We start from the raw sequence: 72,089 nt of genomic DNA, 5'->3' as shown, positions 1-72,089 counted from the left end.
TGGTCAAAAACTACTTTTGAGGCATAGTGCAAAGCTCAGAAGGGAAGAAGTATCATATTGGAGTTCATATTTTGCTGGGCTGGTTTGAAAGTGCCATGTCACATTGGCAGGCCCCTAAGGTGTCAGAACAGCACAACTCCCCATAAGAGACCCCATTTTACAAACTACACCTCTCAATGAATTCAGCTAGGGGTGCAGTGGGCATGTTGATAACACATGTGCCTCACAGAATTTTTACCACCAAAGTTTTGCTTTAGCCGCAGATTTTACATTTTCACACTAGAAAATGGATAAAATGGCACTAAAAAAAATTTTCTGAATGTAGAAATACCCCATATGTGGCTGTACAGTACTGCTTAGCCACACGGTGAGACTCGGGAGGGACCGAGCACCATCTGCCTCCTGGAGGGCCATCTGCTTAGCCACACGGTGAGAATCTGGAGGGACGGAGCGCCATTTGCCTCCTGGAGGGCCATCTGCCTCCTGGAGCGCCGATTTTAATAGAATAGTATGCAGAATCCATATACACAGCTCCTACGTAATTCAGATGAACCCAGAGGGATCCATTTACTGTAATGAGGCAGCAAAGTTAGGCTTCTTTCCCACGTTGGTGTGTCCGGTATGTGTGGTGATAGTTTCCACACGTACCGGAGACACTGACAGATGAATGGGTCTGTGCACATGTCACTGTAGTTCCATAGACAGTGTGTCCATGGGCAAAACACATCGAGATTCGTTTTTTTGCATACATCCGTGTGTCGTCAGCGTGACATGTACTGGCTCCTGAGAATCAGTGTACAGTTAGCGCTGTTCCCAAGCAACGGGTGCTGAACGCTGCCCTCATCATTGTCCCCTTCTGGCACTGCGATCAGCACGAGCGAGGGACAATGCTGGGAGTAGTATTCTGCTCACTTTGTCCTGGTGTAAAAATAAGACTAAAATAAAAAAATCCTTGTACTCACCTGTCGGAAGATGTCTCCCGCTGTGACATTCACCTGATCGCTCATGCAGAGGAGACAAGATGACGTTTTCAGCAGTGACATTTTTATTTACACTCGTCATTTTGATTCAATTTATTCCACCATTTGTTCTGTGGTATGATAATAAAGCACCGTTTTTTGCTTTGTTTTTTACAGTGTTCGCTAAAGGGGTTAACTAGTGGGAAAATTTTATAGGTCAGGTCATTCCAGATGCGGCGATACCAAATGTGTACTTTTATTGTTTTTTTTTCTCATAATATTTATTAATGGTATGTATATGTATGTGTATCTATATATCTATCATTAAGTTGCTGAAGCCCCTGGATGTCGTTATGACATCAGATCACCATGGCAATGATCTCCAATCCAAGAGCAGAGGGGCTAAAGTGCTGGGTTAAATTTAGGGGGGCAGCATTTAGGGGGGATAAAGTGCTGGGAGCAGTGCCCGCACCGCTCCTGGCACTATCGGTCCCGCACAGCCTGTGTGCAGGTGTGATCGCCTGTGCGTAATACGTACCTGGTCCATAAGGCACAGGGACATTATCACACTGGGAAATGGGTAAAATGGCACCAAAATTTGTCACAATTTTTGCGGAATGTAGAAATATCCCATATGCGGCTGTACAGTACTGCTTAGCCATACGGCGAGACTTGGAGCACTATTTGCCTCCTGGAGTGCAGATTTTCCTAGAATAATATGCAGACTCCATATACAGAAACCCTAAGTGCTAGAAAAGCAGAATCCCCCCACAAGTGACCCCATTTTGGAAATTATACCCCTTTGGGAATTTATCAACAGGTGTGGTGAGAATTTTAACTGCATGAGTGTTTTCCAGAAACAAGCAGCAGTGGATGTTGACGAGTGAAAATTGGAAACTGGGGTGGGGTGACCAGTACGTTATGCCCAGCTCATGCTTCGGGAAACATGCACCCATAAATTAGGTGAGTTTTCATTGCTACAGAAATGCCAAACATGTGGACTCTAATTGCGGTTTAGACACACTGTGGGGTTCAAAAGAGAGGTGGGCATTTGTATTTGGGAGCACAGAATTTGCTGAATTTCTTTTGGGGGGCAAGGGTCATTTCTCTTTTCCAGAGCCTTTGTGCTACTAGTAACGTGGAAGCCTCTATATTTCCTTTAACAGATGACAGACCTAAGTGGGGACTTGCTTTTTTGTGGATTGAGTCAAAGCTTTTATTGTGATCCAAAATGTTACGTAAAATGCTCACATTTATCCTGAGCTCTACACTGAGCACTGATATCGGGGTTTCCATTTGAATCTCAGAGTGACATAATTCAGATGAAACCCCTGAGGGATCCATTCACTATAATGAGGCAGCAGATTTACTCTGGACTCAGTCTGGTCTCTGTTCAGCAATGTCCTTTTCACAGGTGCACAAAACTGTGAAGACAGACACCGCCGGATCACAGGTCAGACAGCGTCCACAGTGCCTCCATCTGCCTCATTATAGGGAATCTTCCGCCGGGGGTTCTGTCTGAATCACTTATTTGAGAAATAACCGGAAACCCTGGTTTAAGCGCTCAGTGCAGAGTGCAGGATAAATATGAGCCGAGCCATACTGCAATCTTTTGGGAGGCAGAATGAACAAATCAACAGTAGGTGAGATTACAGATTTATTTTGTTTTAAGTTTGGCTGCTGTCCCACACTAATATGCAAATTGCCTCTTCAGAGAAAAAGAGGACTTTAACTCTATAGCGCCACCTATTGAAAGCAGCAATCCTACAAGTCACAATCAACTCTTTAACGAGTCGTGCAATATGACTTAGGATAAAATCAAATTGAGATTCTGATTTGGCTTTTATCCTAAGTCATATTGCATGATTCGTTACAGGGTTGTGACTGATTGTGTAAAGTATTGTGGCTTCCAATAGTTGGCGCTATAGAGTTCAAGTCCTCTTTTTCTCTGAAGAGGCAATTTGCATATTAAATTTCCCAGAGGAGCATTTCACAGCGAATAAGCCTCCTTACCTTGACATGTCAGAGCCGGTATGTCACTCTCCACAAGGAGAAATGCTACCCCTTAGACCTCCATCCCACACAAAGACGTTTTTTTTTTTTTGCAAAAACAATTTGAGAGCTATAATTTTTCCATATTTCTGCCAAATCACTTGCGCGCTTGTTTTTTGCAGAACGAGTTGACATTTTTATTGGTACCATTTCCGGGCACGTGTCATGGGTTTACCACAACAGTGGAGCCATAAGACCGCAGCCTCTGATTCCTCCCTTTCCTGCACTCACTAGAAGCCTTTTACCTAAATGGTGCAGGTTTCTTTCAGCAGTGCATGGGTTAATCTGCTCAGTTGTGAGCTCCTGGAAGCTTACCTGCTTTAAGGCTCTCAGCTATCCAGTATTAGCCGCTCCCCATTCATATATTCTGAGATTTGGCTTGGAGTCATTGCCAGAGCTAGCTTAGGCTACATGGTTCTAGGTGTGGTGGAGTGTTTGAGAAGGCGTTTGGAGGATTTAAGCTAAGACTGTTGCATGATTTAGTTTGTGTGGAATCCTCTTCTATTTTGTTTTTTTTCCCCCCATCCTCCACTCCCCAGTGTTTCCCTTTTTGTTTGTGTGCATATATATTTGTATGTTTGGTATTTTCCATTAGCCCTGTTTGTATTACCTTGTTAGTCTTGCTGGTGTACTGCCATACACTACTACTGCCCTCTTCCCTGGGTGGGGGAAGGGAACAGAATGAGGGCAGATTGAGGAGCTCAGACAAGGTACATGGTTCCGGCATCTTCACCTTCCGAATTATTCTGGTTAACAGGGTCAGCTAAGGCGCCCCTACCGTTAGTGACAGGGAAGGAGCCCCTGGCTACCCGACAGTCGTGACATTAGCTATGGTCGAAACAATTTTCTGATTCATCATGGATCCTATCTCAGCTGATAGGACAACTGCACCAACTCAGAAATAGAATACAGTCGGCACTCCGCAACTCATCCATACTCCTTCGGTGGTGCACATGGAAAGGTAGTATAGAAGGAAAGAGATCCTGGCACTTACGTGTAGATCGTTTATTCCACATCAGTAAATCTGCAAAACGTTTCAGCTCCTCCCGAGCACAATTGACAAAAGCTCGGGAGGAGCTGAAAGGAACTGCAGCAACTCAGCCTGGAGGTTGCAGACTTATGCACTGTAGTTTTGCAGAACCCCAACACATCAGGTTTGGGGACTGTTACTCCTAGACAATTCCCAGTGGAGCCCAAGATTGCTTTGCCTGACAGGTTCTCTGGGGGGCGTGACATGTTTTCAGGGAAGCCTGTAAGCTGTACTTCCGGTTACATCCTACCGCCTCAGGAACTGAGGAGCAATGGGTGGATAGTAATCTCGCTCCTTCTGGGTGACATCCAAGTATGGGCATTTTCTCTCCAGCCAGACTCCCAGTCGCTCCGGATTGTGGGGGAATTTTTTCTAGCGCTCGGTCAAATATATATTCGACCACCCCGACTGCATTTCCCTGGCTGAGTCGATGTTACATCAGCTTCAGCAGGGAGACCGGCCAGCAGAGGAGTATTGCTCAGACTTTCGGAGGTCGTCCACTGACACTAAGTGGAATGACCCCACACTCTGTAGCCTGTTTTGTCATCAGCTATCTGCAAGGGTGAAGGATGCCCTTGTATTGTATGAGACTCGCTTCTCTTGAAGCGGCCACATCTCTGGTGATCCGGGTGGATTGCAGTCTTCACCAGAGACATAAAAAGACACCCCAATATGCGGAAGGTCCAGGGCCAAGGGAAACTTGGTATGAGTCAGCTGAAGAGCCCATGCAGTTGGGTGGGGAAACTCATTCTGGGGATCAAACTGGAGTTCGGCGTAAAGGGGAGTATGTTTTTACCATGGGAGGAAGAGTTGCCAGAAAAATAAGGAGCCCGGGTTGCAGGAAAATTAGCAACCCGGGTGTACATATCACCTCCGTGGGTAGGTCACATTTTTTCCTGCTGGCTAAAATCCATCTGGGAAAAAACAAGGTAACCATTTCTGGTCACTTGGCAGGTAGATTTCTGGTGATCTATCTTGATGACATATTAATTTATTCACCTGACCTTGAGTCACATTGCGAACTACTACTAGTACAAGTTCATCAAAAACTTTACAGTAGAGGCCAAACCTCTGACGGATATGACTGGGAAAGTGGCAGACTTTTCCAAATGGTCTATTCCGGTCAGGGAGGCATTTAATACCTTGAAGGAGTGTTTTGCATTGGCGCAGATTCTGACACAGCTTGACGTCACTGAGCCATTCATTCTAGAAGTTGACGAGTCTGATGTGGGGGCTGTTTTGTCGCAGGGTGCATCTCCTGGTAATTGGCATCAATGTGCAAACTTTTCTAAAAAACTGTCACCCGCTGAGAGAAATTATGACATTTATAAATAAAAAAAACATTAGTAACAGGGAACTCTTGGCAATCAAGTAAACTTTTGAAGAGTGGCGTCATTTTCTGGAGGGGGCAATTCATCTGGTTATGGTAATCACGGAGCATAAGAATCTGGAATAAGATATTAAGAATATCTAGTGTCTGAAAAATGTCTAACGCCTAGACAGGCAAGATGGGCGTTATTGTTCACCAGGTTTATATAGGCCAGGTAACAATAACATTAAGGCGGATGACTTATCTCGGGTTTCCTGGAGGTGGAGAGAATTGTGAACCGGTACCTATACTTCAAAAAGGGGTGGTTAATGCATCTATATGCTCAGATCTTGAGATCGTTGAGGCTCAGGGGCCCCTGCTGCTTGTCCATTAGGTAAACGGTTTGTACCTAGGGCAGCACGGTGGCGCAGTGGTTAGCACTGCAGCCTTGCAGCAGCAGGGTCCTGGGTTCAAATCCCACCAAGGACAACATCGGCAAGGAGTTTGTATGTTCTCCCTGTGTTTGCATGGGTTTTCTCCAGTTTCCTCTCACTCTCCAAAGACATACTGATAGTGAATCTAGATTGTGGGGACAGCAATGACAATGTATGTAAAGCACTGCAGAATATATTAGTGCTATATAAAAAAAAATAAAGATTATTATTATTACCAGTGAATCTCAGTCTTAGGAGTTCTTAAGTGAACACCATGATTCAGTCTTTGCCCGACATCCTGGTAAAGCCACGACAGAGCTACTTACTTTGCGTTTTTGGTGGTCAGGGGTTCATGTTCGGGAGTATGTAGACGCCTACAATGTGTGTGCGCATTCTAAGACCTCTCCCGTCTGGGTCTCTCCAACCATTGGTGATTCCCACTAGACAGTGGACTCATTTGTCGATTGTATCACTGTTCCCATGTCGGCAGGAAATACTGTAAATTTGGTGGTCAGATTCAGTAAGATGTCACATTTCATTGCACTACCTGTATTACTCAACACCAAGACTTTGGCACAGATTTTCATCAGAGATCGTAAAATTACATGGGATCCCTACTGATATTGTTTGATGGGCGGGGGTGCAATTTATTTCTAAATTTTGGAGGGCACTTTACACTTGGTTGGGGATTTATGTCATTCTCTTCAGCATTTCACCCACAGTCTAATGGGCAAACTGAACGTGTTAACGAGAATCTTGAAACTTATCTTAGGTGTTCTGTGTTTGAGAATCAGTAGGATTGGGTTACTTACCGTTGGCTGAATTTGCGGTGAATAATCGTGGTCATGAATTTACTGGTAAGTCCCCGTTCTTCAGGGCATATGGATTTCATCCTCAGTTCAGCTCGTTTAATAGAAATCGTTCTTTAGGAATACCTGAAGAATGACTTTCATCTTCTATTACGTCTCTGTGGCAAGGGGTGCTTAATAGCTTGAGGAAGATGGGATCCAAGAGTGTGGCGGGTCCAGACCTGTATGTTGTTATCCTTAAAGAACATTAAGTTGAAGGTTCCCTCTTGGAAACTGGTTCCCAGGTTCATCAGTCCTTATAAGATTATGGCCCTCATCAATCCTGTATCATTAAGGCCCCGTCACACATAACGAGATCGCTAGCGAGATCGTTGATGCGTCACGGTTTTCGTGACGCAATAGCGATCTCGCTAGTGATCTCGTTATGTCTGACAGGTAACAACGATCAGGCCCCTGCTGTGAGATCGCTGATCGTTACAAAGCTTCCTAGACCATTCCTGGATCGTTGCGCTCCCGCTGGGCAGTGTACATCGCTGTATTTGACACCTTATCAACGACCTCGTTAGCAATTCAGAACTGAGACACGTAGGCGTGCATAAATTGGACTTTTCCGTACCCCTCGTCCCCGACTGGTGGTCGCTACTGCGTCCTTGTTTTTCGGATCCCACCAGCGTTCTCTGGCTGTGACTCCACTTTGAAGAAATCAGACAACTTTAGCGAGGTAGGTATTGTTTGGGGTCTCAAATGAGTTTCCATTTTTAATTCATTTATAGGACATCTACCAATTATCTGCTATCATTGCTTTTCAGGGAGGGAGGGCTTGGCTTCTATCTGTATATATATGCTTTTGCATGGGCAGATATTTTAGGGGTCTCGTGCACACACACCCACACAGCACGTTTTCTGACACGCTGTCCTGGCCAACCGCTTCAGTTTTTCACACGCCAATTAACATGAAGCTTAAATCAATAGACTCTGTTGTTTTGGCCTGTTGCACGCTTCACAACTTTCTTCGTCGACGAGATGCAACTACGTACTGTCCGCCTGGCTTCGTGGACTCTGTGGACCTAGCCGATGGGGAAGTGGAGCTCGGTGAATGGCGTGCAAACGATCCTGCAATTTCAGGCCTTCAACCACTGGGACATGGCAGAAACACCCATGATGCGAAGACCTGCCGCGACAACTACTGCCAGTATTTTAACGGTCCTGGTGCAGTTCCTTGGCAGCATCAGAACCTATAGTGGGCAACTACTCATGTTTCTACACTACTGACATTTCTCTACTGTGTCTAATAAACTGTGTTCTACTATGCAAGAGCTTTGTTTCTCATTCTTTCAGTAGTAGCAGTAGTCACCGCAGTAAGCAGTCCATATATATATATAATATATATATACATACATACATACATATGTATACACATGCGTATACAGACACATACATACATACACGCATATACAGAGCCTACAAGTAGTATTCAACCCCCTGCAGATTTAGCTGGTTTGATAAGTTGCAAATAAGTTAGAGCCTTCAAACTGCAAACGAGAGTAGGTTTTATGAACAGAAGCATAAATCTTACAAACCAAAAAGTTATGTTGCTCAGTTGAATTTTATTAAATTTTAAACATAAAAGTGTGGGTCAATTATTACACAACCCCTATGTTTAATATTTTGTGGAATAACCCTTGTTTGCAATTACTGCTAATAATCGTCTTTTATAAGACCTGATCAGGCCGGCACAGGTCTGTGGAGTTATCTTGGCCCACTCCTCCATGCAGATCTTCTCCAAGTTATCTAGGTTCTTTGGGTGTCTCATGTGGACTTTATTCTTGAGCTCCTTCCACAAGTTTTCAATTGGGTTAAGGTCAGGAGACTGACTAGGCCACTCCAACACCATGACTTTTTCCCTCTTGAACCAGGCCTTGGTTTTCTTGGCTGTGTGCTTTGGGTCGTTGTCTTGTTGGAAGATGAAATTACAACCCATCTTAAGATCCTTGATGGAGGAGCGGAGGTTCTTGGCCAAAATCTCCAGGTAGGCCGTGTTATCCATCTTCCCATAGATGCGGACCAGATGGCCAGGCCCCTTGGCAGAGAAACAGCCCCACAGCATGATGCTGCCACCACCATGCTTGACTGTAGGGATGGTATTCTTGGGGTCGTATGCAGTGCCATCCAGTCTCCAAACGTCACGTGTGTGGTTGGCACCAAAGATCTTTTTCCTGGTCTCATCAGACTATAGAACCTTGAACCAGTCTGTCTCAGAGTCCTCCAAGTGATCATGAGGAAACTGTAGACGAGCCTTGACATGACTCTTTGAAAGTAAAGGTACCTTACGGGCTCGTCTGGAACGGAGACCATTGCGGTGGAGTACGTTACTTATGGTATTGACTGAAACCAATGTCCCCACTGCCATGAGATCTTCCCGGAGCTCCTTCCTTGTTGTCCTTGGCTCTTCGGACAAGCCTGGCCTCGGCACGGGAGGACACTTTCAAAGGCTGTCCTGGCCGTGGAAGGCTAACAGTAGTTCCAAAAGCCTTCCACTTACGGATGATGCTCCCAACAGTGGAGACAGGTAGGCCCAACTCCTTGCAAAGGGTTTTGTACCCCTTGCCAGCCTTGTGACCCTCCACGATCTTGTCTCTGATGGCCTTGGAATGCTCCTTTGTCTTTCCCATGTTGACCATGTCTGAGTGCTGTTCACAAGTTTGGGGAGGTTCTTAAATAGTCAGAAAAAGCTGGCAAAAGAGATCTTTAATCCACACATGTGAAGCTCATTATTCTTGGTGCCTGAACTACTTCTTAATACTTTTGGGGGACCAAACAGAATTCTTGTGGTTTGAGGGGTTGAATAATAAATGACACTTTTAAGGTTTAAAAAAAAAAAAAAAAAAAAAAAAAAAAAAAAAAGTTGCTGCAGTGCATTTCCCACTTCCAGGCTGATCTACAGTACAAATGTCACAATGCCAAGTTAATTCCGCATGTGTCAACCAGCTAAATCTGCAGGGGGTTGAATACTACTTGTAGGCACTGTACATTCGTGTACTCGTATGTAAACAGATTCATCCATGTACTCATGCATATTTTTAAGTACATAAATATATACACACACACTCATATACACATACGTATACAGATAACTATACGTATATACACATACATACTCTCAAACATACAGATATGCATACACATAAATGGCCATTTACATCTCTCTATATATATATATATATATATATATATATATATATATATATATATATATATTCATATAAATTATGGACATCCATACATCTGTACAGGAACAATGCACACACCAATGTTCCCGTCGGACCGGAGACGCAGTAGCGATCTCGTCGGACCGGAGACGCAGTAGCGATGTTAAACCAAGGCAGCCCAATCAGAACGCAGTAGCGTCCACCAATCGGAGATGAGGGGGCGTGGAAAAGTGATTTTATGCACGCCTTTGTGACAGTACAGTCCCTATCAAGGTGTGGATCGTTGAAATAGCTGCTGTGTGAAAGCGTCCCAACGACCGCTGAGATCGTTAGTTAGATCGCTGGGGCGGCCGAAATCGTTGGGAAGTTCAGCATGTTTGACAGCTCCCCAGCGATCACGAAACAACTCTCCAGCGATCCCAAAACGGTGACGCACTAACGATCTCGCTAGCGATCTCGTTATGTGTGACGGGGCCTTTACACCTTGCTTTGCTGCCCACCTTTAGGATCCATAATGTGTTTCACCCGTCGCCACTCAAAAAATACGTTGCGTCCACTACCACCATCTCCGGTCATTGTGGATGGAATTCTAAATAGCCAAGATCGCTGATTGCCGCTTAGTTCAAGGGTTACTTCAGTACCTGGTACAGTGGAAGGGTTACAGTCCTGAGAGGATGTGGGTACCAGCATCCGACATCCATGCCCCCGGGTCTTTTTACACAGCACACCCGATTCTGGAGGTGAACTGTTTAAAGCCACACTCACACCTTCAGTATTTTTGGTGAGCCAAAACCAGGCGTGGAACAGAGAAAAAGTATAATAGGAACAACACGTGCACCACTTTTGTATTTTTTACCCACTCCTGGTTGTTGGTTTACAAACACTAATGTTTGTTTCTACAACAAACTTTCTCCGTAATTACCCTCATTTACTAGCATGACTGAAGTCATCAGGACCTGAACTAATCAGATCTCGATGTGGTAACGGGTCACAGCCAGTTGTCTGCACCAGAATCCCAGCAGTTATAATTACACGGGGGTCCAACTCAGTGCAAAACCACTGACAGTAGACAAAACAGCAGTGTTGCACAAAGTCCAGCAAGAGCCAGTTAATCTACAGTTAGTATTTAACTGTTTTGCAACTGCCAGGTACCCTTATGGCATGAACTTCAAAAATGATTAAATTTATCAGGATTTTTTTTCTCTTTTATTTGGTTTCTGCTCAAAAACAACTTTCAGCACTGTTTCTTATTGTCAATTCCCCTACTGCTAAGTAATTGATGCCCTCTCAGCCTTAAAAAGAAACTTGCACAACTGTTTCTTTGTACTGTAAGGGTATGTGCACACGATGCAGAAATGCTCAGGATTTTTTCCTGAGCGTTTCTGCATCTCTCTGGCAGGAAAAAACGCATGCGGATTGTACATGCGGTTTCCTGCCAGGGACATGCGGAAATGAAGCGATCTTCACTTTCATTTCCGCATGTGGGTTGACAAGCGCTTCCCAAGCGATTTTAGCATCACTTGGAAAGTGCTTGTCAACTTCACACTATATAAATCCATGCAAACAGCATGGATTTATATAGTGTGTGATATCAAAAAATAAATCTATACTTTACCCTCTGATGGCCCCCGGTGTCCTGCTTCGCTCGGTCCCGGCTGCCGGCAGTGAAGACTGTAGGACCTTCCGACGTCAGCGTCACGTGACCCGTCACATGACTCTGACGTCAGCGAAGGTCCTTCATTCAACCGCAAAGTGCGCGGGAAGCCGGCAGGAGCGCTGCGCGGGCCGTCAGAAGGTGAGAATATATATATTTTTTATTTTATTCTTTTTTTTTTAATGGTACCTGGGTCTGGATGAGAGTCCTCTCATCCACACCCGGGTACCATCCGCACATTAGACCGCATGAAAAGCGCATCAACATATACAGTGATGCGGATTCCATGCGGTCTAATGCAAGTCAATGGCGGCAAAAGAGCAGCGTTTCCGCAAAATTAATTGACATGCTGCGGATTTTGCTGCGGAAAAATCCGCATCATGGGCACAGCACATGCGGATTTCAATTGGGGAACATTGCTGCCCTTCTACCATGCGTTTTTCATGCTTTTCCGCGGCGTTTACGCAACTGCAAAAACGCCGCGGAAACGCATGAAAAACGCATCGTGTGAACTCAGCCTAACTAAGGTATTTTCTTGCTAACCATGGCAGATATTTGATGTTTTTCATTGATCTGTTAGTTTTAATGGAATTTAAATAGAAATTATTTTTATACTTACTGGTGTTTGAAAAACTACATATTAGTGCAGTGATCTAACATAAGCCATAATGCTGTAAACTATTTTCAGTTATACTGGAAATATTTTGGTTTGTAAAAGATGCAGTCAATTGTATTTTCAGTTTAACCCCTTTATGACCACCAGACCAATAAGTCTTTTTACTGACCTGCGATATAAGAGACTTGCATCGCCCGACAAGTGACAATGCTGTAGCAGTCAGCTGTACATCACAGCTGACAACTTACTGCATCAGTCAGATCAGTTTTGGCACTGACCATGGCCGTTTAACCCCTTAGATGCTGCTGTCAATAGTGATGTGCCCCCTGGGACCATGGGGTACTCGCCACCGGGTCAGTCGGTTCTTTGGGATTGTCACAGGGCGTGACCCGGTCCAGGGCCCTAGGCGGTCAAGAAAAAGGGCAAGGACAGTTTGTTTAGGGGAAAAGTTTTGTGACGGCACCCGTGGTTTGCGGCTATAGGGGGCCGCCGCTGCTTTTCAGATCGACTGGGGCTGATGGTGACGCAGCTGAGATAGTGCAGCTTTCCACGGGCAGAGCTAGGCCACAGGGCCGTATATTGGATGAAGGTTGGGGTGCAGGACTGAGGGTGCAGATAATGAGCAGATGACACAAGAATGGCAGTTTCCTCTACCTTTACTTGAGGGTTGAAGGTGTAGACCGGGGCACTGGTAATAGCTGGTGATGGGGTACAGGTGGCCTAGAAGCAATTGGGGGATCCACCTCGCCAGGTGGAGTAGTAGGCCTTTCTTCTGCGCTGTCCTCTTTGGCCCTGCTGCCTGAAGCTATGCTGCAGCCCTCTTTCCCAAGCAATCATTTAATCCTCATCCATACAGCAGGCAGCTTTAGCCTTTTTCAGGCGTCGCTCAGTTGTGGCGGCTTCGGGCTCTAGTATGCGGCTGAGCCACCGGGTGTGTGGTGGGGCCAGGAGACCTGCGGTCTCCTGCCCTCTGTATTTAGCTGCCAGAACTTCAGTACCCAAATAACCACGGACTCCGGTGTCCAGTTTCTGGTGTTTTTCTCTGGGGCGAGCTTGGTCACTGCTCCACTCCCCAGGTTCTCCCTAGTCTCTCTCATGTCTCCAACTGACTTTTCTAACTCCTGTCCCCAGGCTCCAATTTAAAGAGGAAGCTCCCCTGAAACTGGGATAGAGCTCCCCCTTCTGGTCTGGAGCCAGGAAATGTGTTGGATGCTGGCGTTACCTGATAAGGGAACCCCTCCTTGCTCCTAAGCATGGCATCAGCCCCTGTGAGGGACGCAATACCAATGTGGCAACTGGACTCCTGGGGTGCCACATTATCAAACTTTAGGTGGTAAAAATAAACTTTCATTTCTGTCATGCCTCTTTGCAATAATTCCTGTAAAGGACCTGGAGGGTTAATGAACTACCTCGTTTTTAAAATGGTATCACTTTTGGGTGGTTTCCAATACATAGAACCACCAAAGTCACATCAAATCTGAACAGGTCCCCAAAACAAACAAAAAAAAATGTTCTTTAAATTTCCTTGAGAAAAAAAAATGAAATATTACTGCTACATCTTGAAACCTTCTAAAATGCTAACAAAATAAAACATGTTATAAATGGTGCTGATGTAAGGCAGACATTAGGGAAATGTTATTTATTAATGTTTGTGAATGGTATGACTAAGTAAATTAAAAAGGTATAGTCAAAGTTTGAAAATTGCAATTTTAAAATTTGTAAAATTTGTTATTTTTATAAACACATCAACCCAAGTTTACCATTATAAAAAGTATAATGTCACAAAAAAAAAATCAAAAATCAATGGGCTATGTTGGAAGCATTCCTAAGTTTACAACATGAAGCAACACTGATAAGATTTAAAAAAAAAAAAAAAAAAGATCCAGCCACTAACAAAACTTAATTTTCATTTGGAATCAGATGTACAGTATACCCAGTGCCTGTGTATATGGAAATATGCAAGTTGTCTCTTCCGAGAGGAAGAGGACTAGAACTCTAGTGCCACCTACAGGAAGTAGCAATCCTAAAAGTCAATAGTGACCCTTTAACAAGCCTTATCACATCTTGGAATAGAAGCCAGAAGCAGAAACTCAATTTGCAGATACCGCTTTGGGGTACTGCCCCTTGTCAGTGCAAAGTGTGAGTTCTGGTTTGGCTGGGCGAGAGTCGTCAGACAAGTATCCAAGGGGCAACATTTCTCCTTTGCGGAGAGCAACATGTTAAGCATGTCACAGTGAGGAGACTTTTAAAGTCGCAATGCTCCTCTGGGAAACATGCAAATTGTCTCATCATAGAGGAAGAGGACTAGAACTCTAGACTTTCAGGAAGGAGAAGCTTAGCAGGTCTTTCTCCACAAGGAGAAATGTTACCCCCTTGGATACCGGTCTGACACCTCCCACCCAGCCAAACCAGAACTCAAACTTTGCACTGACGAGGGGCAGTACGCCAAAAAAACATTATCTGCAAATTGAGTTTCTGGCTTATATCCCAAGTCCAAGATAAATGTTACCTCTTGGATACCTGTATATGGAAAACACTATTATGAGAACAGCCTTTTTTCTTAGTTATAAACATAGTTATGCGCAAAAAAAAAAAAAATGGATGTAGGTGACGAGCAGCCATGCAGGATATAATTTTCTCATTGCTCACTCCTTTTATGGTCCTCACTTCACACCACTGAGTTTCTAGTCCAGTGCCTCCTGTATCTCAGTCCACACCAGATTGGAGCAGAAACTGACTGCACATTGGAGAACAGGCACTGCTGTGCAGACAGTGCTGGTAACTCACTGATGAGGCTTTGGAACAAAGTTTGGAGGAGCAGAGGCAGCAGCCAGTTCTTTAAGATGCATCGGTTAGGCTTTCCTTCCAAATGCGATTCCCAAAACAGTACTGTTTGAGTGCCAAAACTGCTCATGCACTTGCTGTGAATATACTTCAAATATCCCTCTTTCCAGCTGATCAGACTAAGCTGTCCAATCAGTATTCACCCAGAGCAGACATGTACCGTCTCAAACTACCAGTGTGACAGCAACAGATTAAAAACGGCTCACTGCACAAGTACCAGAACTGTTTGAGCACTTGCACAGTTCAGTAGAAGCAGCTATGCAGGTAAGAGGACCTGCTGGATACTTGGGCATAATGTCAGCTGTAATATGTGTACACTTCAGAAAGGAAGACTAGTTGGGCGGTGATCAGCTCCTCCAGAATAGACAAAGGAGGATGGCCCCATACCAAAGTGTGGCATCTAAGAAACAGTGGAGCGTGCAGAATGGAATGCATTACAAACTTAATATTCCCTAGCCTAGGTGCACACACAGAAAACAGACTGGACAACCTTTTATAAATATTTTAAAAAGTTTGGATTCTACCATCTCCATTACAGAGGTGTCCATTACAAAGCCCCAAAAATCAATTGTGTATTACCTTTTGGCACAGTTTCACCACACTATTTTCTTTTCCTGTTACTCAAGACTGAAAGGCAGAAGAATAGTGCAATTTAACCCCTTAGTGACCAACAGACATCTTTTTACTGACCTGCGATACAGACTAGCGTTACCCAACAGGGGACAATCCTGTAACTGTCACCTGTACACTATAGCTGCCAACTTGCTGCAGCCACATCAGTGTTTGCACTGACCATGGAAGTTTAACTCCTTAGATTCTGCTGACAATAGTGATTACAGTATCTAAATAGTTCACAGTGTGTGGGCTCCCTCATTAACCTCATTGGCACCCTGAGATCTTCATTGTGTGGTCCTGAGGTTTGGCTTGGCAGTTTGCGGCCAAATAACAGCCTTAAGCCCCCGTCTCACATAGCGACTCACCAGCGACCTCACCAGCGATGTCGGTGTGTGTGACACTTTGCAACGATCAGGCCCCTGCTGTGAGGTCGCTGATCGCTGCAAAGTGTCCTGGACCATTTTTTGGTCGTTGGCCTCCCGCTGACCAGCGGGACCAACGATCTGGCTGGTAACCATGGTAAACAGCGGGTTACTAGGGGCACGTGCGCACTTAGTAACCCGCTGTTTACCATGGATACCACTCTGCTACGGTGCTCGGAGGCTCCCGCGCACCGAAGCAGAGTGGTATCCATGGTAAACAGTGGGTTACTAGGGGCACACGCGCACTTAGTAACCTGATGTTTACCATAGTTACCAGCCTGCTCCTGCTTGCAGCAGGCTGGTAACTGGAGCAGGACATCGTGGAACGATTCTTTCCACGATATCGCTGCTCCCCTGATCGCTGGTGAGCCTGCCTGTTTGACAGCTCACCAGCGATGTATTAGCGATGCAGCAACGATCCCTGACAGGTCGTATCGTTGTCAGGATCGCTGCTGCATCGCTTAGTGTGACGGGGCCTTTAGGCTGCGTTCACACATTGCGTATTTCCCTGCTTTTTTTTCACGCAGGTAAAAAAAAAAAAAGCACCTCCATTCACACACTGCGTAAAAAAGCGCAGCAAAAAACGCAGTGTGAAATGAAGTGCGACATGTGTAATGTATGTGTCTGTGTGTCTATGTGTCGTGTGAGTGTCCCCCTAGCAGTGTATGTACAGACAGCTTCTGGCTCCAGTACATACACTGCTTTAAAAGAAAAACTATGGATACTCACCTATCCGATGGATGGGAGAGATGTCCGCTCCGGTCCAGCATCTGCCGTGAAGCGATCAGCTGACTGTCAGCTGACCGGCTTGTAAATCAGCTGACCGGAAGCCGGTTACAAGCCGGTTAGCTTACAGCTGATCGCTTCACCAGCAGATGCTGGAAGCGCAGGACCGGACGGCTCTCCCATCCATCGGATAGGCGAGTATCCATAGTTTCTCCTGCGCCTCCATAAAAAAAAGCGCTGGAATTATGCAGTGTGTGAACACCGCTGCGCAATTCCATCGCTTATAATGGGCACAATAGAAGAAAGCGCGGGACGCAGCTGCGTAAAGAATTGACATGTCAATTCTTTACGCAGCTGCGCTTTCGCGCTGTGTAAAATCACAGTGTCTGAACGGCAAAGTGAATTTCCCATTCACTTTGCTGGCAGACACAAGGCACGTTGAGTATTTTGAAAAAGCGTGCGCAAAAAAGCACACGAAAATACACAATGTGTGAATGCAGCCTAAGAGTCTTCTGGCTATTAGAGGCCTGTTCAGAAGTTATCAAAATTTAGGTAGTAAAAATTAACTTTCATTCTAGTTATGTTCCTGAAAAGAACCAAAAGGGTTAATAAACTACCTGAAAGCAATTTTAAATAAGTTGAGGGGTGCTGTTTTTAAAATGGTATCACTTTTGGGAGGTTTCCAACATATGGGACCCCAAAATCACTTCAACACTGAACAGGTCCCTATAAAAATAAGTTTTGTAAATTTCCCTGAAAAAAAAAATTACTGCTATATTTTTAAACCTTCTAAAATGCTAACAAAATAAAGCAGATATGAGAGAAATGTTATTTACTAATGTTTGTGTGGTATGACTATTGGGATTAAAGGGATAGTCGGTCAAAGTTTGAAAATTGCACTTTTTAAAACATGGTCACATTTCTGGTATTTTTATAAATGCAAAACATAACCATTATTATTAAGTTTCATGTGTCTCAAACAAAAAAAAAAAAAAAAACAGTCTCAATCAATGGGATATGTTGAAGCATTCCAGAGTTAAAACTACATTAAGTGACACTAGTCAGATTTCAAAAAATTGGTCCGGCCACTAAGGGGTCAAAACTACACCTGTTAAAAAATTAAAAAAAAAAAAAGCACACACACACACACACACACACACACACTGAAGAGGGTGAAAACAAAAGCAATTAATGTAATGTTGGGAAGAGCAACATCTCATTCATTCAGGCTACAAGGACACAGAAGCCAAAACCAGAGGAGAGGAATTTATTATCGGAATTTATCAGAAATTAGTACAGACGCTGTGGTTTGCCCATTGTGCTCTTAATATAAAGAGCCCTTACATTCTGCCAATTCTTTTTCAACAATGACACCAAGAAGTTAATTGCCAAGTGGATATTATAGACCAGCTCCTCTTCAGACATCTTCACATGGCCAACTGCAACAGCCAGACACAGGACCTAAGGATGAGACTTTGTTAAATTCTTTGAGTGGTACACTTAACTTGCGAGCCTATTGATCATGCAGTGTGGGGATTATGTGGACACCTTCATTAGCAGAACACGTTTTATGGCAAAAATGGTGTCTTAGGGGAAAGGGTAAAATAAAAAAAAATAAAAAACAGTTTGTCAGAAAAAGATTTACACAGTAATTTCCTGCTTTCATTTCAATGTGTGAAACATTAAAGAAGTTGGCCACTACTTTTTATAAATGCCCTAATAGACTGACCCTGTGCCCTTAAGTGTTTTTGTAATTTCCTCCTGCTGTCCTACTTGCCTGTGATCAGCACCATCACTGGCCGCTCACAGGCATCACATGACCCCCAGTTGCAGCCACGGGTGACTTACTTCTGCGTTCCATGGTGAGTGATGGGCTGTGGATGGGGTTACCCCATGTATCGCATCCACTGTGCACTCTGCCTCTCCTCATTTATTGGGAAAGCACACGGTGGATGGTGGGGGTGCCGCATGGGGTAACCCTGCTCACAGCCACCGCATCACTGACGTCACGCCTCACTTGACGTGACATCAGCACTGGGAAGGGGCTTGGTTACGTGATGCCTGTGAGCAGGCAGCGTTAGCGCCGCTCGCAGGCAAGAGCAGGAAGTAATTACAAAAACACTTCGGCACAGGGTCAATTGATAGGGGAAGTCATAAAGAGGCCAACTCCTTTAAGGTTGCTACTTTTAAAGGGAACCTGTCACCAGAAACCACCACTAAACTGCAGGTATGGGATTGATCTACAGGTGAATAGCATTAATAACTTGCCTAGTGTCTACACTTAGCCGAACGCTGCAGCGAGAAATTGAACTTTATTCCCCCTGCAGCATTCAGTGACCTGCTCTCAGAATAGAGAACAGCTGCTGTAACCACAACCCCGGCCCTGGCTGACACTCGCTCTGCATTGGGTGCAGAACTGGTGTCTGAATCCACAATATGCTGCAGGGGGAATTAAGTTAATTTTCTTCCCACAGCATTCAGCTAAGTGTGGGCAGGTTAGGAATGCCATTAACCTGCAGATTAAGCCCATATCTGCAGGTTAATAGCGTTTTTCCTGGTGATAGGTCCAATTTAAAACTGCAAAGAAGCAGCATGCGCATCCGAGTTCAGAAATCTCATTCATTTTGGTGCTCCAGTAAAGGGCTGCAGGTTTTACGGCAAAAACTCATGTGAACAAGCCCCAAAAGTATGTGTGCACAGCTTGCAGCAGAAATTTCTGTACCACGAGACACTGTAGTTAGTAGTATTAGGCTAGGTTTACACTTTTTTTCTGCATAGATTCTCTTGCCAGGAGGTTGTTCAGGATTTGTGATGCAGTTTTCTTGCTCACACGTAGATCAGTTAATGTTTACACCGCACTAATTTAAACTCTCCTTAGGCTGTGTACCCCACGATGCGTTTGAGCGTTTCCGCAGCTGCAGAAACGCTTAAACGCATGGTAGAAGGCCTGCCATGGTCCCCAATGATAATCTGCATGTGTTGTGCACATGCTGGGGAAATTTCCGCTGCGGATTATCATTGCGGAAAAAAACGCAGCACTACCAATTATTTTGCGGAAGTGCTGCGTTTTCGCCGCCATTGACTTGCATTGGAACGCATGAATTAAGCATCTGTACATGCGAAACCCAAGCGTTTTAATGTGCGGATGGTACCCGGGTGTGGAGGAGAGGAGACTCCTCCGGACACGGGTACCATAGAACCTGTAAAAAAAAGAATAAAATAAAAAATAAATGTTATATTTACTTTGATGGCCCCCAGAGTCCTGCTTCGCTCCGTCCTGGCTTACCAGCAGCAAAGACAAGCACATCTAGTCATAGTCATGTGATGGCAGGTCCTTCAGTGTAGTGTATCGCGAGCTGCTGGCAGCCAGGACAAAGCGAAGTACGACTCCGGAGGCAATCAGAAGGCAAGTATAGATTTATTTTTTGACATTCTTTGGGGGTCACACTATATATAAATCCATGCAAACGGCATGTATTTATAGTGTGACCAAGTTGACAAGCACTTTCCAAGTGACGCCAAGATCGCTTGTCAACCCGCATGTACAAGCCGCATGGGTTTTTTTTGCCAGGGAGATGCAGAAATTCTCAGGAAAAAATCCAGAGCATTTCTGCATCGTGGGCACATAGCCTTATACAACTACCATCTCGGTGACCAAGACAAGTTGGTAAAATAACAAAAATAATTTTTTTTCACATACTGTTGTACTTATTTATTTTCACAAAAACTCTGAAACACCTAATCGCCATGTTAGCACTAGGTGGTTTTACATTACTTATTACTTCCAATGACTGGAAAAAAAAAAAAAAAAAAAAAACACGTGTGAACTAAGAATTCTGGAATCTCAGACTTTGCTGGTACTGCAAAATGCAGCTAAAAATTCACATTAAAAACCATGAACATAGCCTTAGGGGGAAAAAAAAAAGAAAATTTCTGAAAGTGTATATGCTGCCAATTTTCCCCTTAGAGAATTGAGGCAGTTACAGTCTGCAGCATGTCAATTCTTCCAGCGTTTTTCACCCAAATTAATGGATAACAATGTAATGTATGGAAAAATGCAGAACCCATCTTTGACAAGAGATTAGTTTTGGAGCAAGAATTTTTGCTGCACATTCTCTTCGCCACTTTGAAGCATCCATTTTTTTTCAATTTTAAACTTTAATCCTCTTGAGTAGAGAACCTGCAATCTTTTGAGCTTGTTTAATACAATGCAACATTGCAGTATATCATGTGAATGATTATTTCCTGTAAGTGCCAAAGAGGGAATATTTTGCATTCTGGAGAGTGTCAAGCTCCTTTCGGAAGTTAAATATGCCAATAGCCTCTTCGGAGAGGAAAGGCCCAGAACACTAGCACCACATAATGGATTTAGCAATCTAAAATACACTTCATCAGCCAGGTTAGGAAGCCAAACCATATACTTTGTTTCAGAGTGTAAATCCTCTCATCAGTGCAAAGTAGATCCACATTAACTACAAGTCTTGGTTTGCTTCTCATACCAACTCAACTCTAAATGATCCTTGCTGCATCCAATAGGTGATGTAAAAGTTTTGTTTTTTCTCCTCTATAGAGGTATGTTCCCACTAGGTGTTTTTTCATTGTTTTTCTGCAGCAAAACCTGATCTCTTGGCAGGAAAGAAGCTGCGGCAAAAACATGGGTTTTAGTGCGTTTTTCAGGATCTCAAAGTTCAACTTTGCTTTTATCACAGAAGAATGAACACAGGTCACCAATGCAAGACATGAGAAATCATATTAACCGGAATTACAAATGTAACAGTGGGGGGTGGTGAATTGTTCAGGAATAGTTTACCCAAGACACTGGCAGTGTATTCAGTTTGAAGGACACCATTTACTTTCACACTATGGTCTGCCATTGATTTGCTTAGGCATTGTTCAATTTCACACCTTGGTGGGCCAATGTTTACATTTTAAGCATCACTAATTTAACCCTTCAATACCCAATGACGGATAACCTGTCATAGCAGGATGTCAGTTCGCACACCATGTCCAGATATCCATGTCATGACTTTGAACTGTCACTGCAATTCGTTGCTGATAGCGGAGCGGCTGGGGAAGGGGTGCAGGGACCCATGCCGGCAGTTCCCGCACCCAGATCGCTGTGATCTGTCAGTCAATCTGACCGATCACTGCAAGATTGTGCAGGAGGCGCTGAAATATCAGCGTCTCCTGCCCAATCATTGCAGGAGCGCAGCGCTGCCAGTGGCCAAGCTCCTGCACAAAACAGCCAGGAGCAGTGTCAGCGCTGCTCCAGCTGTCAACCCCCCCAAATGCTGCAATCGCAGCATTCAGGAGGCAGGCAGAGGGACGGGAGCTCCCTCTGCCTTCAGATCGGTGTCATTGTGGGGGCCTGACCGTTGCCATGGTGACCTGGGGTCGTCATGACGGAGTCCAGAGTAACTCTGCTGCCTCATCTCATTAGAGTGAGATGTGAAACCCTCAGGGGCTTCACCTGAATCACGTCATTCTGAGATTTAGATGGAAACCCCAAAGTAAGTGCTCAGCGTAGAGCGCCGGACAAATGTGATGCAAGATGTTAAGTAAAATGATCCCAATAAAAGCTTCACATAAAAAAGCCCCCACTCAAGTCTGTCATGTGCTAATGGAAGTACAGGCGGCTTCCAAGTTACTAGTAGTACAAAGAAAAGGCTCTAGAAAAGCGAAAAAGAAATTCAGCAAATAATTCACTCCCAAATCTCCCCCTCCTCCCTTCTGAGCCCCAGTGTGCATCTAAACCGCATTTAGTAGCCACATGTTTGGCAGGGGTATAATTTCCAAAATGGGATCATGTGAATGGGGATTCTGCTCTTTAGCTCTTAGGAGCTCTGTATATGGAGTCCACAAACTATTCTAGGAAAATCTGCACTCCAAGAGGCAAATAGTGCTCAGTCCATCCAGAGTCTCGCCGTGTGGCTAAGCAATACTGTACAACCATATGTGAGGTATTGATTGCCACACTAAGCAGAAAATATGGGACAATTTGGTGCCATTTTTATCCATTATCCCAGTTAGAAAATGTTAAATCTGGGGCTAAAAACAACATTTTTGCAGTAAAAAATGCAATTATTTTTTCCTCACTGCCCAATGGTATGAAATTCTGTGACACACCTGGTGTCAATATGATCACTGCACCCCTAGATGAGTTCATTGAGAGGTGTAGTTTGTAAAATTAGGTCACTTAAGGGGGGTGGGGGGGGATACTGCTGTTCTGGCACCTCAGGGGCTCTTCCAGTGGGTCATGGCACCCTCAAACCATAACAATAAAATCTGAACTGTAATATAGGTGCTCATTCCCTTCTGACCTTTGGACTGTGCCTCAAATAGTAGTTCCCAATTACATGTAGGGTATTAGCATACTCAGGAGAAATTGCACAACAAAATGAGAGGTCCATTTTCTCCGGTTACCCTTGTGAAAAAAAAAAAAAAAAATACGGCTAAAAAAAATTGTGATTTTTTTATTTACACGGTTATAAACTTCTGTGAAGCACCTGGGGGATCAAAGTGCTCAATACACATCTACTAGATAAGTTCATTGCGGGGTCTAGTCTCCAAAATGGGGACACTTGTGGGGTGTTTCCACCGTTTAGGCACATCAGGGGCTCCCCAAATGCAACATGGCGTCCGCTAATTATTCCATCAAATTTTGAATTCAAAAAGTAAAGATGCTCTTTCCCTTCCAAACCATGCCGTGTGCCCAAACAGTGGTTTTCCCCCACATATTGGGTATCAGCATGCTCAGGAGAAATTATACAATACATTTCGGGGTCCATTTTTATGTTACCCTTGTGAAAAAAAAAATTGGGTCTAAACTTCATTTGTGAAAAAAAAAAAAAGTTAAGTTAATTTTTTTTCTTCCTCATTGTGTCAGTCCTCTGCTCTTGGATCAGAAACCCCAAGCTGTCAGCACAGGGTCCCGGTCGTCGCCACGGTGACCTCATGTCATGACGACATCCGGGTCACTAGGCACCAGCAAGTTAGTTATAGATACACATACATATCATTAATAAATATGAGGACGGAGGGACTAGTACAGATTTGGTACCGCCGCCTCTGGAACAGCCTGACCTATAAAACTGTAACACCAGTTAGCCCCTTTAGTGAACACTAAAAAAAATAGAAACTTAACAAAAAACAGTGCTTTATCATACTGCACAAATAGTGGAATAAAACCCAATCAAAAAGACAAATATAATATAATTATACATATAAACAGTTTTTTGGAGAAAAGTGGGGGTGCGTCTTATAGTCCGAATACTATATACCTGTATGTACAGTATATACTGTATTGCTCTGTGTGGTAGGAGGTGTGGGGGAGCGGCAGCAGAGGATCAGCGTGGCACAGGAGGCAGCAGCCGCCTGCTGCAGCCTACGCTGTGCCCACTACTGAAGAAAATTAATATTCCCTGCTTCCCACGTCCATGGGAGTAGAGAGCAATGAATATTAATTTCCTTCAACCCCTTTGCAACCCATGACGTCTTAGTACACACAATTTGAATCCCCCCATTCAGTGAGGGCTGCTGCACTGAGCCCGCACTGAACAGAGCACATGTCAGCTGATTCTTACAGCTGACATGTGCCCGCAACAGCCCCGGGTGGAATCGCAATCCACCCGCGGCTGTTAACATGTTAAATGCCGCTGTCAATCTCCGACAGCGGCATTTAACGCGCGCTTCCGGATAGCGCGTCATAAGCCCCGCCCATCGGCGACCCAGTCACGTGATCGCGGGTCACCGATGGGTGGGCATGACAACCCAGGGTCTGCAGCAGACGCCTGTGGTTGTCATGAGCGGGTCGCTATGAGTGCCACCTAGTGGTCGGCACTCATAGCACAGGACCAATTCTGCTATATGCAGGGGGATCTGCTGGTCCCCTGTATGTAGCAGAGGCGTTCGGATAGTTGCTGCTTCTAGTCTCCTATGGAGACTATTGAAGCAAGCAAAAAGTGAAAAAAACACGTTTAAAAATATATAAAAAAAAAATTAAATAAGGGTATGTGCACACGATGCAGAAATGAAGCAGAAAATTTCTGCATCATTTCTGCATCTCCCTGGCAGAAAAAACGCATGCAGATTGTGCATGCGTTTTTCCTGCAGAATACATGCGGATTCACATGCGTTTCCGCATGCAGATTGACAAGCGCTTTCCAGGCGATGTTAGCATCACCTGGAAAGTGCTTGACAACTAGGTCACACTATATAAATCCATGCAAACAGCATGGATTTATACAGTGTGAACCGAGAGAGTGTATATACTTACCTCCGATGGCCCGCGCTGTCCTGCCCAATCTGTTCTCCCTCGCCGGCAACTTTGAATTGAAAGACCTGCCGACGTCAGCGTCACGTGACCCGTCACATGACTCTGACGTCACCGCAGGTCCTACAACTCACTGCAAGTGCTGGGAACCAAGCGGGAGCGCTGTGCGGGCCGACAGAAGGTAAGAATACATTTATTTTTTATTTTATTCTTCTTTTACAGCTTTTTTAATGGTACCTGGGTGTGGATGAGACTCTCCTCTCCTCCACACCCGGGTACCATCCGCACATTAGAACGCACCAATTACGCAAGTACAAATGCTGTCTTGCGGAATTGGCGCGTTCTAATGCAAGTCAATGGCGGCGAAATCGCCGCGTTTCCGCAAAATTAATTGACATGCTGCGGATTTTTGACCGCAGCGTTAACGCTGCGGAAAAATCCGCATCATGGGCACAGCACATGCGGATTTCCATTGGGGAACATTGCTGCCCTTCTACCATGCGTTTTTCATGCGTTTCCGCGGCGTTTACGCAACTGCAAAAACGCCGCGGAAACGCATGAAATACGCATCGTGTGAACACAGCCTAAAAGTTTAAATCATCCCCCTTTCGCCCCATTCAAAATAAATTTAAAAAAAAACCTACATAGACATATTTGGTATCGCCACGTTCAGAGTCGTCCGATCAATATAAAAAAAGAATTAATCTGAACGGTAAACGGCGTAACGAGAAAAAAAAATTCTAAACGCCAGAATTACGTTTTTTGGTCGCTGCAAAATTGCAATAAAATGCAATAACGGGCAATCAAAACATCGGATCTACCCCAAAATGTTATCAATAAAAAAGTCAACCTGGCGTGCAAAAAATAAGCCCTCACCCAGCCCCAGATCCCGAAAAATGGAGACTACAGGTCTTAGAAAATGGAGTTTTTTTGTTTTTTTTTTTTCTTTACCAAATTTTGGATTTTTTTTCACCACTTAAATAAAAAAAGAACCTATACATGTTGTGTCTACGAACTCATAATGACCTGGAGAATAAGAATGGCAAGTCAGTTTTAGCATTCAGTGAACGTGGTAAAAAAAGTAAATAAAAAACTGGTATTGCACTTTTACCGCACTTGGAATTTTTTTCCCGTTTTCCCGTACACGATATGGTTAAACTAGTAATGGCATTGAAAAGTACAACTCGTCCCGCAAAAAATAAGCCCTCACACGGCCATATTGACCAAAAAATAAAAACGCTATGGCTCTGGGAACAAGGGGAGCAAAAAACAAAAACGACAAAATCCAAGGTTGCGAAGGGGTTAATAGCCGGCAAAATGTACCCCCAGCGTGGCTCCTGCAGCTCTGTGGTCTGTGTGCCTGCTATTAAAGCTCATGAATATTCGCTACAACCTACTCCCATGGGCTGTAGTGAATATTCATGGCCTTTAAAAGCAGGCACACTGACCGCAGAGCTGCAGCAGGAGCCGCACTGCGGCTACAGTGTGCCGGCTATCAAAGAAAATGACTAAACTAACTACTGGCACTGCTCCATCAAGTCAGAACTGGCTCTCCCAGGGCTCAAGTGAGTTGTGATGTCAAGTAATCCCTGTGGCCAATCAGTGACCACTTCACTATCCCTGTCTTCAGACAAGTCAGGCATCTGGAGTGAGAAGTTGCAGCTCTCCCTTCCTTTGGATGTCAATTATAGCTGAAGTGGGGGTGGGAGGAGAGGCTAGCATGACCAGCGCAGACAGCAGAGTGTCATTTTACAAGAGGGAAACCGTGACTGAAAAGGTGTTGTCCAAGTAGTGTACAACCATTTTAATAATCAAAGTCTAGCAGTAAGCTCAACCTACCTTTTTCATCTGGAATTTGATGGTGGACTTTACTTCATCAACTTTTGCCACCATGTTTTCATTGTGTGTTAGCAAGGAAGGAAATTTCCCAGCTTTGTTCAAACCAGGTCCTAAGATACGAGGAATCTGCTTGATCAATGATTCAGATGCTAAAAATGCATCATATTTCTTAGCTGTGGAGAAATATAGTTATTAAAGAAGTTGGCCACAACTTATGCCCCCAATGTATTCCCCTGGGGCCCATAAGTGTCTTTGTAATTACCTTCTGTTGCAGGTTCTGCCTCTCAGTGGCGCTACCACTGGTAGCTCACAGGCATCACGTGACCTGCCACTGATGTCACGTCAAGTGAGGTGTGACATCAGTGACGCGGTCCCCACGGTGGATGCTGGGCTGTGGGTGGGATTATCCTGCGCGTCACACCCATCCTCCACCGGGTGTGACGCACAGGGTCACTCCGCCCACAACCCAGCAGCCACCAGTGGAACACAGAAGAGAAACCCCCGGCTGCATCCGGAATCATGATGTGACCTCAGCGATAGCCGTAGTGGACAACTGTAACTGTTTAACTCAATGCCTTAATCACCATCAACATTTTTATGGTAATAGAATTGCAGCAAAGTAATTTCATACGTAAATGACAGCTGCACCATGAGTGCAGCGGTTACAGATAACTATAAATCTTATTGTTGTCAAACAATTTAATATATAAATCACACACCCAGCTTTTTCACCATTTTCTTGTTCTTATTCAGCTTCTTAAGGGCTTCTATGTCCATGTGGGGCAATTCAACTGCTTTTGCCTCATCACAGTGCTGCTGGTCTCCCAAAACACAAACTGAAAACTTGGGTCTAGGTGTAGACTTTAGCCTGGAGGTACAGAAAAAGGTTAGAGAACTCCTTGTTTAAAGTGTACCATCATTTTGAAAACTTGATTTGTCAGAACCAAGGGACAGAAGATCCTATTGGCAGTGATCCTTGAACTAGGATCCCACCCCAGAGGGGGACACTGTCCCTTTAGTTTCCAGCTGTGACCATAGCTTCTCCGAAAGGCAATAGCACTCCAGACTATTACCAGGTCACACACACTACAGGGTGGGCCATTTATATGGATACACCTAAATTAAATGGGAATGGTTGGTTGTATCAACTTCCTGTTTGTGGCACATTAGTATATGGGAGGGGGAAAGCTTTTCCAGATGGGTGGTGACCATGGCGGCCATTTTGAAGTTGGCTATTTTGGATTTAACTTTTTTTTTCAATGGGAAGAGGGTCATGTGACACATCAAACTAATTGAGAATTTCATAAGAAAAACAATGGTGTGCTTGGTTTTAACATAACTTTATTCTTTCATTAGTTTTTTACAAGTTTATGACCACTTATAAAATGTTTTCAAAGTGCTGCCCATTGTGTTGGATTGTCAATGCAACCCTCTTCTCCCACTCTTGACACACGGATAGCAACACCGCAGAAGAAATGCTAGCACAGGCTTCCAGTATCTGTTGTTTCAGATGCTGCAGATCTCGTATCTTCACAGCATAGACAATTGCCTTCAGATGACCCCAAAGATAAAAGTCTAAGAGGGTCAGATCGGGAGACCTTGGTGGCCATTCAACTGGCCCACGACGACCAATCCACTATCCAGGAAACTGTTCATGTAGGCATGCTCAGACCTGACACCCATAATGTGGTGGTGCACCATCTTGTTGGAAAAACTCAGGGAACGTGCCCACATCTTCAGTGCATAAAGAGGGCAACACATCCTGTAACAATTTCAGATATCCAGTGGCATTGAGGTTTCCATTGATGAAGAATGGCTCCACTGTCTTTGTACCCCATACCATCAAGATAAGAGATGTGCAGCATCTGAAACAACGGATACTGGAAGCATGTGCTAGCATTTCTTCTGCGGTGTTGCGATCAGTGTGTCAAGAGTGGGAGAAGAGGGTTGCATTGACAATCCAACACAATGGGCAGCACTTTGAACACATTTTATAAGTGGTCATAAACTTGTAAAAAACTCATGAAAGAATAAAGTTACGTTAAAACCAAGCACATCATTGATTTTCTTATGAAAGTCTCAATAGGTCTGATGCGTCACATGACCCTCTTCCCATTGAAAAAAATAAAGTTGGATCCAAAATGACCGCCATGGTCACCAACCTTCTGGAAAAGTTTCCCCCCTCCCTTATACTAATGTGCCACAAACAGGAAGTTGATATCACCAACCATTCCCATTTAATTTAGGTGTATCCATATAAATGGCCCACCTTGTACAGTGCCATCAACATGTGATGCTGATGCCACTATACAAGGTCGATTTCTTTCTACAGCATCCAGAATACAGTGGCAATGAAGCTAACTGGGATCAGGTACTAAGTGTGACCCAGCTATTTAAAGTAGAGTTCTAAGGTTTAAAAAAATAAGGGAATAGTACTCCATACTCCAGCATGTTTATAAAGAAATTACATCTAGGAACAAACCTTGCATAATACCAAAGTATTATTCGGTGAGTTAGAAGACCAAACCACACCTCCCCTCATATTTTAAGACCCAGGGTGAGGGTCCGTCCAGCCAGCCTTTTGATCAAGGTAACTGAACTACCCATGTTTGCCAGAATGATTTCCCTCCAGAAGAAAAAAAAAAGTAGGAGGTATATGAAAGGCAAAATCTGGGTGAGAATAGGAGTGTCCAAACCTGACTGTGCCAGAGAAACGCTTGTCTTTCTGAGGATCGTAGTTTTTAAGGCTGATCTGAAGCTCCACTGTTTGCAGAAACCTAGAAGTGAAGGAAATGTTAGCATGAACATTGCAGCCAATGCAAACAATACTGTCAAAAATCATGTTAATCACCACAAAGCCAACCTCATCAGTGCAAAACTGACATCTTTGGTATTTAAAATAATGTAAAGTTTCAAGAGTAATAAATGTGTACATGCCTTATTACAGCCCCTTATGATAAGAGGACAGAAGTACACAACTCCTGAAGAATGACTGTTCAGACCAGTGGCATAGCAGCACCACTGACCAAACTGAGCATTTTAAACAGGCTGCTTTGCCTGCTTGGTAGAAGTGCAGGGGGAGAGGTTGATTTTACCCTTTGATCTAGCCATCCTTCAAGCAGCCTCAAGAATACAGCCTTGCCAGTGGCATGTGCTCCTTCCCTAGGTGATCAGCTACTGAAACAGCTGTGTGGCCAGTGCCAGGCAATGAGCTGTATTGAGCGTTATTAAAAGTCCTCTGTACTCAACAGGGAAATTTACTACAGGTAAAATGTTTTGCATTTTGCAACTGTAACCATTTAAGGGCCTGAGCCAAATTATTTAACAACCTGTGATGTATATTTTTAAGCACAGGACGCTTGCAGTGTGTATGGCGCAAGCTCTGTAGGTGAGCCAGCTCCGATCCAGTTAGATACTAGCACCATTACACAGCAGCTAGCACTGCACTCAGTTCCATGCAACAGTCAATCACTGACAGTGGCATGTAGATGGAGCATGTAGAATGCAACTGCCCTCATAGCAACATCAGAAAAGAAAAAAAGTTATTCTTAGAAAAGCTTAAAACTAAAGGGCAAAAAGTGGGCTATTTTTAATTTAGCTTTATTAATGTACAGTTTGTGTGGTAAAAGTTTCACGACAGCACCAGCTGTCACTACATACATCTTGACAAATGTGCAGCTGTGCACCCATGTCAGAAATAGAAGTGTACATGAGGACTTGGCTCCTGCAGCAATGTGAAAATGTTAACACAACATACTGTGCAATTAAAAACTTTAAGAGTAAAAAGAAAGATTAAGGATCCATAAGGTTACAAGTTTCAGGTTCCTGGAAGGTGAGCAGATTACTTTTTTCCATCTCAACATACTGCTAGTATATATGGTTTTTGTGCTCAAAATACTTCCTTATGACTATATAATATAATTACGTGGAAAACTAGCATGTATACATTTTCAGGATTTTTGTAAATGGATATATTTTTTCACTATACATCGGACCCTGTACATAAATACTTCATGTACTATTTATCCAAGTATTTTTCTGTCATGTTTTGTAAACCTTGTCTACCATGTTGGATTCCCAACGACTCCCACTAGATAGAGGTGCCAGCTTCATTCCTCTAATCAATGCAGAGCACATACTCTAAGGCTATTAGCTTTGTGTAAGTTGAAAAAAAGTTATGTGCCCACGATGCAGAAATGCTCCGGATTTTTCCTGAGCGTTTCTGCATCTCCCTGGCAGATAAAAAATGCATGCAGATTGTACATGAGGATGTGAAGCGTTCACATGCATTTCAGCATGCGGGTTGTCAAGCGCTTTCCAGGCAATTTTAGCATCACTTGGAAAGTGCTTGACAACTTGGTCACACTATATAAATCCATGCAACCGGCATGGATTTATATAGTGTGACTGTAAAAGAATGGTAAAAAATAAATATATACTTGCCTTCCGATGACTCCCGGAGTCTTTATCCGATGCATCCTGGCTTGCCGGCAGCTCGCGGTAGACTAGAGGACCTACTGACATCAGCGGTCGAGTGACTAAATGATGTCACGGCAGGTCCTTTTCAGACCATCGTGAGTTGTGGGCAAACAAGGACGCATCGCTATGGAGACCGGGGGTCATCAGTAGGTAAATATAAGTTTTTTTTTTTTTTACAGGTACTGTGGTACCTGGGTCCAGAGGAGTCTCCTCTTGTCTGAACCCGGGTACCATCCGCACATTGAAACGCTTGAATTCCGCATGTGCACATGTAGTCATGCGGATATTATGCGATTCAATGCAAGTCAATGGCAGCAAAAACGCAGCGATTACGCAAAATAATTGGTAGTGCTGCGTCTTTTCCCGCAATGATAATCCGCAGCGGAGATTTCCGCAGCATGTGCACAGCACATGCAGATTATCATTGGGGAACATGGCGGACCTTCTACCAAGTGGTTTAAGTATTTCTGCAGCGGAATTCCCGCTGTGGAAATGCTTAAACACGCATAGTGGGCACACAGCCTAGAAGTCACTTCACATCTTCATCCTGAACATTTTTGGGCATACAGATAAAACAATATCTTAACACTCAAGCTTGTGGTGGGATGCCAGGGTTGATTGTGCCATGCGATTGCCTGCTTTTGGGTGGCCAGCTGACTATTGGTTTGGGGTAGATGCTTTCCACTATATTTTTTCGATTCCTGCAAATGATCATATAATGTGATTATGGCATTTCCATTTCCCTTTAAGGTTTCTTTTTATTGGATAAACTTCATATTTTGAAAAATAAAAAGACTTTTACAGATGAGGACGTGTATGTTTTTAGTTTTTTTTTTTTTTATTTAAAAGGGGTTGTCCAACGAACAAAAGTATATTTTAATCCACAGATCTTGAAATAAAAAAACTCTACAATTTGATGTGTTTAAAATATTCATTTGTTGAGATAATCTTATAAATGTGCTCCGCTGTGTACTGTGTAATGGCTGTGTCTGACCGTACAGGAACATGGTCTGATCATACCACAGCTCCTGAGCAGGAGGGGAAAGCAAAAGAATATACAGACATGCCTGCCTGGAATCAGAGGCGATTATTTTTGTGAGTAAAACATTTCACTGCCTGTTTTTAAACAATATTTTACCTGTAATGTCTGTATATTCTTTAGTTCCCTACCTGCAGAGGAGCTGTGACATAATCAGACCATGTTCCTGTACATGGTCAGACACAGCCATTACACAGTACACAGCAGGAGCACATTTAGGTTGCCTGCCCAGAATGAGTTTAAGAGTTTCCGCAGCAGCAATTCCGCCGCAAAAAAGCTTAAACGCTTGGTAGAAGGTCTGCCATGTTCCCCAATGATAATCCGCATGTGCTGCGCACATGCTGCGGAACTTTCCGCTGCGGATTATCATTGCAGAAAAATACGCAACACTACCATTACTTTTGCGTAATCGCAGCATTTTTGCCACCATTGACTTGCATTGAATCACTTAATATCCGCATGACTACATGTGCACATGCGGATATTCTGTGATTCAATGTGCAGAAGGTACCCGGGTCTGGAGAAGAGAAGACTCATCCAGACTCGGGTACCATGGTACCTGTAAGAAAAAAATAAAAATAAAAAAAAAAAAAACATTATACTTGCCTTCTGATGGCCCACGGTCTCCTCAGCGGCGTAAAAAGGACCTTCGGACCTGCCATGACGTCATTTAGTCATGTGACAGGTCACGTGACCTGTCACATGACTAAATGATATCATGGAAAGTCCTTTTTACTCCACCGCGAGCCGCCTAAGACATCAGACGCACCGGAGAAAGACCAGGGGCCATCGGAAGGTGAGATTAATGTTTATTTTCCAATTTACTTTTTTTTTTAAACTATTAACTTGGTCACACTATATAAATCCATGCAACTGGCATGGATTTATATAGTGTGACCAAGTTGTCAAGCATTTTCCAAGTGATGCTAAAATCGCTTGGAAAGCGCTTGACAATCTGCATGTAAAATCGCATGTGCAAAACGCTTCACTTCCGCTTGTTCCTTGCAGAAAAAACGCATGTAAAATCCGCATGCATTTTTTTCTTCAACTAGTCCAACAAAAAAGCTTCCATATGGCAATACGGACAGGGGAGGAAAACAAAACAAAAAAACCCCTGAAATTAACCACATCAGGAATTAACTCGCAATCAAATGGCTTGTACCACCATATATTGCAGTATATAGCAAAAATCTATCTTTTGAAGCACAGGCTGAACTTCAATCAAGCTGCCTCATGGAGGGCACAGGAGTGTTTAGTAGGCATTTGACATGTTACAGGCTGCTGGGCACATGGAACTGCGGTTCAATGTAAGTGTGCATGCAAGATGTTGCTTACTTTCTTTTTTTCCGCTTTGCTCCGACCAGTACTTCCTTCACTGCTTCATACAGCGTATCACGAGAAACTTTACTACTAAAAGTAAGAAAAAGAAAAACTCAGTGAACATGTTAGAGGGAGTTTTCCTATTTTAGAACACTAAACATTACTTCAACGCCCCAAATTCAGTAATGGCTCTCCACAGCCGTCCTAGTATTTGAAGGGATGACGTCTCAACGCCTGACTTCAGCCAGTGTAGTCTACATTGCTGTCGAAAGGTCAGCGCTGCAGACAGTCCAAATTATGGGACGAAGTACAGGCAGAAGTAGGCAACCGTAAGGTGCTACCTCATATCACATGAGGTAGGGATGCAATTTGGATGGGGATAACAGCTGTGGCATTGCATGTAGCTGAAACTTCTCTCTCTACCAGTCAGATAACAGTAGTCCGTCCTTTATTCCAATACCACCAATGCTACTGTTAGCCATGAAAGCCTGTGGCTGCACCTTTTGTAGTGCTCCCCAAGTCACTAAGGTGTCTGACCGATGCATTTAGCATTGATGTGTACGCACACCATCAGTGAGCATCAAGTATACATTACAAGTGATTTGTTCTACTGCTTTTAGAGTGAATGCTATAGTAGAAACATCCTGTGCAGGCAGAGTGCTAGCCAACAGCAATAAGCTGGCTGTTCATGAAAATTAATGCTCACAAGTAGTCTCAGACCCAGGGCTGTGGAGTCAGGGAAATTGAGAATCGGAGGTTTGGCTTACTGACTCCACAGCCCTGATCCGCGGCCCCCTAGAAAGTGGGACAGGAAGCTAGGTCAACATGAAGTGCGTCTTTGTTGTGCTTCCTCAGCAGGTAGTTTCATCTTGCCAATGGCCTCAGCCACTGCATGCACCATCAGGTCCACTTCCCCATCCCTTACCACACGTCTTGCCCACTTTAAAGTGGAGTATAATCTTTTCCAGCTAGCAAAAAAATAAAAAATAAAGGATTAGGGTGTGTGCCCACGATGCGTTTTTTTTTTTTTTTTTTTTAAGAGTTTCCGCAGCGGCAAAAACGCTTAAAAAAAAAAAAAAAAAAAAAATGCATGGTAGGAGGTCTGCCATGGTCCCGAATGATAATCCGCATTTGCTGTGCACATGCTGCGGAAATTTCCGCTGCAGATTATCATTGCGGAAAAAAACGCAGAACTACCAATTATTTTGCAGAAGTGCTGCGTTTTCGCAGCCATTGACTTGCATTGAAACGCATGGTTTACGCATCACTGCATCTGTACATGAGGAACCCATGCGTTTCAATGTGCGGATGGTACCCGGGTGTGGAGGAGAGGAGACTCTCCTCCGGACCCGGGTACCATAGAAACTGTAAAAAAAAAGAATAAAATAAAAAATAAGTGTTATATTTACCTTCTGATGGCCCCCGATGCACTTGTCTTCGCTTGCCAGCAGATCGCGGTGGACTGAAGGACCTGAACTGACATCAGGTCCTTCAGTGCAGTGTACCGCGATCTGCCGACAAGGGAGAACGGAGGGAAGCAAGACTGTGGGGGCCATCAGAAGGTAAGTATAGATTTATTTTTTTATTTTTAAACATTTTTAAGGTCACAGTATACAAATCCATGCCGGTTGCATGGATTTATATAGTGTGACCAAGTTGTCAAGCACTTTCCAAGTGATGCTAAAATCGCCTGGAAAGAGCATGCGGAAATCCATGTGAAAAACGCTTCACTTCCACTTGCCCCTGGCAGGAAAAACGCATGCACAATCCGCATGCGTTTTTTCTTTTAGGGAGATGTAGAAACGCTCAGGAAAAATCCGGAGCATTTCTGCATCGTGGGCACATAGCCTTAATACCACAGTATTGAATCACATCTGATGAACAATTCTTTTGCCCAGTGACGATACAGCTATACTTTTGTCAGCGAACAAGTGTGAACATATTTTGGACACACAAGTAGCAGACTTTAGATGGAGTCTAATATTTTGCAGCTTCAAAAACATTACGAAGTAATATTTGACCACCTGAGATGGACAAGTTTCTCTGCTTCCCCGATACAGCAATTCTATTTAAATCAACCAAATCTGGCTGTATGCTGCCAACAAGCAAATGAAGCACTAAAAATGGTGTATTATATTGCTTTTCACCAAAATTAGCAGGATTAAGAGCAAAAACAATTATCCCTGATATAAGGGCTATTGATAAGAGTTCCAGCAGCAGACAGAACATGCAATCGACCCTATTCTGTATATATAGAAGCTATCCACAAACTCTGCCTAACTAGTGCCATCAGCAGGGCTGTGGAGTCGGTAAGCCAAACCTCAGACTCAATTTCCATGAGGCTATGTGCCCACGATGCAAAATTTAAGCGGAAAATTTCCTTTTCATTTCTGCATGTCCTTGCCAGTAAAAACTCATGCGGATTTGAACACTCGTTTTTGAAGCTTTTTTACATTCGTTTTTCTAATGCATTGAGTAGGCAAATCCGCACAAATAATGGACGTGCTGTGGATTTTTCCGCACATAAAATGCGCTGCGGAAGATTCCACAGCATGGGCACAGAACATGCGGATTGTCATTGGGGACCATGGAGCACGTATTACCAACCGTTTTAAAAGAGTTTCCGCTGCAGAAATTCCGCAGTAAAAACGCTTGAAAAACGCATAGTGGGCACGCAGCCTTACACAGACTCCGACTCCCTCATACATGGCTCATGTTTAAGTGATAAATTTACTGTAGCACAGATTCATCTCAGCTAAAAGTCTAGACCCTTAGATCAGGAATAGGACAGACATTTATAGGACATTTCATAACTTTCCCAAATTCTTATGAAAAAATATTCCCCACAAACTGCATTGAACTACTGTACCCAATTTATTATATATTTTAGCAGTCAGTCCATTTTATTCCAACTCCATCAAAATGGGCTCCGACTCCACAGCCCTGAACAGCAGTATTAATATTTTCTTCGGAATGAGCCCTTACAAAGACTGTAAGGCTCTGTGCCCACTAGGCGTTTAAGCATTTCCGCCGCGGAAACGCTTGGTGGAAGGTCTGCAATGTTCCCCAATGATAATCCGCATGTGCAGATATTATGCGTTCAATGGCTGGTACCGTGGTATGGAGAAGGAGACTCCTACAGACCCGGGTACCATCTGCACATTGAAACGCATGGGTATCTGTAGTTAAAGAAAAAAAAATAAAAAAAATAAACACACCTTATACTCCCCTTGCCGTCGTCCCCCGGTCTCCTCTGACCGCGTTGCCATCTCCTTGGCTTCCAGAGGTAGTCTGCAAGGACCTTCTGTGACGTCATTTAGTCATGTGACTGTCACAACCGCTGACGTCAGCGGTCAGGTGATGGTCGCGTGACCATCACATGACTAAAAGACGTCAGGGAAGGTCCTTTTAAGAGCACCAAGAGAAGCCGAAGATCCCGGACGCATCGCTGAGGAGACTGGGGGCCATCTGAAGGCAAGGATAATGTTTGGGGGCTTTTTTTTTTTTTTAACCATTGATGCTGCATTGTAACTTGGTCACACTCTGTAAATCCATGCTGGTTGCACTTTTCCAAGTGATGCCAAAATCGCTTGGAAAGCGCTTGACAACCCACATGCGGAAATACAAGTGAAGAACGCTTCACATCCGCATGTCCCTGGCAGGAAAACGCATGCACAATCCGCATGAACTTTTTCTGCCAGGGAGATGCAGAAACGTTCAGGAAAATTCCACAACATTTCCGCATTGTGGGCACATAGCCTTAGAGTAGATTAACCCCTTTTTTGAAGAGTATGCCCCACGTCAGATCCCCCTGTTTCCGGGTACATGTCACCTGATCTATACAGCCGACATGTGCCCGCAAACAGCCACAGGTAGAATCGCGATCCACCCGTGGCTGTTATCCAGTTCTATTGAAGAATGCAAGAAAAAAATTTTTTTTTTTTTTTTAAAAATATACGTTTAAATCACCTTCCTTCCACCCCATTCAAAATAAAACAGTAAAAAACAACAAAAAAACACATTTGGTATTGCCACATTGAGAATAGCCTGATCAATATAAAAAAAATGAATCCAATCGGTAATTGGCGTAACGAGAGAAAAATTTTAAATGTCAGAATTACTTTTTTTGGTCGCTGCAACATTGCAATAAAATGCAATAACGGGCGATCAAAGCATCGTATCGACCCCAAAATGGTATCAAAAACGTCAGCTCCGCGCACAAAAAATAAGCCCTCGTCCGGCCCCAGATCATGAAAAATGGAGACGCTACAAGTCTTGAAAAATGGCGCCATATATATAGATTTTTTTAAGCAAACTTTGGATTTTTTTCACCACTTAAATAAAAAAAAGAACCTATTCATGTTTGGCATCTACGAACGCATAGTGACCTGGAGAATAATAGCAGGTCAGTTTTAGCATTCAGTAAACATGCTAAGAAAAAAAAAACAAAAGACAACTGTGGAATTGCACTCTTTTGCAATTTCACTGCACTTGGGATTTTTTTCCCCCCGTTTTCCAGTACACTGTATGGCAAGACTTGTGATGTCGTTCAAAAGTACAACTTGTCCCACAAAACATAAGCCCTCACATGGCCCATACTGACCAAAAAAAAAAAGTTATGGCTCTCAGAAGGGGAGCAAACAACGAAAAATGCTAAGGTCATGAAAGACTTAATTGTGGTTGTGTGTTTAAAATAAGTGCCAATTCTCTTCCTCGCACAGCAGCACCTCTCCCTACTCTGCCTGTCTGATGGGTAGACTGACAAGCATAGGGTCACGGGTCTAATATAGATCCGATGACGCTATGCAGCCAGCCAATCACGAATGCCACGGCAAACATGGCTATGACATTACAGTGACTGACAGGCAATCCCTGCATGTTAATTGGCTGCCTAAAATGCACCCAACATGCAGAGAAGGGACTGTAACTTCGGCCCAAACATTCAAAAAGTACTCTCCGAGTAACCAGCATCTCGAGTACGGTGATGCTCGGCCAAGTAACAAGTAGTGATGAGAGAGTATGTTTTGCTAACCCTTTCGCCAAGTATACTCGGCCAGGCGCAGAGCATTTATAGCGTGCTCGGGCTTAAGTTTTCGTTGCGACTGTTTGACAGATTTAATACATGTGAGGAATGCCTGTTTTTTTCTAGCATTCCTCACATGTATTAAATCAGTCAAACAGTTGCAAATCATGTTCACGGAGCGAGGAAAACTTAAGCCCGAGCATTCTATAAATACTCGGTGCTCAGCGAAAGGGTTAACAAAACATACTCGCTCATCACTAATAACTAGTAAAAGTAGACTATGGCACAGTATAGAGCAGACCTGGGCAAAACATTGTGGGAGGCAGTATAATTTCAATTTCATGGGCATCCATGCTTCCTATGGCACTGGGTCACTAGTGTTTATTGATTAGATGAAGACAGATTGACTGAAGACTTGAAGAAGCCAGATGAAAGCCAAAGTTTATAGGATTTTACTTTCTGCTCAGATTCTACCAAATGCAGTAAGGTTCATTCACGGTACAGATGGACAAAGACCCAAAATATACTGCAAAAGCAACCCAGGTGTTTAAGGCAAAGAAGTGGAATATTCTGCAATTGCCAAGTAAATCAGTAGATCTCAAACCCATAGAGTATGCATTTCACATTAGTAAAGTTTATCCTTTTAGAGAGACATGTCAAGCATGCCAAGGTGAGGAGACTTAAAAGGGGTTGTCCACTACTTTTACATTGATGCCCATCAATTCATGATCAGCCAGGGTCCTGCATGCGGAACCCCCACCGATCAGCTGTTATCAGTGCCAGCTGCCGCCGGCAGGAAGTCCTTGCCTGCGGTGTCTGGCCATCAAGCTGTAGTGGCCGCCACGGTGTACTGCGGCGGCCACTACAGATGGACGGCCAAGCACCCCAGGTAAGGACTTCCGGCATACGGATAGGGCATCAATGTAAAAGTAGTGGACAACTTCTTTAAGCCAAAATGCTCCTCTGGGAAATATGCAAATTGTCTCTTCATAGAGGAAGAGAACTAGAACTCTAGTGCCACTTATAGGATGTAGAAATCCTAAAAGTCAATATCAACTAACAAGCCTTGTCACATGACTAAGGATAAGAGCTAAAACCAGACTCTCAATTTGCAGACACTGTACTGAACAATTTGCATATTACCTAGAGAAGCATTGTGGCTTAAAAGTCTCCTCACCTTGGCATGCTTGACATCACTCTTTGCAAGGAGAAATGTTACCCCTTGGATCCTGGTCAAACGCCTCTTACCCAGCCAAACCAGATCTCCCACTTTGCAGACATTGTTTCAGGGTACTGCCCCTTGTCAGTGCAAACAGATTCTGGTTTTGGCTTCTATTAAAAGTTATGTGACAAGGCTCCTTAGAGTCTATATTGACTTTTAGGATTGCTACTTCCTATAGGTGGCACTAGACTTCTAGTACTCTTCCTTTCTGAAAAGAATTTGCACATGCTTAAGGCAAAACTTATGAATCTGTTGCTCCCTGGGAGATACCAAACCTCTACTATGGGCATACAAGTTATAGAAAACTAAATCTATACATACCTGTATGGCCCATAGTAGAGGTCTGGTTACAGAAAAAAGTGTTTTTATAAACTCAGTTTCTCCACAGGCTTAGTGTCCCCTGGACGCCAAGAAATCCCCACCTCAAGTGACGACTCCCCCCGCACCTGCACAATAGAACCCTGCAGCGCAGTACATGGAGAGACCGAGGCAGGGATGAAGCAAAGCGCGCTCTATGTGAGCGGTGCTTTGCGCAAGCCCGAGAAGTCCGGTCACTGGGCCCTGTGATGTGCAGGGGAGGAGGAGGGGAGGATATGATAACTAAGCATATAGGCGGGGATTTAGGGGAAAAATAAACAGGTAGGTGGGGATTTCTTGGCGTCCCCCGGACATCAAGCCTGTGCAAAAAGGAGTTTATAAAAGCACTTTTCTCTGCAATCAAACCTTTACTATGGGATATACAGGTATGTAGAGATTTACTTTTCAATAACCTGTATGCCCATAGTAGAGGTCTGATATCTCCCAGCAGGTGACCAAATCCCTTTAAGGCAGAAAAACTTCACAAGAAACAATTGGTCAGCTGCAGTAAAGCCCTGGCAAAGCATCACAGAGGAAACCCAGCGTTCGGTGATGTCCAAGACCTACAGACTTCAGGCAGTCTTTGCCTGCAAAGGATTCTCTACTATATATAACATTTTTAATATTTTGTAATTCATTCAATTGCTATAGAGCAGGGGTCCTCAAACTGCGGCCCGCGGAGGATTTTTATCCGGCCCGCCGGGCTGTGGGCAGAGGAGAGTGGTGTCAGCGCCCGCTCCCTCCCGCTCAGGGCCCCGGCAGCCGGATACTTACCTCTCCTCGTGCCTCCGCAGATCCGCTGTCTTCCTGGTGCGCGCTCCCTGTGACGTGTCAGGTCAGAAGGGTGCGGTGACGTCTTTACACCGCGCCCTCCCCTGAGCAGTCACAGGCAGCGCAGAGCGGGGCAACACTGGAGTACAGACCTGAGCAGCGGCAGCAGGTGAGGAGGAGGGAGGCGAGTATTGCATTTTTTTTTTTCATGTATGGAGGCATGGGACATAATATTAGGGGTGACATGCTGCATGGGGCATTATATATTGGGGGGGGGGGGTGACATGCTGCATGGGGCATTATATGAGGGGGGTGACATCCTGAATGGGGCATCATAACGACTGGGGAGTGATATCCTGCATGGAGCATTATATGAGGGGGGTGACATCCTGAAAGGGGCATTATAACGACAGGGGAGTGATATCCTGCGTGGCGCATTATATGGGGGGGGGGGGGGTGACATCCTGAAAGGGGCATTATAACAGGGGAGTGATATCCTGCATTGGGCATTATATTGAGGGGTGACATCCTGCATGGGGCATTATAACGACAGGGGAGTGATATCCTGAGTGGCGCATTATATGAGGGGGGGGGGGGGTGACATCCTGAATGGGGCAGTATAACGACGGGGGAGTGACATCTTGCATGGGGCATTATATGGGGGGGGGTGTGACATCCTGAATGGGGCATTATAACGACAGGGGAGTGACATCCTGCATGGGGCATTATATGGGGGGGAGGGGTGACATCCTGCATGGGGCATTATATGGGGGGAGAAAGGGACATCCTGCATGGGGCATTATATGGGGGGTGACAGCCTGCATGGGGCATTATAAGGGGGAAATAGCCTGCCCATTGGGGACATTTACCTGCCCATTGAAATACCGGTTTATCTAACTTTACTTGTTCTTCATTTTAAATATTGTATTTGTTCGTGTATTGGGTTTTTTTACGTCAAAATAAGATATGTGCAGTGTGCATAGGAATTTTTTCATAGTTTTTAAAAAAAAAAACTATATTCCGGCCCTCCAATGGTCCGAGGGACAGTGAACTGGCCCCGTGTTTAAAAAGTTTGAGGACCCCTGCTATAGAGCCTGAGAAGTTAGTAGACTAGAAAAATAGTTGCAATTCCTAAATGTTTTTCAGGATATTTTTGTTCAACCCCTTTAATTAAACCTGAATGGCTGCGTGCCCACTATGCGTTTTTCAAGCGTTTTTGTCACTGAATTTCCGTAGTGAAAACGCTTGGTAATACGTGCCCCATGGTCCCCAATGATAATCCACATGTGCTGTGCACATGCTGTGGAAATTTCCGCTGGGGATTATCATTGCAGAAAAATCCGCAGCATGTCCATTAATTTTGCGGACAAGCAGCGCAACTGTCGCCATTGACTAGCATTGAATCGCATAATATCCGTATGAGCACATGCGATTCAATGTGCGGATGGTACCCAGGGTTTGGTGAAGAGGAGACTGGGGATGGGGACCACGTATAAAAGGAAGGGGGGCATATATACCAGGATGGGGAACATTACCCCAATACCAGTGTCAGCAGAAGACTCCCTCCCCCTCATCAACACAGATTTTTTTTTTCCCTCCTCTAAAACCTAGGTGCATCTTATAAAATTGTTTTTCACATGCTTGACGCACAGGGGACGCCAAGAAATCCTCGCCTAGCAGGTTTTTTTAGTATACCCCCCCATCCACTGCAATCATGTCACTCCCTGTGCAAATCACCATCATCTGGAGCGCTTTTTTTCCTCCTAGCTCAGTTTGTCTCTGCAGTGTTCTATTGCGCAGGTGCCCGGAAGTCAGTGAGAACACTGCAGAGAAAACATGGGTCGGGAGGAAGAAAAGCACTCCAGATAGCGGCAATTTGCGCATGTGCAGGAAGTGAGTCAAGTGCATGTCACAGGGCCCTGTGAAATGCAGGGGATGATGGTGGGGGGAGCTAAGCATGAATAAAAAACTGATATTCAGGGATTCCTTGGCATCCCCTGGGCATCAAGCATGTGAAAACAGATTTTATAAAACTACATTTCTCTGCAAGCAGACCGCTAATATGGGCCATACAGGAAGTATAGTATACATTTCTATAACCTGTAAGACCTCTAATATGGGCAATCTCCCAGGTGATAACAGATAGCCTTTAATATTGGTGGTCTAATGTCTTATTCCAGAGAAATCCATCTTTTTCTTACATGTAAATGAGCTTTTCAAGACTATGAGCTGACACAGATCTGCATGAGAATCTGCCTCCACAGCATTTTTTCCTGCAGCCAAATCCTGCTCCTGCTTTTTTTTGTGTGGGTTACATGTGTGACTTCTCTACAGTGCATGTTTAATAATGTTATATTTATTCACCAAATACAGTGGCATTTTTTTTCACACTTTAAGGCTGAGTTCACACAATGCGTTTTTAAGCGCAGCGTTTACGCTGCGGAAAAATCCGCATCATGGGCACAGCACATGCGGATTTCAATTGGGGAACATTGCTGCCCTTCTACCATGCATTTTTAATGCGTTTCCGCAACTGCAAAAACGCCATGGAAACGCATTAAAAACGCATGGTAGAAGGGCAGCAATGTTCCCCAATTGAAATCCGCATGTGCTGTGCCCATGATGCGGATTTTTCCGCAGCGTAAACGCTGCGCTCAAAAATCCGCAGCATGTCAATTAATTTTGCGGAAACGCTGCTTTTTTTGCCGCCATTGACTTACATTAGACCGCATGGAATCCGCATTACTGTATATGTTGATGCGCTTTTCATGTGGTCTGATGTGAAGAAGAACCTTCGCTGACGTCAGAGTCATGTGACGGGTCACGTGACGTTGACGTCAGCAGGTCCTAAAGTCTTCACTGCCGGCTGCCGGGACCGAGCGAAGCAGGACACCGGGGGCCATCAGAGGGTAAAGTATAGATTTATTTTTTGACATCCACACACTATATAAATCTATGCCGGTTGCATGGATTTATATAGTGTGAAGTTGACAAGCACTTTCCAAATAATGCTAAAATCGCTTGGGAAGCGCTTGTCAACCCGCATGCGGAAATGAAAGTGAAGAAAGCTTCACATCTGCATGTCCCTGGCAGGAAAACGCATGTACAATCCGCATGTACAATCCGCATGTACAATCCGCATGTACAATCCGCATGTACAATCCGCATGCGTTTTTTCCTGCCAGGGAGATGCAGAAACACTCAGGAAAAAATCCTGAGCATTTCTGCATCATACCCTTATGGGTGAAAAAAAAGATACAAACACTCAAAGAAATACACTCTGCAGATTTAAAGGGGCTGTCCACTACTAGACAAACCGTTTTTTGAGCTAAAGGTTTGGCCCCAATAATATAAAAAAGGCTTATTCTCTCCTCCCATGCGGTGTAATGCGGTGTAATGTGGCAACCTTTGTCAGGGATGCAGCTGATATCTGGCTTCCACTTTACCTTCAATTCATACAATGCTGGGGACAGTGACACCAGCGATGACTGGGCGCCTGGATCATGTGTCAGTGAGCCCCAGGAACACAAGTGCCGACAGAGTATTAGGCTTTATTTCTATCAGGGTCAAACCTTTAGCCAAAAAAAAAAAAATACTGCATGTGAACATAGCCTACACACCGACCAGATAACTACACTATATTCACCTCAAACTATAGTGTCCAAAGTACAGAGGAGTGCAAGCCGCACGGCCAGGCCACAGAACAGAAACTACAGGGTGAGTGAGAATCACCGCTGGGACACAGCCACCCAGACCCTACCAGAAGACTAGAAGACTTGGCCGCCATTACTGCGACACGTCGCCGGCAGCGGCAGGCCCAGGCATGGGGAGCTGTCACAGCACAGGCCTACACACTCCCGACCTCAGAAGCCGCCGCTGCAGACAACGCGAAGCTCGGGTGACCAGTGACCCTTTCTTCACTAAACATAATCGTTCTAAGTGTAAAAGCGGCACAATATCTCCCGGATGCCAACCGATTCTAGAACGCTGACCGTACCTCATAATGCACACACCAGGGGATCCGCCACGAGAAAGGGCGGAGATCTCCGCGCATGCGCTTAAGAAGCACATAATCTCGCGGTAGTTGTATAGCGCCATGTTTCTGGAGTCCGAGATTACAGTCCGTAACAGCTGCAGTACTCTGCTCTAATCGTTCATACTTGAGTGCAGACAAGCAGCTCCACAATACACAATCCACTAGTGAGGATCTCACCGGAGCAAGTACTGTAGAGTTCAGTGCTGAAGCGCCAAGCATGGAGGTGATGCCGGGAGCTCCTCAGACCTGCACGCTAGTCGGGTTAGACCAGAGTATCTGCAGGCTGGATCCGGCTGATAATGAGGCTGGGGAATAGGCCCATGATGCCGGAATGAAGCGGAACATTTCATTTCTGCATGTCCTTGCCAGTAAAAATGGCGTGCGGAATTTAACACGCGTTTTTGAAGCGTTTTGGGCATGCGGATTTGCCATGCGTTTTTCTAATGCATTATGGCTATGTGCCCACAATGCAGAAATGAAGCAGAAAATTTCTGCGGCATTTCTGCATCTCCCTGGCAGAAAAAAACGCATGCAGATTGTGCATGCGTTTTTCCTGCAGAATACATGCGGATCCACATGCGTTTCCGCATGCGGACTGACAAGCACTTTCCAGGCGATAGCATCACTTGGAAACTGCTTGACAACTTGGTCACACTGTATAAATCCATGCAAAAGACATGGATTTATATAGAGTGACCGTAAAAATTAAAACAAATAAAGCTATACTCACCCCCGAGGCCCCGGCGTGTGCTGCAGCGCTCGTTCCTGTCTGGTTCCCGGCTGCCGGCATATCGTGAGACAGAGCGGTGAAGGGCCTGCGGTCACATGACTGTGACGTCACCGCAGGTCCTCCAGCGATGCCGGCATTCAGAGACAAGCCGCCGGACAGGTGAATATAAACTTTATTTGTTATTTTATTCTTTTTTTACAGGTACAATGGTGCCCAGGTCTGGATGAGAGTCTCCTCTTCTCCAGAACTGGGTACCATCCGCACATAGAGACGCATAGAAGCCGCTTGTAAAAATGTACAGTCGCGGTTTCTATGCGTCTCAATGCAAGTCAATGGCGGGAGTTCCGCTGCGCTTCCGCAAAATTAAATGACATGCTGCGGAATTTTGTACGCAGCATAAACGCTGCGGAAAAATCCGCAGCATGTGCATATAACATGCGGACTCCCCTTGGGGACCATGGGGTGCGGATTACCTAGCGTTTCACAAGCGTTTATGCTGCGGAAATTCCGTGGGCACTCAGCCTTATCGCGCGTTTTCCACATGCGGAATTCCCTTGCATTTTTAATGCATTGCACAAGGCAATTCCGCATGCAGAAACGCAAAATTAATGGACATGCTGCGGATTTTTGAACGCAGCATAGGCATAGAACTTGCGGATTCTCATTGGGGACAATGGGATGCGGATTACCAAGCGTTTTACAAGCTTTTCCGCTGCGGTAAATCCGCAGCAAAAATGCTTGTAATCCGCAACGTGGGCACGCAGCCTGAGTAGGCAATTCCGCACGCGTAAACGCACAAATAATGGACATGCTGTGGATTTTTCCGCACATAAGGCTATGTGCCCACGATGCAGAAATGAAGCAGAAAATTTCTGCAGCATTTCTGCATCTCCCTGGCAGAAAAAACGCCTGCAGATTGTGCATGTGTTTTTCCTGCAGAATACATGAGGATCCACATGCGGATTCACATGTGTTTCCGCATGCAGATTGACAAGCGCTTTCCAGGCGATAGCATCACTTGGAAAGTGCTTGACAGCTAGGTCACACTGTATAAATCCATGCAAACAGCATGGATTTATATAGTGTGAACCGTAAAAATGAAAACAAAGCTATACTCACCCCCGAGGCCCCGGCGTGTGCTGCAGCGGTCGTCCTGGCTTCTTCCGGGTTGCCGGCACATCGCGAGACAGAGCGGTGAAGGGCCTGCGGTCACATGACTGTGACGTCACCGCAGGCCCTCAAGCGATGCCGGCATTCAGAGAGAAGACGCCGGACAGGTGAATATAACTTTATTTGTTATTTTATTCTTTTTTTACAGGTAGAATGGTACCCAGGTCTGGATGAGAGTCTCCTCTCCTCCAGAACTGGGTACCATCCGCACATAGAGACGCATAGAAGCCGCTTGTAAAAATGTACAGTCGCGGTTTCTATGCGTCTCATTGCAAGTCAATGTCGGGAGTTCCGCTGCGCTTCCGCAAAATTAAATGACATGCTGCGGATTTTTGTACGCAGCATAAACGCTGCGGAAAAATCTGCAGCATGTGCATAGAACATGCGGAATCCCCTTGGGGACCATGGGGTGCGGATTACCTAGCGTTTCACAAGCGTTTATGCTGCGGAAATTCCGCAGCATAAACGCTTGAAAAACGCTACGTGGGCACTCAGCCTAAAATACGCTGCGGAAATTTCCTCAGCATAGGCACAGCACATGTGGCTTATCATTGGGGACCATGGGGCACGTATTACCAAGCGTTTTTCAAGCGTTTCCGCAGCAGAAATTCCGCAGCAAAAACGCTTGAAAAACGCATAGTGGGCACGAAAACAGTGCTGGGGAGCAGCGGCAGCAATAAAGCAGCGGAGGAGGGGGGGCCCCGATGAAGAAGGGGTCCTGATGAAGGGGGGCCCCGATGGGGGCACTTATGGAGATGGGTCCTGATGAAGGGAGGCCCTGAAGGGGGCCCTGATTAAGTGCCGTCAATTAAGCAGCGCCGGTGGAGCAGGAGGGGGACCCTGATGAAGTGCCGGCAATCAAACACCGCCGGAGGTCCTCCCTGCGGAGATGCTGGGGAAGCTTTGTGGGCCACAATGGCGAGTGGGCCCTTCTGATGATTCAGGACATGTGATGGCCATCAGACAAGCTGGCAGCCCTGCACAGCTGGACCGGACACAGGCCGAGGGGCTGCTATGGGGCCCTGTGATTTCTATGTTCGCCCCTGCTTGCAGGGTGGCAAGAATGAGGGAAACCTGGCCTATTGCACGTAGCCCAAGGCTCCGGGTGTCCCATTGCCAGATTGCCCTAATCATAAGCGGCGTGCCGAGTACGGAGGGGGGCCCAGACACATTTCTTGCACAGGGGCCCAAAACTGTCAGTGTCCGCCCTTGGCAGGGACACTGCAGTATTTCTCGTCCGAGGATCGCATGGTAAACTTCGTACTGGCTGGCATCTCTCCTGACCTGAGCTTGACAGCTGCATAGAAATCCATCATGGTGTCACGCACAGGTCAGTAGATGCCCCGGCCTGTTCCTTTAGTGTGATGCGATCATCGCACGAGATATACGGCCATGTGTCCCTGCCCTTAGGTTGTACTTCCAGTGTCTGATACAGTCAGCCTGATCCACAGTCCGTATGTATCAGCTGTCACATTTTCTATAAAGTGTTTGTTCTGCGCAGCTTACGGTACTTCCGCATTGGGAGGTGAGCAGTGTTGAGAACATCATGTCTACACATACCTGACAAGACAGGTGCATGATTGGTAGCTATCATGCAGGTGCCTTGGTAGGCTTGCTGGCAGGATATCAGCACCACTCACTTCCCAATCCGGAAGCAAACTTTGCCAGAAAAACCTTTTAAAGGGAATCTGTCACCCCCTCGGACTTTTCAGACCGCTAATATGGGCATACAGGTGATAGAAGTGTGAATCTATACTTGCCTGTATGGCCCATATTAGCGGTCTGATTTCTGTGTAATAGTTTTTTTATTAAATTATTTCTGCTAAGCATTGCGTTCCCCAGACGCCAAGAAATGCCCACCTACTAGCCCTATTTCCATACTCTCCCCACCTCCCCTGCATGTCACAGGGCCCTGTGACATGCAGTTCTCGGCTGGATTCCGCACGTGCGCGGTTTCCTCTGTTTGGATGTTTTTGCTTGTCATTAAGATAGAAAAAGAGAAAACACAGTAGTTTGACAATAAATGGCTTCACCCAACCAATAACCATGAGTGGAGAAAAAGTTTTTGGTTATCATTCATAGTCTCTGAAACAAGGTCAAGAAAGGAAAAATTCTGCCGGATTATGTAAACTTTTGAGCACAACTGTACTTGCAAAGCATTGGAAATTTCATGTTGTCCTGATAAAATCTAGTTGTATATAACATGCCATTATTCGTTGTAAAATAGACAAAACAGTCCACTTAAGGAAGCTTGCCATGAACCTTTTTTTCCCTAATTCTGTGCAAATGTTGTGTAGTTTAGTGTCAATGGGTTAATATACCCACCGATCGCAGTCTTCTACAGTGTCCAGCGCTGTTCTGCTCCTCTTCTCTTCTAAGTCACGTGAAAGTGATTCAGACTCTCTGCATTACACTGCGCTCTCATTGACTCATTAGTGGCTTTTAAAGTGTAAGTCTGTGGAGCATCAGAACTCGCTCCATAGATTTACATTGTTAGGCCACGGCCCCATTATCAGTATTCGGTCAGTATTTTTTCTCAGGAGTGGGAGTCAAAACCAGGTGAGGAACAATCAGAGAATAGGTATCATAGAAATAAGTCACCAATTCTGCATTTATCACTCACTCCTGGTTTTGGCTCCCACTCCTGAAAAAAAATACTGACCGAATACTGATCAAATACTGATAGTGGGACCATGGCCTTACAATGTAAATCTATGGAGCCTAGTTCTGATGCTCCAGAGAATTACTCTGTAAAAGCCACTAATGGGTCAATGAGAGCGCAGTGTAATGCGGAGAGTCTGAATCGCTTTCAGGTGACTCAGAAGAGGAGCAGAACAGCGCTGGACACTGTAGAAAACGGTGATCGGTGGGTATATTAACCCACTGACACAAAACTACACAACATTTACACAGGATTAGGGGAAAAAAGGTCAATTGGAGGCTTCTTCAAAGCAGAATATTATTGGCATACAGTTATATCCTTTCTGTATAATGGACCTGGTTACATTTGGAAATATGGTGTGAATCCAACCTAAGGCTGCGTGCCCACGATGCGTTTTTCATGCGTTTCTGCTGGCAGCGGAAACGCATCAAAAACGCATTGTATTCCGCACCCCATGGTCCCCAATGGCATTCCGCAATGTCAATGCACATGCTGCGGATTTTTCCGCAGCGTTTCTGCAGCGCAAATAAATCCGCAGCATGTTCATTAATATTGCGGAAGCGCCGCCATTGACTTGCATGGAGATGCATATAATGCGCGTCTGTACATTTGTACAAGCGGATTATATGCGTCTCTATGTGCGGATGGTACCCAGGTCTGGAGGAGAGGAGACTCTCATCCAGACCTGGGTACCATTGTACCTGTGAAAAAAAGAATAAAATAATAAATAAAGTTTATATTCACCTGTCCGGCGGCCCCTGCAGCGCTTACCTTCCAGGACCTGAGATGATGTCGCGGTCATGTGACCGCGGGCTGTCTCGCGAGATGCCGGCAACCCGGAAGAAGCCAGGAAGGAGCGCGACAGCACACGCGGCGGCATCGGAGGTAAGTATAGCTTTATTTTTTTATTTTTATGGTCACACTGTATAAATCCATGCCGTTTGTATGGATTTATACAGTGTGACCTAGTTGTCAAGCACTTTCGAAGTTTCGATATTATACCGGCCCTTATTATCCTATAGATAACAGGTGCAGGGGCATAATGATCGAGGTTGCAGAGTGTGACCGTGAGCAGGCCAGTGGAGTCAGGGGGCTGCGGACGCCTGCTTCATCTGCAGGTGAATGTGCGGCCAGGGACTCACATTCAGCTGAAATACATAGCAGCACAGAGAGTCGCCAGCTCCCCGCACCACAATAGCTCTAGTGCCCACTGGCCTATCAGAGACCAGCAGCTGACATAGGTGTGCTGGTCACAGGCAGTGCATGACGTCACCGCTGTGTGAGGCTCACCCCCTGCGCCATTTATGGAGAAGGAACAGGACACTCCTCCCCGTGGAAACGCAGACTGGTGAGAGATGGTGGTTTTTTTTTGTCCTTAAACGTGTTTTAGGAGAGCACAAAGAGGAGAACTTTATGACCGGACGAGGGATATTCTTACAGGGGCACATCTATCTGACAAACATGCTAGTACGGTCTCTGGTCCAAATTTAGCACCAGGGACCATAGGACTCTAGTTACAGCACGGACCATCTGATGTCTGTGCACACAATACAGCACAGCCAGTATACAGATTAGTATATACTATACTGTAGCTACAGACATCAAATGGTATATAATAATGTGTACACTGAATGTGTTATCCTATGCATAGAGATACCGTTATATGCACTGACTGATCCTGCTCCTGTCTACAGGACCTCACATGCTATAATATATGGTTATACACTGTGTTCCAAATTATTATGCAAATAATATTTTCTTAGATTTTCCCAAATTACCTATATGAATTGCAGTCATTGTAATTTTCCAGTCAAATAACTATTAGAGTACAATTGAAAGGTTTTTGTACAAACTGCCTATGATAACAGTATATTTTAAAAAAAATAAAAAACTCAAACTGCACTCAAAATGCATGTTCCAAATTATTATGCACAGCAGAGTTTTCAACCTTTTCATTTTAATAAAGAACAAAAAAATGGTCATTTTTGAAATTCTAAGCATTAGCAGGTTATTACAAACTGAAATCAAACAGTTCTCAACTCAAAACTTTATTCTAGGTGATGTAACATTTGCACATAGGACCCCTTGTTCGAAAGGAGCTTCTGGACTCTCTCGTCCATTGAATTTGTCAGGTTTTGGATGGTTTCTGCTTCAATTGTTTTGCATGAGGACAGAATACCCTCCCAGAGCTGTTGCTTAGATGTGAACTGCCTCCCGCCATCATAGACACTCCTTTTGATGATGCTCCAGAGGTTCTCAATGGGGTTGAGGTCAGGGGAGCATGGGGGTCACACCATAAGTTTGTCCCCTTTTATGCCCACAGCAGCCATTCTCTTACCTGGAATGGCTGGATGCATTCTTCTGTCTGGAGCCAGACTGCACATGCACAGTCTATAGAGGCTTTGGACAGCGGGACGCATCTACCGTGATATTATAGATATATACTATATGATGTCCTGTAGGCTGAGGATCAGATAGTGCATGGTGCTGTATACTCCTGTCTGCAGTCACTGTATCTGATCCTCACTGAGTTATGGCTTCAGATTGCCAAATCTGTATGGAAGGTCAATGCTGGAGCCAATGACCCCACTGACCGCGCAACCTGAACTGTGTGAGGGTCAGCCTGCTGTCTGCCGCTTACCTTACTATCTTTTTATCTCATATATATGGATGCGCTCCATTCATGCGCTGCGGCGCCCCTGTGGTGTCTCGGTCCGTGCGGCGTTGCCTGGACGATGAAGGGAATGACGTTCCACCCTCCCAGGCCGCATCATCATGGTGGGTGGGGCAACACGATCGGCAGCGCACCGATTGGTTTATTCCTACACTGCTGTCACATAAATAAGACCCACCTTTTATTTAGACCACGCCTCCTGACGAAGCCATGAGGTGAAACGTGCGTCGAGGCACTTGGTTGATCCCTCCATACAGTCCGATGTCTTACATCATGATCCAAATTGCGTATGCCTGGTTTATATATGGCACACAATGCTGTATGATTTCCAATTATCACCATATTACTCAGGATTAGTTGTGCATAGCTTTGGACTTACATCAGTCCATCTGTGCACAGACTGCACACTACATTGTCACCTATTTGGATCTGAATTTTTTGACTTACTATAGGGGATATACCATATATTTGTTGCATCTCTGACAATCTCCTATGCACTTTGCATATGTACTGTAATTTGATAAACTGTATATATATTTTTTGCAGTCTAATTTCAACTTGTCATCTTTGGTACTGTCTGTTATACACTTAGCTGTGCCATAGTATATTTATCATCATTGTATTATCTTTTTACCTTGATAAGTCCCCCATTGATTTGGTATTATTTACTTCCTGGGACGTTATGTGGGTTTGTCTCTAGTTTTCGGTTGGGATATTTTCTAACTTATCCCTCCATGGTTTTAGTTGTCTCTCTCTCATCATCTATCATGGTTTGTTCAAAATATATGTATTTTGTATGAATAAAATTATATATTTTTTTCTCTACATCTTCTGGATGTTTGGGTCTTTTGATATATTGGTTATTAATAACTTGACAAATACATCATACCCCATAAACCCTTTTGTTAGGTTTTGTTGCTGTATACTCCTGTCTGCAGTTGATGTATCTGATCCTCACTGAGTTATGACTGTAGAGTGACCTTCCATACCGATCTGGAGCCGATGACCCCACTGACAGCGTGGCCTGAACTGTGTGAGGGTCAGTCTGCTGACATAAATCAGACAATGCCTCAGATAGAATGACTGCAGACAGACGCCTGATCTTAACATTACATTAACATTACATACCGACAGTGAGAGGGGAACCTCGTCTTATCATCTCTTCTTGAGAACATCACAGATATCCGCCCCTGGCTGTCACCATACAAAAAGGCACAACCAGTGGCCCTAAAGCAGCAGATCTATGCCATAAGTATCAGCAGCTGATCCCCCCATAACTATCAAGGACAAAGTGCTGATAATTCTGTCATTACTGTGTTTTGCTGCAGAAAGATACTATAGCGTACCGCAGTCTCCTGCTGAATCTACCGTAATTGTGGAAAGATGTCAAAGCAGAAAAGGTTTTCATATAAAATCCTTTTTAAACTGGAGGTAGTGAAGTACGCCAAAGAACATGGGAACAGAGCAGCAGAGAGACAATTTGGGCCACCTCCAACTGAAAAAAATGATACGGGAATGGAGGAAACAGGAGGATCAGCAGCAAAAAAATGGACAAAACGAAACACTGTTTTCGTGGTCATGCTGCAAAATGACCACAGTTAGAAGTGGATACGAAAGAGTGGATCACACATCACAGGAACAATGGCTTTTCAGTATCAACAAAAATGATCATATATGAAGCCAAAAGTCTTGCTGCAGAGAAAAGCATTGAGAACTTCACTGGGTCACCATCATGGTGCCACAGATTTATGAAAAGATGTGGACTTGCTATGTGCACAAAAACTAGGATTGCACAAAAAATGCCTAAAGAATACTAATCGAAGATTGTGTCTTTTCACAAATTTGTACTGGATGCAAGAAAGAAAGTTGGATTTGAAATGAGCCAGATTGGGAACATGGATGAAGTCCCATCAACTTTTGATGTTCCATCAAACAAGACTGTTTATGTGAAAGATGCCAAAACCATAACCGTGAAAACCTCAGGGCATGAGAAAACTCATTACACGGTTGTGTTGTCCTGCTGTGCAGATGGAACCAAACTGCCACCAATGCTGATTTTCAAGAGAAAAAACATGCCAAAAGAGGCTATCCCAAGAGGAGTTATTGTTCATGTTAATGACAAAGGATGGATGGACAAAAATGGCATGAAGATATGGGTAGGAAAAGTGTGGTTCAAACGTCCTGGAGGGCTTCTGAAAAAACCTGCTTTATTAGTGCTTGACCAATTTAGGGCACATATCACTGAAGCTACAAAGCAGATTTAAAGAATGGAAAACCCACCTCACCGCAATTCCTGGGGGGCTTACCAGAGAGTTGCATCCTTTGGACGTTTCCATCAACAAGCCATTTAAAGTTTTCATGAGAGAAGAGTGAAACAAATTAATGGCTGCTGGAAATCATGATCTGACACCAACTGGCAGAATGAAGAGGCCCATTATCACCCAAGCTTGTGAGTGGGTGAAAACCTCATGGCAGTACGTTAACCCCTTTACCCCTGAGGGTGGTTTGCACGTTAATGACCAGGCCTATTTTTACAATTCTGACCACTGTCACTTTATGAGGTAATAACTCTAAAATGCTTCAATGAATCCCACTGATTCTGAGACTGTTTTTAGTGACATATTGTACTTCATGATGGTGGTAAAATTTCTTCGATATAACTTGTGTTTATTTGTGAAAAAAATCAAAAATTTGGTGACAATTTTGAAAATGTTGCAATTTTCAAATTTTGAATTTTCATGCCCTTAAATCAGAGGTATGTCACACAAAATAGTTAATAAATAACATTTTTCACATGTCTACTTTACATCAGCACAATTTTGGAACCAACATTTTTTTTTGTTAGGAAGTTATAAGGGTTAAAAGTTGACCAGCGATTTCTCATTTTTCCAACAAATTTTACACAACCATTTTTTCAGGGAGCACATCACATTTGAAGTGACTTTGAGGGGCCTTTATGACAGAAAATACCCAAAAGTGACACTATTCTAAAAACTTCACCCCTCAAGGTGCTCAAAACCACATTCAAGAAGTTTATTAACCCTTCAGGTGCCTCACAGGAATTTTTGGAATGTGGAAGAAAAAAATGAACATTTAACTTTTTTCACAAAAATGTTACTTTAGACCCCAATTTTTTTTATTTTTGCAAGGGTAACAGGAAAAAATGGACCACAAAATTTGTTAAGTAATTTTCCTGATCAAGCCAATACCCCATATATGGGGGCAAACCACTGTTTGGGCCCACGGCAGGGCTCGGAAGGGAAGGAGCGCTGTGTGACTTTTTGAACGCAAAATTGGCTGGAATTGAGAGCGGACACTGTGAGGAGCTGCCCACTTACTAAAGACTATGATACTTTTCCAGCACGGACCACCATTTTCGTCAATATTATTATTGTGTGTTATTAGTGATTTACTTGTTATGTTTTATATAATTCTGCTTACTTGTCAGTATGTAAGATTCACTTGTAAAATGTCCAGCATTCCACTAATCTCATCTTTATCTCAGGAGGCCATTGTTCCAACAGCCAATGGTCTCATTGTGCGGGTGTGGATTGTGGACACAGTGGAGCCATCACCACAGGGGGTCTTACATGCAGTCTCAGATGAAGGCTTCTAGAATATTCTTCATTGTTTTAGCGAACAGTGAATGTTTAAGGGGGGGATGTGATCACTTCTGACCTGGGAGGGGACTGATCACAATGGAAGAAAGTGGAGACATGTTTTAGAGAGTGTGTGGAAGGATTGAAGGAAGAGGATTGAGACCGTGGACTTGGAAGGATAAATGGATAAACATGTTACCATTATGGATTATGTCGTTTGGATTTACATTTTCTTAAAAGGACTGCTGCTACTGGATACCTGTGCTTTCATCGTTTTATCTGCCGTCTAGAGGATCATGGACTGTGACTACTGACTATACTGGCTGGAGATACGAAATCTGTGGGCCAACCAAAAGTTGGGAAACAGTGAGTATGGCCTTATACAAAGCCAGTGGAACTACTGAACCCAGATGGGGTACTTGAGGACTGAGGAAAACTGTATTTTGGCCATTTACCTGGAATTGCTTTATTACCATGGCTGTGATCAATAAAATATTGTTGCATCGTTAACCTGCCTAGGTGATTACTTACAACCCACAACCTCAGATCTTTACAGACACCATGTTGCGTTTGGAGAGCCCCTGATGTGCCTAAATAGTGAGAAACCCCCACAAGTGAATCAGTTTTGGAAACTAGACCCCTCAAGGATTTTATCAAGGGTATAGTGAACATTTTGAACCCAGAGGTACGACACAGAAATTGATAACATTAGGTCATTATATTGAATAAGTTGTCATTAGTCTTTAGCGCAAGTGCTCGCTACTTGAGTTTGCATCGGGTACTTGGGTATGCACCATGTATCACAGGTGCTTGAGTGACATGTTCGAGTCCCCGCCCCGCATGTTTCATGGTTGTTAGACACCCAAAAAAAAAACATGCGGGGATCGCTCATGCATGGCAAATCCCACAATGTCTGTCTGCCATCTCATTCTTCTTCTCTGCCTGATTTCTAAAACTTAACATGGATAAAACAGAGTTCATCATCTTTCCACCCTCTCATTCATATCCCCCATCTGACCTATCCATCAACGTCAATGGCTGTTCATTCTCCCCAGTCCCACAAGCTCTCTGCCTTGGGGTAACCCTGGACTCTGATCTCTCCTTCAAACCACATATCCAAGCCCTTTCCACTTCCTGCCGACTCCAACTCAAAAATATCTCCCCGATCCGTGCATTCCTCAGCAAAGACTCTGCACTAGTGCATGCCCTCATCATCTCCCGCCTTGACTACTGCAACCTCCTGCTCTGTGGCCTCCCTTCCAACACTCTTGCGCCCCTCCAATCTATCCTAAACTCTGCTGCTCGACTAATGCACCTGTCCCCCCGTTATTCCCCAGCCTCTCCCCTCTGTCAATCCCTTCACTGGCTCCCCATTGCCCAGAGACTCAAGTTCAAAACCCTAACCATGTCATACAAAGCCATCCACAACCTGTCCCCTCCATACATCTGTGATCTAGTCTCCCGGTACTTACCTGCACGCAACCCCCGATCCTCACAGGATCTCCTTCTCTACTCTCCTCTTATCTCCTCTTCCCACAATCACATACAAGATTTCTCCCGCGCATCCCCCCTACTCTGGAACCCTCTACCCCAACAAATCAGACTCTCGCCTACCATGAAAGCCTTCAAAAGAAACCTGAAGACTTACCTCTTCCGACAAGCCTACAACCTGCAGTAACCACCGCCCCACCACATTACTGCATGACCTACTCTACCCCCACCTACTGTATCCTCACCCATCCCTTGTAGACTGTGAGCCCTCGCGGGCAGGGTCCTCTCTCACCCTGTACCAGTCGCTGACTCGTTTTAAGATTATGTAAATGTTTTTGCTATGTATATCCCTATCACATGTAAAGCACCATGGAATAAATGGTGCTTTAATAATAATGGCAGGCTATCCCTGCAAGGTTTTTTTTGGCTGCAAAACATATGGGGGCGGAGACTCGAGCATGTCACTCGAGCACCCGCGATACTCATTGCATACCTGAACACCAGATGCAAACTCAAGTAGCGAGCACTTGCGCTCAACACTAGTCACCATATCGTCATTTTTTTTCTTTACTTTTGAAAAAATCGCAACCCCAACACAACCCTAACCCTAGCTCAACCCTAAACCTAACCCTAGCACCCTAGCATAACCCTAACCCTAGCACAACCCTAACCCTAGAGTTTATTTTTTCCGCCTTTCCTCGTGTGGTATAAGTGATTAGACGACTTTATCCTTCGGGTCGGTGCAATTTTAGCGATGCCAGATTCATATCGTGTTTTTATGATTGACAGCCATCACACAGTAAAAGACGCTTTTTTTTGTTGCAAAGAATAGTTTTTGCATCGCCATATTTTGAGAGCTATATCTTTTCCATATTTCGGCAGACAGAGTCAAGTGATAGCTTGTTTTTTGCGGGACGAGTTGACGGTTTTATTGGTATCATTTTCAGGCACATGCCATTTTTTGATCGCTTTCTATTCCGACACTGGTGTATATATACACCCAGGCCAGAGAGCTAATTAGCAAGAGAGAGGTAGCCGCTCTATCCTAAAGACAGCCTCTTATCTAAGAAACTGCAATGCCAAACGTAGAGATCTCCTGCAACTCACTGCAGGGCGACTGTTTGTCTCCTCTGACACACCTGTGACAATACCCCCCCCCCTCTACGAGTGGCCTCCGGACACTCAGGACCGGGATTCTCAGGAAGAGAGGAACCAATCTGGGAGCATTCACCTCTGAAGCTGAAACTCACATCCTCTCCTCTGGACCATAGCCTTTCCAGTGAACCAAGTATTGTAGAGAACGACGTTGGAGATGAGAATCTACAATCCTCGAAATCTGGAACACGAGATTACCATCAACCATTACTGGGGGCGGTGGTAAAGGTGAGGGCTCAAGATGTTCCACATACCTTTTGAGTAAGGATCTGTGGAGCACATTGTGAACCTTAAGGGCCTGAGGAAGTTCAAGATGAAACACTGCTGGGTTAATGACGGCGGTTATTTTATAGGGACCAATAAACCTAGGTCCCAGCTTCCAAGAAGGTACTTTCAATCTTATATTCCTGGTAGACAACTACAAAAAGTCATTCACATTCAGGTCCGGACCTGGCAAGCGTTTTCTGTCAGCCATATCTTTATACCTGTCTCCCTTGGTCTTCAAATTACACAGAACACCCTGCCATACCGAGGAGAGCGACAAAGCAAACCATTCCTCCTCAGGAATTCCTGAAGCTCCTCCCCCACTGAAGGTACCAAACTGTGGATGATAACCGTATGTGTGACACCCCAGGGGTCTGGTTGTCACAGTGATAGATGTAACATACCTGGCGGCGTCCTTGCATGGTGGTCCATCTCCCACTGTGCAAGAGAGCGCACTTGATCTCCTGTCCAGCATGTCTCTCTGGCTTCCCTCCATGCTGTCTGTTTGTGTCTGTCTCTGCTGCTTAAGGGCGGCGCCCGATCACTTCCTGCTTTTTGTACCTGCTGTGGGTCACACCCCTTGTGCGTCCTCAGCCTATCGCTGTCTGTCACTTGGTATATAGTTCAGCAGCTCCCTTCTATCCCTGCCTGTGCATATGTGTTTCTTTCAGTGTGTGCTTGCACTCTGAGATGCCAGGTCCCGTTCCTGTTTCCCTGTCCGCCTTTCCTGGAGGCTGTATTTCCAGGCCTGTCTGAACTAAGTCCTGTATGTCTCCTGCCTTGCGGTGTCAGCTCCCGTGTCTGAACTTTGTCCTGTATGTCTCCTGCCTTGCGGTGTCAGCTCCCGTGTCTGAACTGTGTCCTGTATGTCTCCTGCTTTACGGTATTAGTTCCCGTGTCTGAACTAAGTCCTGTATGTCTCCTGCCTTGCGGTGTCAGCTCCCGTGTCTGAACTGTGTCCTGTATGTCTCCTGCTTTATGGTATTAGTTCCCGTGTCTGAACTAAGTCCTGTATGTCTCCTGCTTTGCGGTATTAGTTCCCGTGTCTGAACTGAGTCCTTTCTGTGTATCTTGTCAGTCCTGTCTGAACACGCTCCTAGCCTGTTCCTCCCGCCTTCTAGGGGCCGATTACCTAGACCCGCTCCCGTATCTTGTCTGTCCTGTCTGAACACGCTCCTAGCCTGTTCCTCCCGCCTTCTAGGGGCCGATTACCTAGACCCGCTCCTGTATCTTGTCTGTCCTGTCTGAACACGCTCCTTGCCTGTTCGTCCCGCCTCTCTGGGGGCAGTATTCCCAGACCCGCTCCTGTATCCCGCTGCAGTGTCGGTCTCCTCCGTACACTCAGTTCCAGTCTGAACTCTCTCCTATCCTCTACCTGTTTTGCCTCTTTGCCCGTTCCCTTCCTTTTTCTGCAGAGTCTGAACTCGTACCTAACTCCTGCCTGTTGTCTCTGTACTCCCGTTTGTGAGTTTGTGGTCCACTCGCTACTTCACTGCAAGTACCCTGTGGGTGTCTGGCTCTGCCTTTCCCTTCCTGTCTGTTCAGTGTGAACAGAGCCCTGTCCTCCCTGCTCAGTCTTCTGCACTCTAGTTGTGCTTGCCTGTACCCCTCTGCCTGTATTGTTCCTGAATCCCGGTGTGTACTGGGTCCTATCCCGCCTGTGTTCCTACTTGCTAGTGCCTCCCTGTCTGCACTCTATCTGTGCTTACCTTTACCCGCCTGCCTGCATACCCGCCTGCCTGCATACCCGCCTGCCTGCATACCCGCCTGCCTGCATATCCGCCTGCCTGCATCCCAGTCTGTGTGCCAGTCTACCAGTCTGTTCCTGTATTCCCCTGTGTGGGTCAACAGCCGTGTCCGGGGTCTGTCCTGGAGTAGCACCTGGTCCCTCTGCTCGGTTCCTCCTTGGTGCTCTGGCGTCGTATGCCGTCGTGCGACCCTGGTCGGATCGGGCAGATACTTAGTTACGCCCCTCCAGGCATTCACTCTCCGGCACGGTCCAGTGGAATCACTACCAATCAACCGCACACGCCGCTTAGCCCGGGCGTGTGCATAACAATAGAGATATTACGTCTGAGAGCAGGTGGGAGGTCCTTTGGTCAGGGATCCTGTGCATGCCACACCTCCTGCCCAGCCTTGGGAGGGGAAGAACTTCCCCTGTATAAACCCGGGGCTGAGGCAGGGTTAGTGAGTCCAGGAAGAGTAGAGACAAGAGCAGCATAGGAAGCAGCAGAGTCACAAGGAGTCAGGGGCTGGCAGCTAAAGAGCTCGCCCTGACTAAGAAGATTCTTTACCGGACCCGGAGTCCGAGGCTGTGGGGACTAACTTCTACCCAGCAGCAGAATCCGTCAGGCAGGGGATTTCAGGTCCCCTGGCCCAGAAGCCCGAAGGCTCGGTCACACGCGTGGGACCAGCACCGCCATCGTGGAGCGGAAGCCATTAGAAGGCCCCGAGTCACCGGCCATACGGGTGAGCACCACACGGTACACTCAGGGACGTGGGCTACTTACATCAGCTTCTAGCAAGGTAGCCAGAAGAGTACAGTCAGCTTGGGAGGCCTACAACTACGCCTGGCCAGGGGAGATCCCATCTGCTCAAGGACTGACCAGGCCCCGTTCGCTAGCAAGTACTCCGGGAGGGTCTATCGTTGTTACCAGTAAAGACCCTGAACGCTACCATACCGTCTCTGAGTGGTTCCTGCTACCCCCATCATCCACGTCGGCTGCCCTGAGGCCATACCCCTCCCGTTGGGGGTTATACTATCACGCTGCACCATCCTTCCACCGGCCTCAGCGGTCTGCCCTGCAGCAGCAGCCCCCTGGCTGCATTCAACGGGTGGCGTAGTCATCAACCATTTTCTACCGCTAACAGACTGCCGTCCAGTTTGACTCCCTGGGCACGGACCGGGTCACCGCCACGAGACTACAACCCTAAACAGATCCGGCTCCGGGTAAGCTCCCGCGTGCGCAACGCAGCGCGACACAGGCCCAGGGGCGCGTCAACTTTGGCGTAGTCGGCAGGATTTCGTGCCCGCAACCACCGGGTACTGCGTGCCTGAAAAGCAAAGACTGTTCAAACTTACCAGTGGTGAAGATTCCCGCCATCGGTGAAGATTCCCGCCATCCGGCGCCATCTTCAGCCTTCTTCCCGCCATCGGTGAAGTTTCCCGCCATCCGGCGCCATCTTCAGCCTTCTTCCCGCCATCCGTGGAGTTTTCCCGCCATTGGACGCCATCTTGAGGACGCCGCGCGGGAAGAAGAGGGGCGTGGACTCCGAAAGCGCGCGAGAACTGAAGCCCCGCCTCACGTCCGGACGTTGCGTAAGGTCCTGGAAGGAGCCCAGCAGACGCCGACGTCACAGGAGCGCGACGGAAGGTCCTCAACCCTGACGATCCACTGCGGAGCCGCGGCCTACGGAACAGGATCATCGCAAGGTAGGCCACGGTCCACTAGGGGGGAGGAAGATGTCGGATACGGAGGAGAGCTCCACTGCCTCAACCCCCGCCAGCGCTACCGCTGTTGCAGTTATGCCCTTCACCATGCCCTATATCCCGGGAGCAGCTTGGCTACCCCAGTACTCAGGGGAGTCACATACCCTGCATGACTTTAGAGAAAAGCTGGATAGCCTCTTCCAGGTGTACCCCCTCACAGAAGAGCAAAAAGTGAGCATCCTGGTGGCCCAACTAACTGGGGCAGCCAAAAGGGAAGTAAAATCCTGGCCACCTGGGAGGAAGACTGTCGCAGGGATACTAACCCGGCTGAAGGACACTTTTGATACCCGCACCTCAGCCGAGATTAAACTTAGATTCTACGGGTGCAAGCAGCGAGCGCATGAGAGTATAAGGGACTATGCACTCAACCTACAAGAGGCCCTGAGGGCCATTAAGCAGACCGACCCTAATGGAGTGGGAAACGAGGACAGGCTGTTGACCGAACAATTTATAGAGGGTTTATATTGCAATGCCCACCGCACCCAGTTGCGGGCAATGGCCTTACAGGACCCTCATCTAGAATTTGCACAGTTCAAGGACAGAGCCATCCGGGTGCTCCGAGAACCGGCACCAGGTGGCGTTGTGACCCACAGACGCCCCACTACCACTTACTACCAGGAGGCGGCGCCCTTGTCAGCAGGGCCTGTGGGAGCTGATGCGCAGGCTTTGGACAATGACCCGGCTCCAGACCTACACCATCAGGTCCAAGAGCTAGCTAAAAGCGTTGCTGCGCTAACCCGAACTGTGCAGTCTTTACAGGTTTCCACTCCAGGGAAGATCCAGCTGGCATCCGGACCGGAGGACATCCCGTGGCGTCGACCAAGGAGGACCCCACCGGCCAGAGGAAGACCCAGTGACCGATACAGCGAGGACGGACGACCCATCTGCCGCCGCTGCAATCAACCCGGACATATGGAAAGGTACTGTTCTTTAAACGGGCACAACCTGGGGTAGAGGGCCAACCCCCAGGAAAAAGATCACCAGGCCCATCGAACTGGCGCGACAGATATGTGGGAGGACGTCCAGTCTTGCCTGTGGTACTGGATGGCATTCCCATGAGTGCCCTACTGGACACCGGGTCACAGGTCACCACCATCCCGTACGTGCTCTTCAAGCAGTACTGGAATGACTCGGATATTACCCGCTACCCTGACGACGACTTGAGTATCATCGCCAGCAATGGTCAGCCCGTGCCACAGATCGGATTTAAAGAGGTGACCATCAAAATTGGTAGAGTCGAACTGGCCGCACAGGGACTGATCATTGTAGATATTGACAAACATGAGAGTCACCCAAAAATAACTCTAGGAACTAATGTAATTGAAAATTGTCTTGCAGAGGTGATTTTCCTTTTACAGCAGGTTGCCAAGAATGCCAGCTCCGGCGAGCAGCGGGTGCTCCAGAAAGAGATCCGGGCACTGATGCAACGGCAACAAGTGGAACTCTCCGGCGGTGAGATTGGTAGCGTAAGAATGTGTGACCCTTTTCCTATTGCCATGCCCCCAAAAAGTGAAATGATGATTTGGTGCCGGGCAGCTATTGGTCTGAGAGGTAGAGATTACCAGGCAATGGTAGAACCAGTTTACTCAGACAGTAGGCCCACCATTTTGACAGCACGGGGGGTGGTCAATGTACGCCATGGGAGGGTGCCCGTTCGCATAATAAATATCGGGGAGAGGGAAGTGTACCTGCCCCGGTATGCCACGCTAGCCAAATTATATACCACTAATCAAAATTCTATACAATCTGTGGAACCCTTGCCTCCATCTCACCCGGAGGAAGGTAACGGCTCTAAGAAAGACATGGAGGACTGGTGTCAGCAACTACATCTGGGTACTGACTCCACTCCCTCACACCAGAAACAAGGAGTCTATCGGGTGGTTCAAGAGTATGAGAGAGTGTTTAGTAAACACCCGTTAGACTTCGGGCGAGTCAAGGGGGTAGAACACCGCATCCCCACGGGAGATCATCCTCCCATAAAAGAGAGGTATCGACCCGTACCCCCTGCACATTACCAACACGCCAAGGGGATGCTTAGAGACATGAAGGAGGCTGGGGTAATCCGGGATAGCTGTAGCCCCTGGGCAGCCCCACTAGTTTTAGTCAAAAAGAAAGACAACACCATGAGGATGTGTGTAGATTACCGGAAAATCAACCGTATCACACACAAGGATGCGTACCCCTTACCAAGGATAGAGGAGTCATTGGCTGCTTTAAGATCTGCTAACTTCTTCTCTACCTTGGATCTCACTAGCGGGTACTGGCAGGTTCCTGTAGCAGAGGCGGACCGGGAGAAGACCGCATTCACCACCCCGATGGGACTTAGCGAGTTCACCTGCATGCCGTTCGGACTCTGCAACGCCCCAGGAACCTTCCAACGATTAATGGAGTGCTGTCTGGGCCACAGAAACTTCGAGACGGTCCTGTTGTACCTGGACGATGTCATCGTATACTCCAAAACTTATGAGGACCACCTGAAACACCTGGCGGAGGTGTTCGAAGCTCTGGCGAGTTACGGCCTAAAGGTGAAACCCTCCAAGTGTCACCTCCTGAAACCAAAGGTGCAATACCTGGGACACGTGGTGAGCGCTGACGGAGTGGCTCCCGACCCCGATAAGATCACCGCAATCAAAGGATGGCCAAGCCCTTCCAGCGTAAAAGAAGTGCGGCAGTTCCTAGGGTTGGTAGGCTACTACCGAAGGTTTATTCCCGGTTTCACCAAAAAGGCGGCGCCTATGCAGGACCTCCTGATAGGCCAGTCCCGGAAGGCCAAGAACCAGAAGCCGCCCTTCAAATGGGAAGAGCTAGAGGAAGAGTCCTTCCGCCAGCTGAAGATGGCCCTCACGGGGGATGAAATCTTGGCGTATCCGGACTATAGCCAGCCCTTCATCCTCTACACCGACGCCAGTAACGTCGGGCTAGGAGCCGTACTGTCCCAGATTCAGCAGGGGAAAGAGCGAGTAATCGCCTATGCCAGCCGAAAACTGCGACCCACCGAAAGGAATCCCGAGAATTATAGCTCATTTAAGCTAGAGTTCCTGGCCGTGGTATGGGCAGTCACCGAGCGCTTTAAGCATTACCTCGCTTCTTCCCGGTTCACCGTATACACGGATAACAACCCGCTGACACACCTGGACACGGCAAGACTCGGTGCCCTGGAGCAGAGGTGGATGGCCCGTCTGTCCAACTACGAGTTCACAATTAAATACCGGGCAGGGCGCTCCAATACCAACGCGGACGCCCTGTCCAGGATGCCCAACCTGCCGGACGGAGGAGAAGATCCGGAGGGACTGGAAGAAGTTGAACTCCCTGCGTTCCACCGTCATGGGACTATCCAGTATTCCCACCGGGTAAGGAGTAAGCAGGCTGCTACGTTGAACCCCTTACCTCACTACAACTGGGCGGAAACGCAAGACAGCGACCCTGCCGTCCGACTGGTGAAGGAGATGCTGACTCGCCCGGAGGCTAGCCTGGAATCAGACGCTCCAGAGGAAGCCAAACAACTATGGGCAGAGAAGAGTCGACTGTTCCTTTACAAGGGGAAGTTGTGCCGCAGAATGGTTAACTCCAGGACGCATGAACTACTCTGGCAAGTAGTGGTGCCACGAAGAGACGCAGCCATGGTGATGGAGGCATACCACGACGGAGCTGGACACTTCGGGTGGAAAAAGCTGGAGTTCCTGCTGCGCGAGCGGTTCCACTGGGTAGGCATGAGGGGAACCATCGAGAAGTGGTGCAGAGACTGTGGCCCGTGCAATCTGAGAAGGAAGGACCGGGCCAGCCAGAAGACTCCCCTGCAGTCCATCGTCACCCGGCAACCGTTGGAACTGGTAGCCTTGGATCATGTAAAACTGACCCCCAGCAGAAGTGGCTACGTCTACGCGTTAACCATCGTGGATCATTACTCCCGGTTTCTGGTTGTCGTCCCCGTCAAGGACTTAACGGCTCGAACAGCAGCTAGAGCCTTCCAGCAGCACTTTTGCCGTCCACACGGGTACCCGGACCAAGTGCTGACGGACCAGGGACCTGCCTTTGAAGCGGAGGTCTTCCAGGAATTCTGCAATCTGTATGGCTGCCGGAAGATAAGGACGACACCCTACCATCCGCAAACTAATGGACTTTGTGAGAAAATGAACCAGGTGGTAATGGATCTTCTAAAAACGTTGCCCCTGGAAGAACGCAGTCTGTGGCCTGAGAAGTTGCCCGATCTGGTGGACCTATACAACCACATCCCGGTAGGTTCCACCAACTGTACCCCGGCTTACCTAATGAGGGCAAGACCTGGTAAGTTACCTGTTGACCTGGAAATGGGAGTCCTGACACCCGAGGACACTTCACCAGAAACAGACTGGGACACAGAGAGGCAGCAGCAGTACCGGAAAGTACAGGAGAGCGTGGAGCGAAGTCTCTGTCAGGCTAGGGAAAGACAAGAGAAGACTTACAACCAGTATGCTCCCGCTGTTCCCCTGGTACCCGGAGAGCAGGTCTTGAAGAGGAAGAGACGGCTCCACAAGTTGGACGACCAGTGGGAGAAGGACCCGTACACCGTACTGCCCTCAAGCCACGAGAACCCGAAGGTCTGTACCATCAGTAAAGACGGAGGGGAAACCACAGCCATTGTATCCCGGGACCACCTGAAGAAGTGCCCCGAACAACTGAGGAACCCTGAGGAGGAACAGGAAGACCATCGACCCGTGGAAGAAAGGGAAGATATGGTTAGTACCGTGCTCGGGGACTTCCCTCGGTCTTGGACTCAAGTCAATGGTGCAGTTGTGGTACCCGTACTCACCTTCCTCCAACCATCATCCCAAGAACCTACGGAGCAACGGGTAGAGCTGGAAGAGCAGCCGGTCCAGGAGGCAGAAGACTCCACCCAAGCGGAACAGGAGAATCCACCCTCTGCTTATAGTGAGCCTGCCGTACCCCTAGTGAGACAAAGAGCCGGTAGACAGCTGCCCAGTTTACCCTTGACAGCTCCTACACCCTGTAGTTCAGGGCCAGACAGTCAGCTCCGTAGGTCCACTAGGGCCACTAGAGGCCAGTTACCCGCCCGTTGGAGGATCTAAATGTTTAAGTTGTTTTACAATGTTTACCTGTTTATTGTTGCTTGTGTATAATTTTGTGTTTCTAGTTATTTTTAGGAAACCTTGGTGGATTTACCGGGAATCCTTTGTATATAGTTGGAGCGTAACCCAGGATGGACTAGAGACTGTTAAGGACTCGGGGTAGGACAGACCCCTACCTGGTTACGTCTCCCTGTGTTGGTGAAATGGACACCTTTGCTTTTCTTCAAAGACTGCACCCGGTTGCGGACATCCGTGACCATCTTATTGTGTTTCCTTATTGTATTTTATTGTTCTTTGATATACCTTGTTATATTTTTCTAAAAAGTGTTTAGTCCCGGAGTACTAAATTTCACTAGGGGGGAGTGTGACACCCCAGGGGTCTGGTTGTCACAGTGATAGAGATATTACGTCTGAGAGCAGGTGGGAGGTCCTTTGGTCAGGGATCCTGTGCATGCCACACCTCCTGCCCAGCCTTGGGAGGGGAAGAACTTCCCCTGTATAAACCCGGGGCTGAGGCAGGGTTAGTGAGTCCAGGAAGAGTAGAGACAAGAGCAGCATAGGAAGCAGCAGAGTCACAAGGAGTCAGGGGCTGGCAGCTAAAGAGCTCGCCCTGACTAAGAAGATTCTTTACCGGACCCGGAGTCCGAGGCTGTGGGGACTAACTTCTACCCAGCAGCAGAATCCGTCAGGCAGGGGATTTCAGGTCCCCTGGCCCAGAAGCCCGAAGGCTCGGTCACACGCGTGGGACCAGCACCGCCATCGTGGAGCGGAAGCCATTAGAAGGCCCCGAGTCACCGGCCATACGGGTGAGCACCACACGGTACACTCAGGGACGTGGGCTACTTACATCAGCTTCTAGCAAGGTAGCCAGAAGAGTACAGTCAGCTTGGGAGGCCTACAACTACGCCTGGCCAGGGGAGATCCCATCTGCTCAAGGACTGACCAGGCCCCGTTCGCTAGCAAGTACTCCGGGAGGGTCTATCGTTGTTACCAGTAAAGACCCTGAACGCTACCATACCGTCTCTGAGTGGTTCCTGCTACCCCCATCATCCACGTCGGCTGCCCTGAGGCCATACCCCTCCCGTTGGGGGTTATACTATCACGCTGCACCATCCTTCCACCGGCCTCAGCGGTCTGCCCTGCAGCAGCAGCCCCCTGGCTGCATTCAACGGGTGGCGTAGTCATCAACCATTTTCTACCGCTAACAGACTGCCGTCCAGTTTGACTCCCTGGGCACGGACCGGGTCACCGCCACGAGACTACAACCCTAAACAGATCCGGCTCCGGGTAAGCTCCCGCGTGCGCAACGCAGCGCGACACAGGCCCAGGGGCGCGTCATATGCACCGAAGAACGGTGACCTGCCAGTGAATTCTTGACGATGATTATTGATGGCAAATTCTGCCAGCGGTAAGTAGGATGCCCAATCCTCCTGATTTTCAGAGACGAAAGACCTGAAGTATGCCTCCAAGTTCAGATTGACACACTCAGTCTGACCATTCGACTGAGGGTGGAAGGCAGAGAAAAAGGACAGCTGCACCCCTAGTCTAGAACAGAATGCCTTCCAGAACTTGGAAAAAAACTGGGTCCCCCGATCAGACACCACATCGGAGGGAACCCAGTGAAGCTTCACAATCTCATTTATGAACAACTGAGCAAGTGTCTTGTCATTGGGAAGTGCAGGTAATACGACGAAGTGAACCGTTTTACTGAACCTATATACTACGACCAAAACCATCACTTTCCTGCAGAAACCGGTAGGTCAGTAATAAAATCCATGGACAAGTCTGTCCACGGCCTACAAGAGATAGGTAGCGAAAGAAGAGTACCAGATGGACGGGTATGCGAAACCTTAGAACAAATGCAAATACTACAAGCAGCTACATGTTCAATTACATCCCGATGCAACCCCAGCCACCAAAAACTACGAGAGAGGAGGTCCGCGGTTGCCTTACCACCTGAATGACCAGCAAGCACAGAGTTATGATGTTCCTTGATTACTTTGCGGCGCAGATGAGATGGTACAAATAACTTTCCTGAAGGGCCGGAGATAGGGGCGTCCCCCTGAGCCTCCAACACCTCACCCTCCAGTTCAGGAAAAAGCCAAAATGACTACCCCTTTCTGTAATATTGGGGAAGGGTTCTCATGGTCACCACCACCAGGAAAGCTTCGGGACAAAGCAACAGCCTTGACATTTTTGACCCCTGGATGAAAAGTGACAACAAAATTGAAAATTGAACCTAGTAAAAAACAGGGACCATCTGGCTTGCCTAGGGTTGAGATGTTTAGCTGACTGGAGATAAGACAGGTTCTTCTGGTCAGTAATAACAGTAGTAGGATGGACAGCCCCCTCCAACCAATGTTTCCATTCCTCGAACACCAGTTTGATCACCAAAAGTTCCCTATTACCCACATCATAATTTCTCTCAGCCGAAGACAATTTTTTAGAAAAGAAGGCGCATGGATGCCAGGGACAAACCTTGAGACAACACAGCCTCAACCCCAACATCCGAAAAATCGACCTCCACATTAAAGGATTGAGAAACATTGGGTTGACTGAGTATAGGTGCAGTGGCAAAATGATTCTTTAAGGAAGAAAAAGCCTGGAGGGAAGCATCCGACCATTTGGAAAAATCAGACCCCTTCTTAGTCATGTCAGTAAGGGGTTTCACTTTAACAGAGTAATTTTGGATGAATTTCCTGTAAAAATTAGTAAAGGCCAGAAAACGTTGTAGAGCCTTCAGTTTCTTGGGACGTTCCCAGTCAAGAACTGCACGGATCTTCTCCGGATCCATCTAAAAGCCTGAAGATGACAACAAGTTTGTTATCCCTTAATATCTGGAGCACCTGCTTAACATGCCCCCAATGAGTCTCAAAATTAGGTGAATAAACCAAAATATCGTCCAGATAGACCACCACAAACCTCCCCAACAAATGATGGAAAATATAATTTATGAAACCCTAGAATACCGCAGGTGTATTGGTCAAACCAAAAGGCATAACCAGACTCTCTAAATATCCTTGTGGGGTATTGAATGCTGTCTTCCATTCGTCTCCTTCTCTAATTCTAACCAGATTGTAGGCTCCCTTTAAATCCAACTTGGTGAATACCTTAGCTCCCACAACCTGGCTGAACAAATCAGGAATCGGAGGAAGAGGATATGTAAAATATGGAAATCTAAACAGAGATGTAGACCGACATCTTTTTTCTTCACAAAGAAGAACCCTGCCACCACAGGCGAAGATGAGGGTCTGATATGTCTCTTCTCCAGACTTTCCTTCATGGCTTGTCTCTCAGGGCCAGAAAGATTGAACAGTCTGGACTTCGGTAGTTTAGCTCCAGGGGTCAGGTTAATAGGACAGTCATAAGCACGATGAGGAGGCAAATCCTGACACTCCTTCTCAGAAAAAACATCCTCAAAACCAGACAGAAAAGCAGGTAATATTTCCATAGAGACAGTAGCAATGGAAATATCTAGACAGTTCTCTTGGCAGTAATCTCCCCCATTCAATAATCTTCCCAGTTTGCCAATCCACCAATGGATTATGTTTAAAAAGCTAACGTATACCCAAGACAATCGGAGTAGGAAGATTGTCCAGAACAAAGCAAGGGATGATTTCACAATGAACTGGAAGCGGATGAATTATCTACAATCTGAGTAAATGCTTTCTATGCAAGTGGCGCCAAGTCAATGGCAAAGATGGGAATAGGTTCAGCTAAAGCACAGCAAGCAAGATCATGAGTTTTCACAAACTCAGCATCAACCATGCTGACCCCGGCTCCACTGTCAACAAACACAGAAATTTTTTTCGGTTTTGCTCTCTAGCACCACCTCTGCAGTCAGGACAAAGCGGGAACTGCAGTTTGGCCACAAATGCACCCCTTGTTTATCCAACTTCAGACTACCGAGAGTTAATAGAGTCTCCTTTTGTTTAGGAATTGAGGGACAGGTCCCAACAAAGTGTCCCTTTTTCCCACAAAAAAAACAAACGCCTTTTTTTTTCTGAATCTGCGGGGAGATGTATGATGTAGAGACACTCCCTCACTGCATGGATTCCTCCACCTCCCCCAGTACAGGTTCACCCCCAGACCGCTTCCTTGGCAGAGGTACACAACCCTGGCAAGAAGGCCCCGAAGAAGGTGGTCGCACCCATCTATCCTGAAGGCGTCTATCAAGACGTATGGCCAAAGACATGGCAGTCTCCAAGGACTGAGGAGTTTCATATACAGCCAAGGCATCTTTTAACGTTTCAGTAAGCCCCTCACAAAATTGATTTTTAAGGGCTGAGTCATTCCATTTGGAATCCATTGCCCATCTACGGAATTCGGAACTGTATGTTTCCACTGACCAAATCCCCTGCTGAAGGCGACGTAGCCTAGATTCAGCCAAGGTGACTCGGTCAGGGTCATCAGATGAGGGCCAGAGCTCCCAAAACCCCTCCACAGATTGGAGAAAAACCGAGTCCTGTGGTAACGAAAACACCAATGACTGAGGATTGCCCTGCAATAGAGAGATCACAATATTAACCCGTTTTTCCTCATTACTGGAGGAGTAGGGACGAAATTTAAAATACAATTTGCATGCCTCCTTAAACACAAAAAACTTGACCCTACCTCCTGAAAACCTGTCCGGAAGGGCAACCTTGGTTTCAGGCTGGACAGGCCTACCTGCAGAGACCCCCATATTGGCGACCTGTAACCACTGATGCTGCTGCTGAACCTCACAGCGGAGGTCAATCACCTCCAGAGAC

The 72,089-nt window shown here is 46.0% G+C and overlaps 1 protein-coding gene across 1 annotated transcript; it reads right to left on the bottom strand.

Annotated features, from left to right (window-relative positions):
• Positions 1 to 17,931: 17,931 nt before the first annotated feature.
• RPL10A (ribosomal protein L10a) lies at positions 17,932 to 45,119 on the bottom strand. The gene is made up of 6 exons (XM_073666453.1): positions 44,999 to 45,119; positions 33,644 to 33,718; positions 29,487 to 29,567; positions 27,510 to 27,658; positions 26,791 to 26,963; positions 17,932 to 18,140 (listed from the first exon to the last, which is right to left on the bottom strand). The coding sequence occupies exons 1-6, from the start codon at positions 45,097 to 45,099 to the stop codon at positions 17,970 to 17,972; spliced, it is 750 nt and encodes a 249-aa protein (XP_073522554.1). The 5' UTR covers positions 45,100 to 45,119; the 3' UTR covers positions 17,932 to 17,969.
• Between the last annotated feature and the right edge of the window lie 26,970 nt (positions 45,120 to 72,089).

The sequence above is a fragment of the Phyllobates terribilis genome, unplaced genomic scaffold, assembly GCF_046119375.1.
Source record: "Phyllobates terribilis strain yellow unplaced genomic scaffold, ASM4611937v1 Scaffold_2__4_contigs__length_985480577, whole genome shotgun sequence".
Lineage (NCBI taxonomy): Eukaryota > Metazoa > Chordata > Amphibia > Anura > Dendrobatidae > Phyllobates > Phyllobates terribilis.
The sequence above is the reverse complement of the archived record's forward strand: the minus strand, read 5'-3'. Positions and strand labels throughout refer to the sequence as shown.

Bases quoted from the DNA above. Each gene is read 5' to 3' on its own strand.
- RPL10A (XM_073666453.1), bottom strand. From the start codon at position 45,099: ATGGCGCTATACAACTACCGCGAGATTATGTGCTTCTTAAGCGCATGC. The intron at 26,964-27,509 runs GTGTGTGATTTA...ATTTCTCCACAG, and splicing joins GAAAATGGTGAAAAAGCTGG to CTAAGAAATATGATGCATTT. The intron at 18,141-26,790 runs GTAGGTTGAGCT...TCTCATCCTTAG, and splicing joins TCAAATTCCAGATGAAAAAG to GTCCTGTGTCTGGCTGTTGC.